The sequence below is a fragment of the Nomascus leucogenys genome, chromosome 18, assembly GCF_006542625.1.
Source record: "Nomascus leucogenys isolate Asia chromosome 18, Asia_NLE_v1, whole genome shotgun sequence".
NCBI lineage: Eukaryota > Metazoa > Chordata > Mammalia > Primates > Hylobatidae > Nomascus > Nomascus leucogenys.
In genome coordinates this window covers 59,525,333-59,597,248 of record NC_044398.1, presented here as the reverse complement: position 1 = coordinate 59,597,248, position 71,916 = coordinate 59,525,333, and the positions used below count along the sequence as shown (strand labels likewise).

The window sequence follows — 71,916 nt, the reverse complement described above, 5'->3', positions numbered from 1 at the left end:
ACAACTACAACATCACTAGGCCATAGGAATTTTTCAGTTCCATTATAATCTTATGGTTCCACCATCGTACATGCGGTCTGTCATTGATCAAAACATTAAGAGGCATATGATTGTAATATTGATGTAAAAACTGAGACTTAAACAAGAAACAAATTCTAGATTTAGCAATTGTCTGGTAGATTATACCTCTTTAATCCAGATAACTAATACATCATCCACTCAATTCTCCTTTTTTAAATTATGATTTTTAAAATAGGAAGAATTATTTACCTAATTAATAAAACCTATGAATTAAAAATAATAGAAAGCAAGATGCAGGCTTCCCATGTAGAAGCATTTGTTAAGTAATTTCAAGTGATATATTTCATGTCTCTTACATGCCTTGAATGAGGTGTTTACTCCTGTTCTGCATGTTCCTGTTAAATGAGCATGCATACACATAAAAGTTGCATTCCAGCGATTATGAATCCTTCATCAATAAAAACTCCTTAAATCAGATTCTCCTCAATGCCTCAGTCAGCATATTAACCCTTTTAAGTGATTAGGGCTGCATATATAGCACCACTCACCACAGCAATATACAATTGACATGACTTAGGAAATCTGCTTCTTAACCCCATGGAAATTTTTAAGTGTGAGAACCAAGAGACATGGGTTCTGGTCCTGCTGACTACAACTCAGCTGTCTGACCTTGAGCAAGTCCTTTAAATAATGAGCAGCTGATCTCATTATTCTCATCTATTAAAGGAAACATTTAAATTTAACTATCTCAAAAATCTTGTTCTACTCTACGAAGTATATCCCCAGTTCTCAAGTTCCCCTGACCCTGTGACTACAAGGCCAAGATCGTAGCAGGAATAGCGAATGGCATAACCTCACAGTAAAAATCCTTAAGAACATGGGAGTAGTCCTTCTATTAGTCAGAAATGGCTACATGATTGTGCAAGTCATGAGGCTGTGTTTTGCGCCCTCCATGACAACTTTTAGTAACACTGATAGTTACCTTTTACTGGGAGTTGATTATTTGCCAGGCACTGTGCCAAGTGAATTACATACAATATCTCAGTTAATCCTCACGACAACCCTAGAGGGCGGTAACATTATCCCCATTGCACAGATGAGGAATCAGAGGCTTAGAGCAATTAAATAATTTGCCCAGGCCACGGGGAGTGTTGCCTAGAACGCAGGGCTGCCTGGCTCTAAGCCGGACTCTCCAGAACGGTGCAAGATGCCTGCAGGAGGTCAGGTCATCCTGGCAAACTGCTCTCTTGCCCCCACTCTTGAATATGCCCACTGAGTCACCCATATTTAATGACACCATGAAGTTCATAATAAATGCTCTTTGTGTCCCTCCCGACTCCATTCCCTTGCTTCTCCTAATAACAGATGCAAACATTAATCGACCCACAGAGCTCAGCTCTTTAAATGCATTGTCTCATTTCATCTTCACAACAATCCTCTGAGAAAGATACTATTATCTCCTCCATTTTACACTGAGTAACAGAAAAGTTAAGTACATTGCCCAAGCTACCCAGCTAATAAGTGCAAAATAAATGTTTGAACTTAATTATAATTCCAAAAGAAGTAAAAATTTGTGAACGCTAGGAGCATTCTAAATTAACACGTATTAAACCTTTACAATGTGTTGAGCCCTATGCAAAGTGCTTCACATAAACTGTCACACGTAATCCTCAAAACAATCCTATAAGATAGGTATTAATGTTATTGATGTCATTTTTTAGATAACAGAACCCTGGCAGTCTTGGGTAAGCATTGAGAGAAAGTCAAGCAGAGGCCGTAGAGCCAAATGAATACAACATCAGGCTTTAAGATCAAACAGACGGCTTGTTACAACTGTTAGTGTGTTCTCTTGACAATTTGCTTAACCTTACTCTACCTCAGTTTCCCAGTCTGTGAAATGGACCTGCTATGAGGATCTTATGTGTTAATATATAGAAAGTGTTCAAAACAGTCTCTGGCATAGAGTAAGAACCTTAACAATTGTTAAGAAAAAAAAAGAAGCCTAGACTTTGCCTTTTACTAGCAAAGTGGCTTTATCTTTCTGTGTCTTCATTTTGTCATTTGTAAAATACAAAAAAAAAAAAGTAGTACATACCTTGTATCATTATTGTGAGAAGGAAATGAATAATTATAGAGAGAGGAAATGAGCAGGTATGTATTAGAACATAAGTGCACACATGTCCAATAAATGTTAACTTTCACTGTCATTATTATTATTTTATCATTATCATTTTGATCCTTTTCTTAGTTATACAAGAATCTTCCTCTACCTTAGGAGTGATCCAGCTGGCCCTGCCTGAATCCTTTTTCCTCAAAGAAACAGAAGGGATGCCTAAGGTGGTCAGCAATTCTGATAATTTTAGCTGAGCCATACATGCAAGTCAGAGAATGCCATTTTTCTCAGAACTCACCTCTAGGAGGGCAGGAATGATTCTCAGTATCTGGGCATGATGGCACTCACTGCACCATGCAAATAAACGCATAATTATGCACTGTCTTAAAATGTTTTCTAAGACTGTGCCTGCCTTGCATGACTGCAGGGCTCTCAGGGCAGGGCCTTGACATCTACAGCTTTGATGACCCCTGCAGCACCAAGCTGTAGTCTAAAGTATTGACTGATTGCTTGGTTGACTGATTGATGTAACAACTGGCCCTATGATCTGCTTAGTTGGGAGTACAGCCAGCCCGCTCCCCAAAGGCAGATGTATAATGGTTGCGCGTTTACAGGTGCCAGAGCCTCACTGCCTGGGTTTGAAGACTGCCTCCTCCATTTTCTGATTATGTGACCCTAGGCAATTGACCTCACTTCTTTGTGGCTTAAAAATCTCTAAAATGGGAATCACAATAATCTCTAGCCTGATAATTAATTAACTTAATCATATAAGTGCTTAGAAAAGTGTCTGGCTATAAGAAGTGCTCAGTAAATGTTAGCATTGTTGACTGGCTAGCTCAATTGACTGAAAGTGGTCTCGGTTGTCCAATCACTTTATAGTCATATGGTGTGTCCCTGTCTGAATGTTGAGCAGAAAAGAGCTTCCCTTCCTTTTGTGGGTATAGGCTATCAGTCCAACAGTTCCCATGGCAGCTGTGCCCTGCCCATCACTCCAGCAGCAAATGTGTGCCAAGCATACATACCTCCATGAATCATTTTGGCTGTTAAGAATCATTCGCCAACATGACCTCTTTTCTTCTTGAGCCATGCTAACAAGGCTATATGACTTGCCACCCACTCATAAATATACAAGTGAAAAAAATTAATCTTGCAACAATTATATAGACTTGTCCTTGAGCACTAAGAAGAATATCTGTTCTTTTATTCTCTTATTCTGACAGTAAACATTTATTGAGGGTTCTATATCTAGACCCAGGGCTAGACATTGCAGTTATAACAGTGGAAATCTAGTTTTAGACCAGAATTTATAATCTGGGGGAATGGGAACAGGGGAGGTATAGCGGAAAGAGAAGTAAATAGGCAAACATAAAGCCAAGTGGTAAGTAAGCATAGGATTTTAGGGGAGGGTGGGAAAGTGGGAGGGGGAAGAGGAAAAGAGAGGGTGGGTTTTCAAAAAATCAGGCACCAAACAACAAAAAAAAATCATAGGTTCAAAAAAGGTTTCCTGAGAGAAAGTAGCCTCTAAACTGTGATCTCAAGCAAATCTATGTTAATTCTCACAATCATTCTATTGTGTAGGTGGAGAAACTGAGGCAGGAAGACACTGGTCTGAAGTTGTAAAAATGTATGAGAATGTATGAGTCTTGGGAAGAAAACATTGTCCTGAAGACTTGGAGTTCTTTGCTTCCACCATCACACCATGCTCCCTCCCTCCAAAAGATCTAAACATTTTAAGTTTATGAGTCTGACAACTTCAATGGCATTCCTTACCCAGGCTATAAAATTCTAGCCCTGCCACCACAGAGCTGTTTTTTCTGAATTTCACAAACTTAGAGATAACACTGACTCTAGTTTTCTGGCCAACAACAGTAATGAAGCCCAGGATCTCGGTTTATATTTGAAGACTAACTTTACAACTGCAAAAAAGCTGCTGCCTGTGAAATCCAGGCCAGGGGGTGAGGGTAAAAGAAAGGCGCTTTCTTTGAGATTCCCTGATTTGGGAGAGCTAGAACTCTCTAATAATTTCATAAATCTTGGATTTTCCTTCAAAGTTATGTTTTTAGAGCATGTTTACATCAAAATACCATGTCATAGCAATATCTATGTAATAATAAAAATGTACTATCTATTCAAAAATAAATACTCTGTAAAAGTTAAGTAGCTATGATATAATTATTGACTATTCAGCAAAAACAAAGGGGTTAGACTGACATGTCACCTTTGCACAAAGGAATCAACACATACACATAACTCATGTAACTGAGTTTGTCAATAAGATGATAACTAAGATTTTCCCTATGTTTCAATTCAATGTATGTGCCCATCCTCTTGGCTCTAATATAATACAAGCATTTACTAACCAAGGAACTTCATGTGCCATGGTAAAATTGGTTCAACCAAATATTCAGATCCTTTGCCAAACATAGGAAAGTTATTGCTGTTCCAGCCAAATCTGGCAGCCTTCCACTTTGACAATCATGTAATTTGACAAATGGCATACCCCTAACCCATCCTAATTTATTCAGTTGGACTGGTTCTACTGTATCAGTATAAGTGTATAACCAAACAGAGAAATGTATTCCTAGAAGGGAGAAAGATATTATTTTGGCATAATTTTAATCAGTGACCTGAGGCGTGCCAAAGTTAAGTCAATAAAGGTTATTTATAAAGCATGAGGTACCACAGTACTGTTAGGAATAAATAGAACCCAAGACTTCAATGCCTGACTCCAGCTAACAGTTCTTTCTCAACTGACATAATTCCTTCTGAAGTTCTAAAAAAGTAATGCTGAGAAGAATATCATCAGCAAGACCATATTTTGCATTCTTTATTGAAAGAATATTTTAGAAATGAAATGTGATAATGATCAGATGTTTACTCCTACAAAGAAGAATGGAGTCATATCAACTTTTGCTTTCCTTGTCTGGTTGTAAACACTCTATGTCTGCAGAGCTGCAGAGAGTCCAAGGAAGGATATAGGCCAAAGTGCGTGGGAAGTGCAGAGAGAGCTTGAGGCTAGAAAGCACATTCACTCAGGGTAATGGCCGTCTTTCTTTGGTACTTTACAGTTTACAAATTTTGTTTTAATTTGACCAATATCCAAATGCCTTCTTCGTGTTGGTGTTGTCCGAGGAGCTCTGGTATCAGCGGTGAACAAGATAATCAAAGTCTCATCCCCAACATCTTATTTAATCCTTGAAATAAACTTACAGGAGGTAGATGTTGTCCCCATGTCATAGTTAAAGAAAAGTGAAGTTTAGCATGATTCAGTGATTTTCCCAAGATTGCAGAGCTATCTTGTTACTGGGAAATAAAAGATTACGAGCTATTCTTATTACTGAGAAAGTAATAAGAATCGGAAAGCTGATTATTTGACTCCCAGGCCAGCACTCTGTAAAATACATCTCTCCACCTCCGGGAGGTGGCCTCAAACCCTTTGTGGCCATTCTCAGAGCTTTTTCTGTTTAAACCACCTATTTTTCTGGAGAACAGCTCCAGCAATCAGCCAACTGACCTTTGAACAAAAGGTTGGGCAAAAGGAAGAAGGTTCAGAAACTGAAGACAAGGATTGGATAGAAGGGGATGCTGTAAAGAAAGTGAGGTAAGACTCCCCTGCCTCAACCCTTCTCTCCTCCCCCATACCCGAATAAGGGGAAATTAAAGTTTGTCATTATTTTAAAGTAGCTGTTAATTCTGATATTAATGTGTTAACACTTATTTTTTAAATAGGTTTGGCATCCATCAAATTCTGAAGTTACTCCTAGATTCAAAATCACTTAATATTCAGCCAAATATCAACCAATAACAAATCCCATACTAGTCATTAATCTTTAGGCCATGTTTCTTAACACTGGCTGAACATGAGAATTACCTGGATAGTTTTTAAGCATTACCAATTCCCTAGAATGCTCTACAGGCTAATTAAATCAGAAACTCTAAGGATGGAACCCCAGCTTGGAGAGTGCTTAAAAGCTCCCACAGAATCATCTCCTGTGCATCAGAGGTCAATAACCCCTGCCTTACAGTGGTTCTCAAAGTGTAAACCTGGAGACCAGTAGCATCAGCATTATCTGGGAACTTGGTAGAGATGCAGATCTTCAGGCCCCATCCCAGATCTACTGAATCAAAATCTCTGGGGGTGGGGCCTAGCAAGCTTTATTTTAAGAAGCTGCCAGGTGATTCTGGCGCTTGTTCAAGTTTGAGAACCACCGCCTTACAATATTTTGTCAAAGAGCTATCCTCTACCTAAACACTGAAAACAGCTTCAAAGCCATTTTATTCTCTGAAATTAAAAAAGCTGCTTGAGAAACATACCTTGCATTTGAAAAAATAAAAGCCACAGCAAATAAATCCAAACTAAAAGAAGGGGGGGGGGAAATTCACTTAATTCATTTTTTCTTCAGTTTCCCTTCATTTTTCATTGATTTTTTTCCCTTCTTTTCTATTGATCAAATGCTGGAGTGTTCAGAGTGCTGACCTGATGTAAATAAGTCCCCTTTCTCTTTAATTGTGTGAGACACATGTGAGCACAGAAATATGAGTTACAGATTTACATGTATTAATCTTTGTGAGAGCAGCATTCTCCAAGTATCATGCAAGCCTCATGTGACCTTCTTGGGTGCCACAGGCAGGCATAAGTTGTTTACATTAGCAAATATGTTTCAACTAAAACACATGTTGGTAGTTAGCACTCTCTCAGCTCCTCATATAAGCCATTCAGTAGAGAGTGAGACTTTGTTAGAAGAGTTTGAATTTGAAAAGTGTCTTTTTTTAAATTTATTTATTTAATATTTATTTATTTTATTTATTTTATTTATTTATTTTTTGAGACAGAGTCTTACTTTGTCGCCCAGGTTGCAGTGCAGTGGTGCATTCTCGGCTCACTGCAACCTCTGCTTCCTGGGTTCAAGCCATTCTCCTACCTCAGCCTCCCAAAATGCTGGGATTACAGGCACCCGCCACCACACCCGTTTAATTTTTGTATTTTTAGTAGAGATGGGGTTTCACCATGTTGGCCAGGTTGGTCTCAAACTCCTGACCTCATGTGATCTGCCCGCCTCAGCCTCCCAAAATGCTGGGATTACAGGCATGAGCTGCTGCTCCCGGCTAGACATAAAAGTGTCTTTCATATCTAACAAATGAAGAAATCAGTACATTTGGATGTTAGATTTTCAAGTGTCCATGGAATATGAGGAGTTAACACGACTGATCCAAAGCTGTCAAGTAAGACATTTAGAGCTCTCTGAGCCACACTTTGAGTAGACATCTTAGTATAAACACTTGTGGGAAAGATGTACGGGAAATTTATTATTTAGAAGCCAACAGAAAGAGCCCTTCTTATGGAATTGGGGACATCAACAGTCTGGGTATGTGCAATTCTGAAGAGATGATGGATGTCATTAGAGTGACAAAGGCTGAGGATAAGCAAGTCATTTTCATAAGCAGAACTGCTACTCAGCTTGTGGGGCCAACCTTTTGCTACAAAATGTAAATACTTCTATATTGACCAGTAAATAGCTGAATCTCTGAGCCCCCACAATGTGACCCCATTGAGCTAGCCACCTTGATGCCTCCCCGGGGTCTCCTGATGTCCCCACTCCTATTGTGTAGCTGCAGAAGTGATGCCAGGCAGGGCAGGGTGTTCCTGGGCCCTGCTGAAACAGTGCAGCTGGCATCTGTTCTGATGACCAGGGCCCAAGCCATATAGCTTTTTATGTGTTTGAGTAGCACCCCTATGTCCATAAGCCTCAAAAATGACCCAAAAAGGAAGAAAATAAATTTCAAGTGATGTAAGAAATTTTTAAGGTATTTAATGTCTCAGCTTCACACCAATCTATTTTTGTTCTACAATGAAATGCCCTTAAACATATACATTCTTAAAAACGGAGGTAGTTTCCCTCCAACAAGGCCCTGTTCCTAATAGTAGCATGGGCATTGGCAGTGTTCACAGTGGCTATCATGGTCACAGTTGTATTGACATTCCACCCTCCTTGCTTCTCTCACAGCACACATCTCCTAACCAGAGTACCATGGGTCACCAAACTGAAGGGGGTTTCTTCTCTCAGAGCAAGTATTGAAAAGAGCACAAAGGGGCTTGGAAAAAAAATGCATAAAAATTGTAAGCTTTATAGTTTGAATGTGAAAACTTGCATGATCTCTTTTTTTTTTTCTGCCTTTATTTCAAAGTGTTTATTTCTGCTATACTGAAAGCACAGTTTTCCCAATGCACGTGTCCTGATCAGCTGTCAATGAGCTACGTTGCAGATTTGTAAGCCAGGAGTCTTTTTCTGATTAACCATCTTCACCCTTCTCTTTCAAGCCTATATGGATAATCCAGAGAAAGGGAAAGCAGTGAGGAAGCACATGGTACTATGCAGTCAAGCAGAGTGTCAACTCTGCTTGACAGGAGGGCCTGACTGTCTGAAGCAGGTTCAGCCACAGTCATATAGCCTCTGAAAAATTGCTTTCAAGCCCTCACCTCCCAAACCCGTTCAATCAGCTTTGCCTGTTGTCTAATCCACACCCACCAATTCTCTCCAGTTCTGTTTTCATTCTCTGCCAACTCTCTAGGCTAGAGGCTTTACCAGTTCCTTTACTTCCTGTTCCACCCTTGACCCCTGTGTCCCATGGCTTCATACCCTACAGCCTCAGAACAATGGCTCCCACACATCCAGCCTCAGCTCCTGGAAGCCCACATGAGCAGCACCCCCAACACACAGCCCCCACCCCCAAGCTACTGCTTACTCGAAGGGAGAAAAGGGAGGATGCCCAGGTTTTTTTCCACATCACTATGACATTTTCACAAGGGGAGTTGCTGACCTCAGGATCATTCACTCTTCTCCACCTTGTACTGCCATCTAATCAGCTACTTTTAAGCACCAGCTCTTTACAAGTTGACTTCTAAGAGCTTTGGAATCCATGCCTTACCAGAACTTAAATTATTAGTGGAATTACTGATGAGTCAGAATAAACACAAAAGCAAAAGGCATTTTAAGACCTCTGCCAAAAAAAAAAACAAAAAAAAGATTCAAGTAAATGTAAATATCTATCGTTTTCAGCATGGAAAAAAAAGTTCCCTTTATATGCCTCTTTCTTATGTAGATGCTAACAAAGAATTTCTATTCAATATAAGCCCCCGAAGCATGTGTCCCATGAAAAGTTCAGCTTCATTTTCTAGGTTATTCATTTTTTTTAATTCTAGAAAATGACATTAATTTAGTACCCAAGACTTTGCTTTAGTCCTCTCATCCAAATTCTGATGAAGTTTACTATGTAAAGAGGATTAACTTTAACATTTAATTTAAACACTATAAGGATTATATTATCCATAAATGTCAGTAAATAAGTATTATCCTTATCATTTGGTATACAAGATGTAACACTCTTGTGCCCCCCCTTGCTTTTTCAATAACAGTTTGCAAGCTTGGTTCAGGGTGGAGTTTTTAAGAAACTGGTGTGTGACCAGCAATATAGGTTAAAGGTCCATCTGGCTATTAAATTCCTTTATTTTTTCCCATTTAATCTAGGCTTATGTAAGTTCTGGTTTTTAGTGAATCAGCCCCATAGCAATACTGCTCAGACCTGTGTTGCTTATCAAGCACTTCTATATCAATCCCTGCCAGCGAGAAAGAAACAAGAAATTAGATTTACCACAGCAGCAGGAAACTTCAATCTAGGAATCTTTGCTTATCAATTTATTCTTTATCACAAATATTTTTTGATTCTTCCTAATTTTATTATCACATTCCCTGTTGTTATTATGACTCCATTAACAGATCTGGCTATAAATTCACTAAAACTAGAGCTCTTGACAAACTCATTATAAAATTCTTCGCCTTAGACCATTATCCCAAATCTCACCTCTACTGGAATTACAAGGTTAATAAAGAGGATTAGATTTCCAACATCACCCAAAAGTCTTACTTTCCTTATCAGTTATTTCATTTTGCAATATCAATATCAGGATTTTACACCACTTATTAAATGCTTCCAGAACCTTCTTCAGTAACCTTACCGAGACATGTGTTTACAAAATAATATAAGGTATTAACAATGTTGCAAGGCAAAGCATTGGAATACATAAAAATGAAAGAAGAGGGATGAAAATTAACCAGTGCTCCCTTGATTTCTAATGTTCCAAATCAGAGTTTTCACTTTGGAAAATAGCAAAACGAATAAAGATATGCTTCTTAATTAACTGTGTTTAAAATTGAACTACATTTCAATAGGTTCCCCCTAAAGTATATTAATAATAATAATAGCTACCAGTAATTAAAGCATGATCAGCCACCTCTTCTCTGTTGCCTTTAAGCCTCTAAGCAACAGCTGCCTCCGAGACTCTTGGCCCTTTATTTTGCTCCAGCTGCTGCCTCTATGACCATCTCCACAGGAGCTCCTCCCGGCCACCTAGGCTCACTGTACCTCAACACCACCCAGAGCTCCTCACCCCTCATGCTCTGCACACCTCTCACCTCTCATCATGCAGAGTCCCTGCTGCCTGTAGTACAAAATGTTAAAGACTTCCTCCTCAACACACATGAGCAACTCCAAAGTGAAAGAGAGTTAATACCCATGCAACAAACATGGAGACTAGGAAACAGTAGATAAATTGTTTTCCTTGCCATCTCCATAAACTTCCCCAGGATGCCGCGATTCACGTGCCCTTTCAGGGGACAGTGCCATGAGACTGTCTGTACACCAAGTAGATGCAGGCTTGGTAACACCTACTTATATTGGCTTCTTCCTTCATCGCCCTTTTTCCCTTACTCCTGTTTCCCTGGGATTTCCTTCCTTTACTCTGTCCTTTTATTTAAAACAGGTGTTACATAAGCTTTTGCCTCAGTCTGTCTATTTTCTGGGAGACCTTGTTACATTAATTAACTATTCCTGCATGGCAAACTACAAAATCTCAGTGGCATATGACTAGAAGGATTTAATTCTCACTTCCAAATTTGCCAGTCAGCTGGGGCAACTTTGCTTCACTCTGCAGTTGTTAAAATGGCTCTGCTCCTAGCTATGGGTCTGACTGGGCTTAGGTCCTTGCTGCATGTTGTGCTGTAGTCAACTCCACATGTATGCATTGATGTATTAATTATGGAGCTCAGACTGAAGGAGCAATGCCTTCCAAGGGAAGTTCTCATAGAAGTGGCATTGGTACAAGATGTCAGCACAATGGCAAAGCACCATTCAAGCCCCTGCTTGTGTCACATCAGCTAACATCCCATAGACAAAAGCAAGCCACATGCTTGAGTCCAGGTAAAGAGGAGGAGAGTGCATCTAGTGAGAAAATGCAAAGTCATGTAGCAAAAGGTGTGGGTATAGGGAGGAATGTAGAAATTAAACTAATAATTCAATCTACCATACCTGGTTAACATAAGTAAGCAATCTTGCAACATACTTAAAGAGTTATCTCTAGTTTACAAATGAAAAAAATAACTGTCCCAAGAGATAAAGGAACTTTCCCAAAATCCCACTTATGACTGAGCCAGAATGCTAACACAAGTCAAGTCTATCAGACTCAAAAGGCTTATTTATTCACAAATTGCAACTGGATGCCCACAGTGATCCAGGAAGCATGCAATGTGTTAAGGATACCAAGCCCTATTATAAGTATCATTCTGTCCTCAAAGAGTATACTGGCTAGAGGCAAGAAAGACAGGCAGACAAATACAGTACAATAATTGCTATAATGGTAGCATGGGCAAGCTTGGTTGAGTGTGTGGAAGATGGGCAGGCAAGACAGAACTCTAGGGACAGTTAGAAGAGCCCTCACTTTTCACATTTTCCACCACAGCAAGCTGCTTGTTTCCAGCACAGCCTGTTTCCTACCTAACCAGGGTATTTGTTCTTCAAGAGCATTAGTATAAATAGAGCTAAGAAATTCCTGCATGCCTTACTGTGTAGGAATGCCTTGGGCTTTATTTATGGAAAAGATAGAAATGTGGACATTCCTTCTCCAATTGAGATCAGTTTCTTGTATAAGTAACAAAAGGTAAAGTAGACCTTTCTGACACTCTTTCTTACTGGGAAAACTGGCTAGACATATGCAGAAAACTGAAACTGGACCCCTTCCTTACACCTTATACAAAAATTAACTCAAGATGGATTAAAGACTTAAATGTAAAACCCAAAACCATAAAAACTCTAGAAAAACACCTAGGCCATTCCATTCAGGGCATAGGCAGGGCAAAGACTTCATGACTAAAACACCGAAAGTAATTGCAACAAAAGCCAAAATTGACAAATGGGATCTAATTAAACTAAACAGCTTCTGCATGCACAGCAAAAGAAACTAGCATCAGAGTGAACAGGCAACCTATAAAATGGGAGAAAATTTTGCAATCTACCTATCTGACAAAGGTCTAATTTCCAGAATCTACAAGGAACTTAAACAAATTTACAAGAAGAAACCAAACAACCCCATCAAAAAGTGAGCAAAGGATATGAACAGACACTTCTCAAAAGAAGACATTTATGCAGCCAACAAACATATGAAAAAAAGCTCATCATCACTGATCATTAGACACATCCAAATCAAAACTGTGTATCACATTCTAAGAACAAGAGGAAGCCATTTAGTATTCAGAAGTCTAGAGAGGAGGTGAGAAAGAGTGACAAGAACCAATTTATCCCAATCAACATGGGAATGAATGCTCCTCCTAAACTCCCTAAGAGACATATTAAGAGTAAAATGCTCACCAACTAGTGAATCTCCCACTGGTGGAATAATTTAATAAAATTTGTATGAAAATGAAGCATATATTTGTAAATCACGCACACAAAATGCACTGTCACCTGACTAAGGCCCATTCATACTAGTGGTAAATCAGTTTGATACACTTATAAAAGTAAGTCAATACCCAGTGTGTTATTTTAATAACTGATTTTAATACAATGAGGTTCTGCAAAATTGATAAACAGTGTTTGTAATAGCTTATTTATTGCCAAAGCTAAGTGCTGTTTTTTGTTACTATAAAAGCTAAGTTCCTTCTGAAAAGAATGAAATACTTCATCTGTTTGCCCAGGAAAGGTGGTATTATTTTAAGCAAAAACCATTAATTTGATTTTCATTGATGAACTTTAGCCAGTTGATAAATCTTCAAAGGGAAACTTATACCTATATATGAGCACAACTGGATTTCTGATATGTTAATAAGATTGCTTCCATGAAGACTCTCAGCAAGATATATAAACTCTGGGAGAAAATGCCTTTTTTTCTAGATGACATATTAATGATTTTAATGACTTCTTCCAAGCCTGGCATAAACATAGTGCCCAAGAAGAAATTATTGGGTCTGTGTTTAAATTATCATTTTATGACTTAGATAAATCTCCTATTTATTTTTAAAAGTTATACTTTGTATTAATTTCCACAGGCTGTCATAACAAATATCACTAACTTGGTGGCTTAAAACCACAGAAATTTATTATCTCAGTGTTCAGAAGTCCAAAGTCACCATATCCATAGGCTCTAGAATAGCATGTGTGAATGTGCTAAGACAAAGAGTCTAGCTTCTTCAGGGAACTGAGAAAAGGCACCTGAGGCTCAGACAATGTGTGCTGGTGAGGGAGGATATCATGAGGCAAGACATGGAGGATTCTTCCTTGCCCTTTCCAGCTTCTGGTGGCTCCTGGCATCCCTTGGCTTGTGGCAGCATCATTCCAATCTCTGCTTCTGTCTTCACATGGCCTCCTCCCCTGTGTCTCTGTGTCTCAAGTCTCCTTCTCCTTTCTCTTATAAGTACCCATTATTTGGCCCATCCTGCTTAGACAGACTTTTTCCTCAAACATTTTACCTCAAACTGCGGCAAAAAAAAAAAAAAAAAAAAAAAAAACACTATTGAACGACAACAACTTAAGTCCCATGTAGGCAGTGATCGATGGTCATCCAAACTAAGCTGAGAGAAAGGAAGGAATGCTCCCTAAGCAAAGACGAATGCAAGGAATGCTTCTGGAGTTCCTGTAGTGGTAACAGTCAAAGTCCATCACAGACCACAATATTGACTACAGAGGTAGCTTAATGTAATATAAAGGGGGTTAGGGAGAAAACTCAGCTCTAGGAAATAGATCTTATACAGATAGGACCAGGAAACAAGCCCCAATATGCCAGCTAGAGTAGTGGGCTGTCCCCCAGTTCCTCACTGGAGATAGAAAGCTAAGACGAAGAAATTCAAAAACAAAAAAGACTGCATATAGGTAGATTGTCAGATGGCTTTAACAAGAGTGGATTCAGAAAACCCTTGTCACAGACTGCTGAACACAACCACAGAATCCAGTACCCTTCAGGATTGTGCCCTAAAATGCAAGGGAGCTGATGACAATTGCCAAATAGTAAGTGGGGAAAATACATCTTAATACCTTGATAGGTGAAGTTCCAGCACAACCCACTGGTGACAGCCATCCACAAAGAGCAAAACCAAGTTTCAGTGAGTTAAGAACTGACCACTGCTTTCTAAAATACATGTACCATGTTAATTTCTTTATTGATCCACATCTGAGGGCTCTTGTATAAATCCTAAAAACAAGATTGTTTTTATGGTAGAACCCACAGCTAAACCATTTTAGGCCTTCAATTGTTCTGTTCCTGGTTATACTTCTTCTACTCTTATCAATGAAACTGTTCTTTATTAAACCCTTGAGTTTATTTAAAGAGACAATCCTCTTATTCTGAATCACCGTTAAAATGAACAAATCCAAATCTCTCATTAATAAACTGATGAAGGGAAATCTTCTGAGTTCAGGCAGTGGTGGAAGAATTTCTGTGTTTCCAAAATGGTAGAGAATGATTTTTTCAATATTACAATTAGAGTTCACATTCATAGAACCCAGAACACTAAAAAAAATAGCTGAAGTATTACTCCCACCACTACCAAAAGTGTAGAAACAATTGTGTGATAAGAGATAGAGAATTTTCAGCCAAGCACAGTGGCACATGCCTGTACCCCCAGCTACTCTGGACACTGAGGTGAGAGGATAGTTTGAGGCCAGCCTGGGCAATATAGCAAGACTCTATACAAAAGAACAAAATAGATAGAGTACTTTCATCTGTTATTGGATCACACACTAGTCATCTGCCCAGCTATAGCTGTCAGAGATTATATTATCTCTCAGAGCATCTTTTCTTTTTACATCTATAATAAGGAGATCAAATTCCCCAAAAAACACCATAGAATTAGTATAAAAACCATCAAAGGAGACAAATGTAAAGGCATGTTGTACAGTATAAAGTAATACATCAGTGCAAGACATTAGTATTCCTACAACCTTGAGCACTTCTTTCCTCTAGGAGTATTTTTTTCATTCTCACTCACCACAGGACTAAAGTAATTGCCAGGGTGGTGGAAGGATTTTGTTTTATGTTCATTGTTATATAGTTCATGTTCTCATTTCATCTTTCAGGTTTTTATCCTGATTCTTTGATTTGTTTGCTGAATTTTCATTTTGCTTGCTCAGGAGTAAAAATCTTCAGTTTATGATCCCTTCACTGCACAATTTTACTCATTCCATAGCATGGAATTGTTGGTGTATCTTTAAAGTCTTCTTTCAGGAGAGCACGTGGGCTTGAAAGAATGACTGCAGATATTCTTTTGGTGCTGACTGACTTAAGAAGTGTGACGGGAAACTAAGATAGTTCTCACTAACTTGGTGTCTTGGAGGTACAGGGGAACACAGATCTTCAGCCTTGCACTCAGCCTTAAACATAGGGAATCATTTGATGCACCTGCTTAGACACAGACTTTTCCCTCAAACAAGACTCTTTCCACCCTGGCTGAAGTTCTCCCTGACAATAACAATTATGTTGGTGTTTTTGAGGGACCCCGATGTGAGCACTAAGCCAATAAGAAGTAAGACAAAAGAGTCGGCGAATAAACAAAAATATTATATTACTAATCCAGACTAGATAGAAGAACTTTGCTTACTATAAGAAATATGTGCTTGCTCGCTCTCAAGTCTCAGTCTACTAGACTCAGAACAACCCACCTGAGGGAAACTTTGAGACCACAAAGCAGACACACTTACTCAAGTCACTGTCTCCTGATGCTCTGAGTGGAGAGTGAAAAAAAAAAAAAAAGGAGGTACCAAATCTCACCACGCTCAGTAATTTTAATGAATAGACCTCTACAAGCAAAGAAATTGGAATAATGGCTGTCACTAGCCAAGCAAGTCACCAGGAGGAAGAGTAAGGAATGAGTCAAAAGACTGAGTGTACATAGGGATCATCCCTTCTCACAGAAATAGGGAATCCGGTGTTTCTCCTTGATAAAGAATAATAGCTAACATTTATTGAGTTCTCACTATGTGCCCGGCACTGCTATAAAGCATTATTTGGATTAACTCTTTTAATACAACCAGCATATGAGGTGAGAACTATTTCATTTTTAAAATTTTTAATTTTTATTTTAAGTTCCAGGGTACATGTAAAGGATGTGCAGGTTTGTTACATAAACATGTGCCATAGTGGTTTGCTGCACCTATCAACCCATCACATAGGTATTAAGACCAGCATGCATTAGCTATTTTTCCTAACGCTCTCCCTCCTCGACCCCAAACCTCGATAGGCCTTAGTGTGTGTTGTTCCCTCCCTGTGTTCATGTGTTCTCATTAGTACTATTTCATTTTACAGATAAGGAAACTTGAGGCACATAAAGGCTAAGTCATTGAAAGAAAAGAAAATCATAACTAAATAAAAAGCTCACTGAGGAGCAAGCAATATCATATCACCTGTAGAACTTTATGAGAAACTCCAGCCTAAATGGAAGAATTTCTTTTCTTCTACATTCAGGTTTCTGCTCCCAATACATCTAGGGCTATAAGAAAATACCTACATCCAGTGCTTTTCATAAACTGGGCTGCTTTTTATGGGGTATGGCAGGAAGGACAGGAGGAATATTCCTCTCTGTCCAAAATGTCTCTCCCTTCGGCTGGTGTGGAACCTGCACAAGATCCCCACTGACTTCTCTCCTCCTTCAGTTAATTCACACAAAGTGGGCTGTAGAAGATAAATGGAAGTAACACAGGGTAACAGTGAATTACAATCAGCCTTTATCTCCTTGCAACATATTAATTTGGAGGTGAGGGTTTGCACTAGGAATAGAGCCTTGGGGAAATGAGACAGAGGCTACAGAAGGTTAGAAGAGAAGGAGGAGCGTTCTCGGGGCGTGTGGCTTGGCGAGAAGGGCTCACAGACACCCAGGAAGCAGTAGTGAGAGGGCACCAAGGACTGAAGGAGTGTGAGCATCAAACAGGGAATGGTCTGTCCTTCCCTCCTTCATTTCATTTGATGAGATGTCCCCAGGTCTTTCTTTGGGTGACTTTTTCTGTTATTTGCAGCAAGGTCACTATTCTCAGTCTCCATCACAATAAAAATGTTCATCTGTTCCTGAAGCTCTTCAACTGTCCACCCCCACCCCAGCAGACACACTCCTCCTTAGAGTCTGTGAAGTCAGAAGTGGTTAAAACAACATCAGTCCTAGCTCTCTGTTCCCCCATGCATTAGTTTCCTGTGTCTGTTGTAACAAATTACTATAGACTGGGTGGCTTAAAACAATAGAATTTGATTCTCTCACAATTTTAGAGGACAGATGTCAGAAATGAAAGTGTTGACAGGGCTGCACTCTCTCTGGATGCAATAGGACAGGGATCCCCAAACCCCCAGCCATGGACCTGTACCAGTCTGTGGCCTGTTAGGAACCAGATCACACGGCAGGAGGTGAGCAATGGGCCAGTGAGCATTACCACCCAACCTCCGCCTCCTGTCAGATCAGTGGTGGCGGCATCGGCGGCATTAGATTCTCATCAGAGCAGGAACCCTACTGTGAACTGTGCATGCGAGGGGTCTAGGTTGTGCACTTCTTATGAAAATCTAATGCCTGATGATCTAAAGTAGAACAGTTTCATCCGGAAACCATCCCCCTCCCCAACCTATCCATGGAAAAAATTGTCTTCTCATTTCAAACTATGAATTTAATTACATTTACAAAGAACCTTTTTCCAAATAAATTAATATTCACAGGTTCCAGAGGGTAGGATGTGGACATATTTTTTTTTTGGTACCAACATTCAACCCACTATACCCCACCAAAAAACAAGTGAGAAAAATGGAAAACCATACTGCACCAGCACAGTATATTAGAATCCCTCCTCCCTCCCTCATCAAGCAAAATGCTAACATGAGAGACTGTAGAGATACACTGAGGAGAAGGCCAGAAAAAAGCACTGGGTCCCAGTCCCAACCATGTTGCCAACCAAGCATGTGACCTTGGGTGATTCATTTATCCTTTCAGGGCTTCAGTTCTCTTATCTGTAAATGAGGGATTACTCAGATGCTCTCTGAGTACCCTTCCAACTTCAGCATCTTATGATTCTACAGAAAATTCCAAGCATATTTTAAAGCCCAGCATGCACACAGAAAACAGACAAAAGTAATGTTATCACAGCTAGTCTTTCATTTGGCAAACACTGTTAAAAGCCTTCTTTTTCCCAATAAAAGAAGTCCTCATTACATCAATAAATAAGCCATTGCATTAACTAAAACAATAATCTCCAGAATCTTTCAAGGATGCTAAAATCAACAAACCCCTCAAAAAATTAAACTGATTTTTGCAAAGTCTATTCTAGCAAAAAAAGAAAAAGAAGGAGGGAAACAAGAAAAAAACCCGGCATAACTAATCTAAAGCAGAGCTGCCTGGTGGCGGTTCATAATGGCTTGACACACACCCGGTTATGTACTGTGCTAGGGGGACGTTGTGGTGAAAAGTATGGCTTCTGGATTTAATTCCACCTGAAATCAGTTCTAACTCTATGAGATCTTGAACAAGTCCCTTAACTTTCCAGAACCTGTGTGCTCACGTGGAAAAGGGAAAAACTGTAACAATGTAAATTCCAGGGAGAAATGGTGAGGACCCAACTTGAAAAGGTATGGAAAGTATTTAGTAGCAGCTGCCTGGCATAGGTTGTTTCCTTCTCTTTGCCCTGCCCAGGTGAAAGTAAACACATCTGACCTTAAACAAAGTTGTAAAGTGTTTGAAGTTCACTTTTCACCTGCTTTCCTGTACTTTTCTTTTCACTCTTGATGGCAACCCTTCCAGGCAAAGAACTTGTCATTTATAGTTGTTCATTGATTAAGCTGCCTTCCAATTATTTTGTCTCTAATTGTAGAATGTAGGTCAAAGTATGTTTGAATATGACCAAAGAGATGAAGGGAGATTAGGAGGTGACAGTGGAGATGCTGATTCTGAAGCCTCTTGAAATGAAACTAGGCCCCATCAGCTGACTCAGACAGGGAATCTGGTTCAAACATTTTAGAAATACAGCCAAGGACTGAATCCAAGAGGAGATAGACTCTGGTTTCTTACCTAAGCCAGACCAAAATCTAGGATCTCACTCAAATTTGCTGCTAGAAGTGATTTAAAGTAATGATGGGAAGATGCATAGTCTTAAAATGAAGAAGCCAATCCATTGTCACATTCACTCAAGTTTACAATATTGTGACCACTTCTATTGCTCCAAGATATCAAGATGCATAATAAATGTTTTCTGAAATAAAACTGTGTTTTATTAGTATTTGGTGATTTTTTTCTTGCCTAGCCCTTTCCCATAGCTGTTATATAAGAAAACACACTCTATGCTTCCTAACTATAATTATGAAATTTCCAGCAAGAGCATGTGCTAGAATTATACTCTTCATTAACAGAGGCAGTTAAAAGTGAGTGTGAAGGTTTGGGGTCTAAAGTCTGACAGGCCTAGATCTGCATTCCAGATGGTGATGATTTGCTCACTCTCTGCTTTTGTGATATCTTGGGAAAGTTACTGTCCCTCTTTAAGCCATAGTTTTCTCATCTACAAAATGGGAACAATAATAGTAAGTTGCTATGCAATTTGCATACTCATATATGCATACCAGTATAATATACTCATTATAAGTGCACTATGATTATCATCCAAAACATATATATATATATATAAAACTTTATTGCTTCAGTCTTGGGAATGGGAGAAGCATTAATCTGAATAAATAAAATACTTAACTGCAAAATGATTTTCAAGAAAAGAACATAAGAGTGCCACGTTCTCTATTGCCTGGTGAAGAGCCTGCTTGTGTGATAAACCAATAGATAAGACATGTTTGCGAGCCCATGTAAGGGATCCATGATGGGCAATTTGACTTCAGGGAAGCATTTAAAAAAAAGAAAGAAATAACTGAACCAAGCTGACCACAGGTCAGTCCAATTGTTATTATATCACAACTGCCAGATAGGCCAATTTTAGGTTCTGATTATTTTCATCACAAGGACAATTTGTCAATTTGATCCATTTATTTTTCCATTCAACAAATAGTGGCCAGGTGCGGTGGCTCATGCCTGTAATCCCAGTACTTTGGGAAGCTGAGGTGGGCCGATCACCTGAGGTCAAGAGTTCGAGACCAGCCTGGCCAATGTGGTGAAACGCTGTCTCTACTAAAAATACAAAAATTTGCCAGGCGTAGTGGTACACACTTGGAATCCCAGCTACTCGGGAGGCTGGGGCAGGAGAATAGCTTGAACACGGGAAGCAGAGTTTGCAGTGAGCCTAGATTGTGCCATTGCAGTCCAACCTAGGCAACAAGAGGGAAACTCCTTCTTAAAACCAAAAAAAAAAAAAAAAAACCCAAAAAACAAATAGCAATTATTAATATCAAGGGACTGTGATAGGAACGCAAAGATAATTAATACTTAGCCCATGGCCTATAAAGCCACATATATGTTCTGTGCACACACAAGAATACCTAAAGCTTGCATATATGTAAGTAGTCAGATAATCATGTAGAAATTTTGCTAGTTCCCTGTTCTCTATATTTATAAGAAAAATAATTACATTCATTCCTTAATTCTCAAGATCATTGGCTGGTGGAGGTCCCACGAGAGCTGCTAGACCCAGCATGGTAGACAGAAGACGCTGGTGCTGCTGAGGCCCAGTGGGAAAAACCAACGCTGGCCTGGTCCCTAGAGAAGGAGTTTAGGTTATCATTCCCACCACCACCAGTTCACATCCAGCCCTGGTTTCCAGTGTGACTTTTTGGTGGAGGCACAGTGGGTGAACATGATCTTTAACCAGGTCCAGTCATAATTTTCGCAAGTGGAGTTGTTGAGCCAGGCCTTGCGGGCGGTGGACCCACTCGGCTTTGGGAACCCGGAAATCCCCATCTTGGGATGGTGGTATCTACAGAATCGAGGGAGAACGTGCACCTCAGCTTGGCATTGTGGCACCGAGACCATCTTGCCTGAGGTCAGAAGATGAAACTGATTTGATGAGTTCTTGAGGTCCCATGCATCACGTCCCACGCTTTCCCGCATACTATTGCTTATGACAGCCTATATTACTGTCAGAAGCACTGCAGAACCAGTCCTGCTCCTGCTGCTAAAATTGAAGAGGGGCAAGTATCCTTCCATCTCTGTATTCCTAGTTCCTGTGTCTTGATAGCAGTTTATTTTGCTGTAAGCATAAGTTTGTAGTACTATTTTAATAGAGAAACGAGTTTCCTTGTTTTACGTCCAATGGCATAAATATCTTTGCTCACATAAAATAAAGCAAATGTAAAGAAAAAAGGAATATTGGTAATATTAAAGAATTTGAATAAAGTATTTAAAAGTTTCACTAACAGCATATGAAAGCATATGGATAACTTAGATTACTTTTATTTTGGTTGCACTGATACTATTTTGAAAAAATTAAAAACATAGGCAATTGACTAGAAATTTCAACTAATTCAAGTGAGCTCCCAGAGTTCTCAGTCAGATGTATTTATTTCTCTCATGCTGCTTATCTACATATTTGTTACTTTCCTATTGCAAGAAAATTAACCGGAGCAGCACAGGTAGTTAAAGTAGACAACACTGGCTGGGCGCGGTGGCTCACGCCTGTAATCCTAACACTTTGGGAGGCTGAGGCGGGCAGATCACGAGGTCAGGAGATCGAGACCATCCTGGCTAACACGGCGAAACCCCGTCTCTGCTAAAAATATAGAAAATTTCCCAGGCGTGGTGGCAGGCGCCTGTAGTCCCAGATACTCGGGAGGCTGAGGCAGGAGGATGGCGTGAACCCAGGAGGCGGAGCTTGCAATGAGCCGAGATGGCGCCACTGCACTCCAGCCTGGGCTTCAGAGAGAGACTCTGCCTCAAAAAAAAAAAAAAAAGGTTGACAACACTTAGGAGCCTGACCCAAGCTGCTATGTGTATACAGTACTTGGGAGAACATAAAATTGTCTTTTAAAATATTATTTAATTTTGACCTTCACTAATGCTCTATTTTATTCCTTTGCATGGTGTTTTGGTTTTGGTTTTGGTTTTTACAAGATAAACGACTTCACAAGCTGTAGGCCTATCACTCAAGGGTGCTCTCTTCATTATGAGAGCACAACCGTTAATAGTTTTAGTTTCTTTTAATATAAATAAACTATGAAAGCAAGTAGCAAAGAATACTGACTATAACCTAGAACAGTTAAGGTTCATAGGGAGCTTTATATTCATAAGGAGAAATAACATTTTTCATAAATTTTCAATTTGTTTTTTGGTTTGTTGTTGTTGTTGTTTTGTTTTTTGAAACAAGGTCTCACTCTGTCGCCCAGACTGGGGTGCAATGGCGATTCTTGTGTCTCAGCCTCCCTGAATAGCTGGAACTACAGGCATGTGCCACCAGGCCTGGCTAATTTTTTTGTATTTTTAGTAGACACAGGGTTTTGCCATATTGGCCAAGCCGATCTCAAACTGCCGGCCTCAAGCTGGTCTGCCTGCCTCTGCCTCCCAAAGTGCTGGGATTACAGGTATGAGCCACTGCACCTGGCATAAATTTGCTGTATTTTTAATACAGAATAATTATCCAGCCCTTTTGACATAGAATATAAGAATGAATGAAAAGAGTGGGGGGATTTTTAACTTCCTCAGGCCAAAACAATCCAGTGGTTAGAATTGACGCATTATATGTCATCTAAAAATATTCCAGCCTATCATTTTATACTTTGAAGACCATGTCACTTATTTTTTTTAATTGGCCTGAGACAAGGAGGTTTTCATTAACTCTCAACATTATTCCAAAGAAAAGTCAGCTTCAGATAAAGCCATATACATTTTTAATTATGTGTAACTACGCCAAGGTGTTCTTGGGGAGGAAAAATAAAAAGCTCCCTCATAACCCTTACTAAGAATCTTACCATAGGGACTTTACTCTTATTTAAATTAAGAGTCAATCCTTTATTAAATATATTCTAACTAGCTATTACTATTAGAGGAAAATCACCTCTATGAATGAAGAGATTAGGGATAGGAGAGGCAGGGAATGTCTGAACTGGATTGCTTGGTTTTTTATAATTCACCAACACTTTTCAGAGAACGCTTTCTAAAAATATAAAGTATTGTTTTCACATTTTAAGCATTATCATATACTGAGTGAAGTGTGCAGTTAAATTTTGGGCTAAATCTTAAATAAGAGCTACATGAACTCACTAGGGAATGAGACAATATTGTTGACAAATAAATTGGGAACATTTAAAGAATTCATGAGTTGTCTAAATGAGTCAGAGGGTTTTCCCATCTTGATTATTATTTATCCTATTCTTTGTTTTTGTTGTCAAAATTATAAGCAGATAGGACTTAGAGGAAATGTTGATATATAATGTATGTATATATGTGCATAAATATTTATGCACACATTTATACAGGGTAGTTTATTTAAAATCGCAATGCTTCACATGAACCTCCTATTTTGAATTTTTTAAGCATTTTTTCATTTCTCTACATAGAGAATACAGGGTTAGGCACGGAGAATATATTCTCAATTATGTAACTATTTTAAACTGTCTTTTAAAATGAAAACTTTAATAAAACAAAACGCCACATATAGTTTAATCATTTTACTTCTAAGTAGGATAGAGAGATCAGATTTAGCTTTCTTAAATGTTTCATGACAGCTTATTTGTATTTTTTTTACAGCTGTGAACTCAAATATAAAGGAAAAATCCTGGTAAGAATAACAACCTCAGAAAAAAATCCATTGTTCAAAATAACAGCGAAAACCACAGTCAATGACTTCAAAAACAGTGAGGTATTTTTCAGCTCCATAGTAATGTTTATTAACTAAAACCTAACACTAGTAAAGAATATGTGGTTATTATATCACAGTCCCCTTGGTCATCAGTTGCTTTGAAGGTCTGGGTTTATATCAATTTCACAATTTTCAGGTATCTGCTTATAACCTAAGGTAGGAAATCAGAAATGATAAATCAATTAAAATCAGTGAATATTATCCAGATCAGTATTTCATTCTGTTTTAGAATTAATTTTTTATTTCACATAAAAATGTTGATTTTTATTTACTCCCCACTCAACTCTACTCTTTATCTTTCACTATCCATAGGCCATAGCCAGACAGGCATAGGCCAATGAGCTAGTTATAAATAGAACACAGATGTTGGTTCCCATGGGGCAGCAAGTAGTCTGGTACATGGTAACAGAGGGGAACCTGGAGGGTTATCATGCTTCTACCCCAGCCTCCCAATTCAAGCTCCTCTGTCCTGGCAGACTCCTCATTCCACATGGACTGCATGATCACTAAACTTGGCACTTTGGGGGGCCATATCCTCTTTTCAGTAACTCTCATAAACATGCCTGCCTGCAGGACATCCAGATTTGCTGGTTTGGTAGTAAAGCAACATAAGAATAGTCTTGAACCTGATGTTCATCCTTGCCCTCTTTCTACTTCCAGGAGCCCTCTGAGGTCTGGACTAACTCACTGAATAGTATTTGGAAAGGCTAGACAAAATACTGTTTCCAGGGAAATAGCATTTGGAAAGGCTAAACAAAATATACTTTCTTAGTTTTCTCAAACCTCTCAGAAGATACATTTTTTAAAAAATAAACTAAGCTAGCAACATTTAAACTAAATCCTTGCCTTGCTTACAATACAAAAGATCATAAAAAAAATTGTTGGGAAGGTGAGAAATTAACTTCACCTATAATTAGAAGTAAAGTTTTCATTTAAAAATGTAATACCACTTAAATTCAATTTGGGAAACAAAAAGGACTCAAAATACAGCCTGCTAAAGTCAATTTGCAAACAATTGCACTCTCTTTTTCTTTAAGTTGTATCTCAGGTTCAGAGCACATGTGCAGGTTTGTTATATAGGTAAACCTGTCACAGGGATTTGTTGTACAGATTATTTTGTCACCCAGATACTAAGCCTCGTACCCAATAGTTATTTTTTCTGATCCTCTCCCGTCTCCCATCCACCACCTTCCAATAGGTCCCAGCGTCTGTTATTCCTCTCTTTGTATCTATGAGTTCTCCTCATTTAGCTCCCACTTATAAGTGAGAACATGCGTTATTTGGTTTTCTGTTCCTGATTTAGTTTGCTAAGGATAATGGCCTCCAGCGCCATCCATATTTCTGCAAAAGGCATGATCTCATTCTTTTTTAACTATTCTACTCTCTCTATTACTCTTTCTTCTTCCCCCAATCCTGAACCCTACCATGTCAGTTTAACCACCCCTTTTCTTTCCTTTTTCTTTGCTCATTTGCATGTAGTTAAAAGATGCCATGAATTTTTCTTTTTAATTCAGCATATGCCCATTAAAGATCTAAAAATATTATTTACATCATCCAGAACTCAGCTTTAGAAATTACCACAAAATAAAGCTACCAGACTAACTGAATCATCTTGTTGAGCCACAATCCTAGACCTTGACTCTGCTGTTTCCTCATTTTAGGTAAGTTATTCCTTTTCCTTTCTTAAATTGTTTTCTCTGTATTCAATAGCACATTCTTGTGGATTTAGAAAGGGCGGAGTATGAGGAAAAGGAATATGATATATGTACCCTAGAGGAAAACAATAAATAAATATTTCAGGATGGAAAACATTATTTTTATTTTTATTTTTATTGAGTTTTCTAGAGTCTATTGATTTGTGTAAATCAGAAACCAGTAGAATGACATTAATGAATTAATGAAAAGCAGAATGAGTTATCAATTGTAACAGAAAGAATAAAGAATTTCAAGAACACAGCTTTAACCATGCATGGCTGCGGTGAGAGTAAAATAACAAAATGCTCTCAGTGAATACATCTCTGAGAGAAGAGAGGAAATACTTAAGGAGAGGATAAAAAGAGCAAATATCAAAAAAAAGGAGTAAGAACCCTATTGCTTTTGTTAATTGGCAAATAAAAATTGTATATATTTATTGTGGACAACATGATATTTTGAAGATTACGATCACTTTTGATTCATAAATTACATTCAGGAAAAAGAAATTCTCAAAAAGTTTGGGAACATATGAATTTGAAAGAACATTAATACTCAGATAAGGACAGTACATGACAAATTATTCTTGCTCCAACATTTTCTCTCAGGAAATTTAAACATCTTTCAGTGAAGCACCAGTTTCTCGAAATCAAGCATGAGAAAAAAAAATAAATTCACCTGCAGAAAAAAAGATGCAGCTAAACAAAAAAGCAGTTGTTAAAACCTCAAGAGTGGCATAAACAAAATGATCAACATTCTCCCAAGTGACAGCACAAATATCAAAAGTCCTAATAAGTGGAAGTGGTCCTGTCATAACAAAAGGTGTGGTATTTGTACAATTTCCAGATAAGAACAAAGTCATGATGCTAAAACAGTAGCAGCACTGTTTGTTACACGTGATATTTGAAAAATATGACAGCCATCTCAATCTGCTCAAGTAGCACTCATGGTAAGGGTGAAATTTTATCAACATTGGTTAACTTATGGTGTTTTAAAAAACTAGCAAGGAGATAAATTGATGGATTAAAAGATAAACTACTCACAGGCAGACAAACAGAAGGACAGATAGAGTTACAACCAAACATGTACTTTACTCAGGCAGAAAGATAATAACCAGCCCCCAAGAAGTGACGTGTCTGCTAGGAAAGCCCTGAACATAGAATTTCCTGACTTTGTTTTTAATTTAGTTCTTTCAGGCATCACACTGCATAACTAGGTGTAACTCTCTAAAAGTCTCTATGACAGAATTTTCCAACTGTTAAATTAGGCTAATAATATTTTCATCTTTTTTTAGGGTAAAGACATGAAATATTTGGAGAACTCTGGAAAACATGCCCCCTACCAATTAGAGCTTTTTGATGTGACACCATTTTCTTCGGTACTTGGAGTTCAGTCAATAGATATACAGTGTAGTTGTGAAATTATGAAGCATGAGAATGCATTACCAAGGGACCGTAGGAGGCTCTTTACTGAAAAGTGTAGCTGGCTATATTTCTGGAAGTAATTTAAACATAGGCGGAGGGAGAGGAGTACCCTCTAGATCCTTTCCAGACCTTACTTTCTATGAATTCTAATTTCTCTTTCCCATTTAGAAAAATACAATGAGATCCACAGCGTAGAGACAGAAAATAAGGCTCTGTGTGCCCTCAAACCTTACTTTCAAAAATACCACAGCATTCTGGAGGAGATAGTCTTAAATTCTTGCAACAGCACAGGTATGAGAGTTTTTACCAGAAAACAGGAGACTGGATTGGTTCTTTCATTCTCCTCCTATGCTTCCTAAAACTGAAAAGCCATACATACAAATTATATTTATCTATCCCTCCTGGAAAAGGCCAAAATGAAGCCAATTTTGGATCATTTTCAATAATGGGACAAACCTGAATTGGGAATAACCTTTGGGATCAGTCACTGTCTTTTTGTGATAAAATGGACCTTATAGAAAGCTACCTGGTGTTCTCCCCTAGCTAACATTCTACCACCAACAACTGGTATGTAGTCCAGCATTGCTCCCCACAGGCTATGTCCTTGGAATCACTATCTTTGCACTCCATTTTTCTCCTGACACCCTTCCACCCAAGATGTCTTCTTCAGCACAAGAAGTCATTTCTCTTAAAATTTCAAATGACTTTACTACAATAATAGAGTTGCTAACTAGACCTAGGTAAGTAATGATAATAAAAATCTGATTTCTACTTAGAGTGTGGCATGGTTTAACACAATAACCAGAGTCCTAACAGGTTTTTCTAGATTTCACTCCTACTCAACTTGCATGTTCTTGCAATATAGATGTTCTTATTACTCGGTCCTCACTTCCATCTCTCTTTGCTTCTGGAATAAAACTACTTAAACCCAATTCAGAGATTTTATTCTCCCTTGGAATTATCAGGAAACAGTTCTAGTGAACCATATTCCTGAGATCCTATATTAGGCTAAGGCCAAACTGACCATCTAAGCATTACTTTTCCTGTGGCTCAGGAATATCCCTGAGCTTACCCTTCTCTTCCTAAACTGCCCAGGACAAATACCGGAGTTTGGCTTTTCTGCTTTCTCATCCGATCATTTCTCGTTTCCTCCTCTTTAGCATTTAAAACATTTCTGACTTTCTCTATCCCTCAAGAAATATATTGCTTTTCCTGTCTCTGCATTTTTCTTTTGTTTATGAAATATTCCATATGTAAGTTCTATATTTCTTTTCTTCAGAGGCACCTGGTCTTCTGGTTCTGGTTGCCATTGGTTCAGTGTACTAGTTAACATTTTGGACTTTGGAGTTACCCAAACCTAGATTCAAATTCCCACTGTGCCACTTACTGACTAAGTGACCTGAAGCAATATACTATCCACTGTGGCCTCCAGCTGTTATAAGCTTGTGCTCTAACCAGCTGGGTGACCTTGGGTCAGTGACACAATCATGCCAAACCTCACTGTCTTCATTTGTAAAATGACAGTACCTACCTTGTAGTGTTGGCATAAGGAATAAGTGTGATTGTCAATACAAAAGTGTTTAGTACAATAGCTAAATTAACTAAGCACTCTGTAAATATTAGTTATTACCATTATTACTAATTCAAATGACTAGATGCATTTTGTATATACCAGATTTCCTGACTTCACTTTGTTCTAAACAAATACTATTATTCCTAGTATGTGGCCTATATCACACTTCATTAGCCAGAGGACACGTGAAGCTTAGAGTAGAAAGCTAGGGCAGCAGGAAGCATTGCCACACTTTACACAGTCAAAACCATTTAAACATGTCTGAATTTGAGTTCTGCTGAGTCCTTACTTGCCCCCATCTCTCCTGTGTGCTCCAGCTTACTAATAAAGCAGGTTTAATATAAATACACTAAAAGCCTAAACATTGAGATCATGATAATGAATATGAGGGCTATGACTATAAAATATCATTGAACCAGAGACCTGCTATGAAACCGCATGGTGAAGACCACAAGGGAGGAATCTGCATACACACCAAGTGCCTTGGGATCCCAAAGTGGGAAGAGTCAGTGCCCCAATTAAAGAGAAACTCAGGGTGGTGGGGAATCAACCACAACATCAGTCACCTCACTGAACCCAGGCTTGTTTCAGCTGACATAGCTGCCAACTTCCAATGTCCCCTCCCTCCCTAATTGCTCTCAATCTATTCCTCCAGAAACTGAAAGCCCATCAAAGAGGATATCTTCCCAGAGAGTTGTTCCAGTTACTACAAGCTCTTGCTAGAAATTCCAAGAAAGTTTACAAGGTACCTTTATAAGATGACATTGAGTAAGTCAGAAGAATTCCAAGTACCAATTATCATGCAAATAAGGGCTTTACTTTTAGATTTTGTCGTTTGTGGTGGTGGTGATGCTGGTGTTCTCTCTGAAATCCAGCCCAATCTCCAAAAAAGTAAAAGGAGTACAAATAGTAATACAAATTATTATTACTTACACCAATTAAAATAGAAGTTTTGAAGGAGCAAGGAGCTACAGGAGGTAAAAACTGGGAACTTTGTATATTAAAAGGTTTTTATAATTTGAAAACTAAGATTATGCTGGCCAAATAGGCGGCTTTAAAATCAGCCTAGTAATCAAATTTGCTTGTAATGAATGTAGACCCAAATAGTGATGTCAGACCTGATAAGGACTTGCAAACCCTAAAGGAGTGCAAAAAGACCATAGAAGAACAATATTATATTCCTGCACTTACAGGAATGGTCAGCTCAAGAGATGTATCCAGTTCAGGGTGGCTGTAAGCTTCATTTTCTGAACTTGCTACCAGAAGTTAAAAGAAATTCTATATAACTGCTTTTGATGGAAACATAAATTGGTTGATGTAAACGAAATACATAAAACAGTTGGTGTCTTACTCATTCCCACAATTATAAATGAAATTAAAGGATCAAAAGTTATAGATTTTGGGGATCTTCTTTTCACTGAGGAGCCCATGGAATTTGTCTTCTCTAGTACCAATAACTGTGTTGACCTATTTTTTCCCATCTAATTCTGTATATACTAAAACTAGGTGGTTATGAACAAAACCCAGAAATACAATTTACGTTCTAATGAAATGACTTTAAAATTATTCCACTTTTTACTGTGGCTTTACCTGTTGTCCCACAATGCAGGTTTCTCTGGGCCTCTGCTTAGAATGACTCTCTCAATGTAGATGACAGCCAGAGTTGAATGGGGAATCCAGAAACTGGGGATTCTGGTTCTTGATGCAATCTATATGCCAATCTACTTCATTAGTTCTTCTTTATTTACAGTTTGGTAAAGAATATGGGTGGAGATGTTCTGGGCACACTTGCACACACGTCCAAACTGCTTTGAAAAAGGAAGGGCAAGAGAGGGTGGTATCCAAGTTGGAATCAGGCAGGCATTTCAGATTTCAAGAGACGAACTGGAAAGGGAACATCTGTTAGATCCCCTGGGTTTGAAGGCAGTCTGTGTAAGTTTTCCTATCTCGGAGTGTGTGCACACAGTGGAGAGGGTGGAGCCTTCCATCCTCAAATCTGAAAAGATTGAGAGATTTCGAAGGGCCCAGATGTGCCAAAGGTCAGAGGGATCAATATACAGGCCCTACCACGGAAAGGGGGGAAAACGTTCGAATAGAAAACTGCTGCAGAAGGGAAGCCACTGAGAGGTAAGGCAGTTTCTGAATAATTAAAAGGTTAAGAATAAGCAAACTCAGTTGCAATGGGGGAAGGAGGTCGGGTGGGGGATAAAAAAAAAAGCAGTTGATGTGGTAATTAAGAATTTGGTGGGAGCCTGGGCAGGTCACCTCCTTTCTCAGATCAGAGCCCCATCAGAAATTCTTTCAAGTGTCCTTCTGCGTCGCCAAAGATGACAACAGCAAATCAATAAGTGCTTGAAATGAAAGGGGATGTTGACTAGCCCCCAGGCTACAGATTTCCCTCCGCCAGCCTTTTCTGAAATCCTATAGCGTGCCTTTGCACCGCCTCTCTTAAGAAGAGCTACCTTTTATTCCTATTCTCAGGACGAAGGTAAGTGCTCAGTTAGCATATCTATTAAATGTCGGCTCTGGTTCCAGCTCTCCGATTGCGCGGAAAGCTCACTGCCATAGCTCGCCCAGCCTGCCGGATGGGCAGACAGAAAAAGGAAGCTTGGCCTGGCGGCTTGCGGGGCCACGCACCTCCAGGGCTGGCCCGGAGTCTTCCAGAGTTTAATGCTCCTGGGTTAGAACTGTAAGGTCCCGGTCCGAGCAAAGGGCCTGAGCCACCGTAGCCGTGGGAGCGTTCCTTCCACTTGAATGCACTCACAAACAAGCACAAAATCTTTTTAACAACAGAGGAGAAAGACCCCTGCTCCAAAATTAAAGCTGGGAATCACCGGAAACTCCGTTTTGAGTGCGAGATATTGGTCTGTTACCTTTCTAATCTTCATATCCCTCCTGTAATATGTCTTGATTTAACAATCTTTCCAGCGCCCAGCATTTCCCGGACGTTTTAATTGGGTAATTCATTAGTGAGTCAATACAGATATTTATATATTCTTTTAGCTCAAGTGGTTAAGTACTAATTTCGAAATGATTATAAAACACCGGAATCGGCAACGCATAGTAATTTTAATTTATATGCAAATCAATTGGTTCATCTTAAATGCCTTTTTTAAAAAAACAATTATTGTATTGTAGCATCGGAGGCATGGATCAAACCTCTAGAACAGACAATTCGGAAACAAGACCTGGACTAGGAAGACAATTTAGAACAGCCAACAAATCAATAACGTTTGAGGCAGTTAAACATCGCTAGCCATTGGTATTTACATACTCGCTTGTTGTCAGATAAGGAGCTGGGGAAATTGCTTGCCAGGGTTGAGAGCATAATCCAGAGTGAAGAAAGTAAATGGTAGCACACAGCCCGTCACAGCGGGCTCTGAAAAAATACTGTACCTTTCCCAAATCCTGACTCTTGGGTGAGAGGGAGTTGGCGGAGGTCACCCCATATTTGTCCACGGTTTTGCCCCACTTTGATCACGAAATTGTTGTTCTCCCTGAGCTTTCCAATTTGATTACCGTTCTAACAGTTCTGTCACTTGCCTCAACATATTGGGGGGAGGAGTGTAATTAAGATTCTCATTAAAAATTATCTGAACCCACTTAGCCAGCACTGTTTCACCTAAGCTTAGTTTTATGGGCTGTATTTAATTCCCTGTGCCCCCCACACATTAAAATCAGATCATCGAAATATCTGTAGGAAAGGGTGAAGGAAATGGTCCAATGCTCTAGTTTACTGGAAGACTATTATCTTTAGACATAGTTCAAAATTTTGAGGAAATAAAAAGGATATATGCTTTGAGGAAAAAAGTTTTAATATTCTAGAATGGGGGTATTACTCCCAGGGATTACCAGAGAATCCGCACTGGAGTTGTTTATGTAAAAATGTAACATCCTTGAAATTCACAGATACGTAAGGTTAGTGTCTCCCCTCCCCAGGCTCCCAGTCCAGGCGAGCTGGCCCTAAAGGAGCTAGTACCTTTGATGCTACAATCTTGTTTACATCTGCAGGGCAGAGAATTACTTGCTTTGCTTGGACGCTCCCTCCACCCCCTTCTAATTTGAAGTAATCGGAATCTAAATACAGTCGCCAAGGCCCACTCTTCCTTTACTGCTTTGACAAGGGAAAAACCTGAAATCCACGTCTTAAATCAGCTCGGTGGTTTGTAGCCCCCCAGCACCCTGCTTCTATGATTGCATGCCTAATGTATTCCCTGGTGATTCTGGGCATTAATTAGTTGTTTAATAGGAGTATGACTAAAAATGTAAAAGAAGGATTAGGAGCGTGAAACGTATGTCCAGCTCCTTCCACACACTCGAGGAGGGAATGAGAATCATTCTGTATCTTCTATTTCTCCAGGAGCCATTTGCATTTCCCACCAGCTGCTCACTTCAGCTGCACTGGCGCTGGGCGAGGCGAGGACCCAAAAGCTCAGCGCAGTGTCTGCGGCGGCCGGGACTGGGGTTAACCAGCCCCTGGCGGGCTAGACTCCAGACAGAAGGGGGGCGAGAGGAACGTGAGCTTCCCGAGCCCCTTCCTCCCAGCCCTGGTTTGCAAACCTCTGAAACCCGAAAGAGGGGAGGGAGTTGCACGCGCGTATCTGTGCGTCTTTTCAGCGCAACTCCCTTCCCTCTCCCTGTGTCTCTCCGCGGATCTCTGAATCTTTCTGTCTTTGGTTTTCTCATTCTCTTCCAAATTTTCCATGAGATTGCCTATCCTCGCCACCAGCTGAAGGCGAGGCCGTTCTGCTACGAGCGCCTCTTAATCTCTACAAAATGAAAAGAAAAAAAGAGAGGATTATATTAGCCCATTACTCAGAGGAATGGGGAGGCTGCAAAAACCGTCGATGGGCAGAGGTGAAAATGTCTTTCTCGGACTGCATTTTCCGGTGTCCTGTAACTAGAGTTCAGTTGTGGGACTTGTTGAAGAAATTTGATTTTCTTGCCTCTGCGAGATTTCAAAAACCAAAAATAGAAATTCTCAGAGTCAGAGAGGAAATACAATTAAAAAGCACGTGGGCATTTTCCCCCTCATTTCTCTCCCCTTAAATAACACTGCTTTGAGTTTCCACTGGGTAAAGAGAGAAAGTTTGAGTTTCACGGATGTTACGTGGAGGTTAGAAATGGCTTAAAATGTAGATCTCTAATCAGTTTTCTTCGTGGCTGAAGAAGCTAACCCTTTCCATAAAATGAGTCCATCTGTCGACTGTTAGCTATTTCAAAGTGAAGGGATTTAGCACTCAAAACAAATTGAGCAAGTTTGTTTGCCTGTTTTTACTGCTAACTCAAATGAATTCAAAACAAGGAGTAATTCAAGAAAACACATAACATGTTCCAGACAGCCCCCAAAAGTAGGGAAAGCCCAGCACCTATATAGTGACTAGGGTTAGTTTTAAGCACCAGGCTTTTTAAAATGTATCTATTTTACGCACATTCTCCCGAGTCATTATATATTTCTAAAATTGCGGGTATTGTTATATCGATTTAGGAAGAGCAATACAACTTTTAGAGGGAACTTTATTCTCAATTAGGGACCAAAGAGATGTCTTTTTAATAGCGGGCCTGAGTTTTGCTCTCAAGCAGGAATTAATATTGGTGGGAAAATCCGAATCCAGGAGCAATGGCTGTGTTCCAATACTTTCCAAAAACATACATTAACAGGATGCCCTTGAGATTGAAAAAACATTGTCCCATATGCCTGGCAGAAGCCTTCACACCTGGTCCTCCAGGAGAATTATATTTATAGTCCTTCCACTCAAAGGCAGGACAGAGCCAAGATATGCTGCTCACTACCAAAATGCACATCTCTGCTCAAGTCAAGAAATCAGAAAATCAGGGTTCAGAAGTAAGGCACACTTTTCGAGTGAGAATATCCCCTGTAATTTCACGTACTCTTTGCTTTACAGGAGCAAATGTGGACGTGAGGGAAACTCTCTCCCCCACCCCCACTTCCATCCCGTGCAATTTAATACCATCCTCGCCAGGAACCTTAACCTCGTCATTTTAAAAAATGAGATATCCGTGACCCAGGGTGAACTTGTTGACTGTAGGTACAGCAGAGGAAATTCTAGACTCTATGAGCGTCTCAGCCTTGTCCAGCGCAAACCCTTCGTGAACACTGGTCAGTGCGTGGCCTTGCCCACCTGTGCGCCGACACTCTCAGCGTGCCTGGCCCACCCGCCTTGACCTCGGGCGCGGTGTCCCAGCTAAGCTGGGCCCAGCGTCCCTGCCTTCCCCAGCTGACAAGCCTAGCTCGTTCGCTCCGGGCTGTGGTTCTCCCACCCTCTCCCACTAGCTCACTCCATTCTTCCAGATTTCTCCTCACTCATCCTCTCCCATCCCCACCGCGCCCACCTCCACTCCCGCCCTCTATCGGTCTCTCACTTTCCTCCCTCCGCAGTCCCTCTTTGCTGTGACCTCTTTCCTCAACTCTGCAGGCCTAAAAGAAGGTCACGCACGCACGCTCACACCCACACTCCACACGCCTCGTCCCAAACAACCCCATGAACATTGTCCTTTGTTCCGTCTCTTGGGCCACTTTCCCTGTCGCTTCCTCCCAGCCCGTCCTGATTTGCTCCCCAAAAGTACATTTCTGTCTCCCCGCTGCCCTGGCGCTCCCCCTCTGAGTTATTAGGCCTGCCGGGTTGGCGCAGTTTCCTTTTTCTTCTCTTCCATCCCATCCTCCCTTCTGGTCCTCCTTTCCACAGTGGGAGTCCGTGCTCCTGCTCCTCGGTTGGCTCCTAAGTGCCCCGCCCGGTCCCCTCTCCTTTCGCTCTCCCGGCTCTGGCTCCCGACTCTTCGGCCCGCTGGCCTCTGCTTCCCTCCCCTGCCTCGTTTCTCGTCGCCCCTTCTCGCTCCCCCCGGCGCTCGCCCGGGCGCTGTGCTCGCTCCTGGATCGCCAGCCGCGCAGCCGGACTCGGCCGGCCGCCCGCGCGCCACTGTGCAGTGGAGTTTGGTGGAATCTCTGCTGACGTCACGTCACTCCCCACACGGAGTAGGAGCAGAGGGAAGAGAGAGGGATGAGAGGGAGGGAGGGGAGAGAGAGTGCGAGACCGAGCGAGAAAGCTGGAGAGGAGCAGAAAGAAACTGCCAGTGGCGGCTAGATTTCGGAGGCCCCTGTGCACCCGTGGACTCCTTCGGAACTTGGCATCCTCAGGAGCCCTGCAGTCCTCTCAGGCCCGGCTTTCGGGCGCTTGCCGTGCAGCCGGAGCCTCGGCTCGCTGAAAATCGCCCCGGGAAGCAGTGGGACGCGGAGACAGCAGCTCTCTCCCGGTAGCCGGTAAGTGGAGGCCATCTATCCCGCAGGGATGTGAGATAATGCGAGTCTGGAAATTTGTTCCACTTCGGAGAATCTTCACCGTAGGTGATTTGTGGCTTTGGGGGCTGCGTTTCGCCCAAGGTAACGCAGTTGGCAAACAGACCTTGCAAAGCCCTGTTCCTTTCGTCCCCCGCCACAGACACTAACAATCTACAGGGTGCTGAAGTCGAGTGGGAAGCCAGACCATGGCTGGCATTTAAAACGAGGTATCTTCCCTTAAATCTCGGTGCCAACACTACAGGAACAAATCCTCGGGCCAAGGATTAGCATTCTCAAGATAAAGGGCTGGGTACAAAGTTTCAGCTACTGGAAGATTAGCCCCTTTCCCATTGTTATCCATTGGAAAAAAAAAAAAAAAGAAAAAGATTCCATCTTAACTGGCAGTTAGTGACCTCTCAGGCCCAAGCGAATTACCTGGGAGCCAGGCCTGGATGCCAAGATCGCACCATTTCTTTGGATTGTAACTCCTTTATAAATTGATCACCAGTCAACTCCAATCTGGCACTTCAGGAGATACATTTTAAATGGATGCAGAGAACTATTTTCCAACTGGAGATTAAGAAAAAAATTTTCGATTCTAAACCTCAGAAATATGTTCCTCTTTTCCAGTTTAGCCACTTTACTTTCTTAAGCAATTTAGAAATCAAACTATCATAAGGTGGTGTGATTTTCTTTTGTGTGAGTATCGTCTTACTAAACGGAAAAAACTTTTACTATTATAAATTTAAATATCAGAATTCATACATTCTAAAATATTTTTATGAAAAATTAATGTGATTTATAGAAATTTCCTTGCATTTCTTTTAGTCCATCAATCAAAACTAAAGATGCTTTTATCACACAAAATATCATTTTGGCAGAAATCCATCTAAAATTCAAATACCAATAATATCAAGAAAACAAAGCACATAAGCAAAATAAATTGAAGATTTTTGTTGATGTAACATGAGCATACAACATTTCAATAATCAAACTTTCCCTAAAAAATTAAATAGCCACTTCATTTGTGGAATATTTTACTTTAACTCAGCAAAATTACACTTAAATTATTTAGGTGCTTTGTTCCTTAAGTTAAGCGTGCTTGTCTTCAAATATTCCTAAAGCACTTATATTAATTGGTTATAAAGAACGCATACACATGGTAATATACAGAACTGAACTGAGCAGTATTTTAATTTCCTTAAATAATTACTTACTATAAATTAATTTACTGGCTAATTTCGCAATTTAGTTCATTTAAAACACATGTTCCTGTGCTGTTTATTTTTAAACTTTCCATTAAAGATTTTGTTATGGGGTAACAAAGTGTATGAAAAGGGGGGAAATGTGAAAGGATTTGGGATTATTCGAACTGTATTTTTCCTTCACTTTCATTCTTGCGGTAGTCATCAGAAATTATTTTGAAGCAAATTGTTTTATTTCTTAGGGCTTGCCTGCCTGCTTTGCCATGGTTCCGCGTCCTCCATTAGCAGTGTAGTGCTTTTTGCGTGCTCACAATATAAAACCCAAATTGGCCAAAACAAGAGTCATTGGCATATACATTCCAACCAGAACATGAACTTCGGGGGTGAGAACTACCTCCCATCAGGAAAAGTCTCCCATCTCAATTTGTGAGATTAGTCACTGAAGCCAGTCCCGAAGTCTGGCAGCCAAATTTCTCACAGACGACTTGTCTTGATAGGGCAAATTTAAGGATCAGCAGGCGGGAATTGGAGGTCTCTTTTTAAAAAATTATCTTCACCAGTTATTTAGACTCAGTTCTTCTAGTAGGCCTGGTCATTAAATGAAGCATAAAAAGGCAGGTCTCAAGGCTCATTTTGACTGCAAAATAAATCTCCAAGTCACAAGGACATGTAGGAGTGAGCTAAGGAACACGCCTTGACCTTCTTTTCAGTCCTTAGAGTGGAGCTCTATGAGTTCTTGAAGATTTGTTTTGTATTGCTTTGTTTGGTCTTCAGCACCGAAGCACAGGGGAGTGGGGGGAAGAATGTGTAATAATTGACTGACTTTACACCGAGCAACGCAATCTTTTTCTTTTGTATATTTCATTCTTTAAAAAAATAAATAAATAAAAACTATTTGCAGTTACCATCTGCAGTGCTCCGGCTACCAGCTAATAATGCAGCCAGTTCAGACATATAAAAAAAAAGATTATCAAAAGGATGATGACATGCAAATTTCCTCTGAAATTATCATAAGTAAACATTTGAAGTCTGGACTAATAAAATCCCATCTGTGTTACTTCATATCGAGTTAGTAGAAAGCTGTGATAATGAATTTTGTAATATCTCACGAACAGACATCTCAATCAGGGACTAATCCTGTGATTTTACTGCAGAATCACTAAATCTGGAGCCGCCAAACTGCTACTTCTGGGCCCACGGGCCCACAAGGATCGAATCTGCAGAGTCCCCGCCCGCGTTCTTGCTAGCGGGTGGGGGAACCGCCTGGCGGTCCCCACCCTGGATCCCCACGCCACAGCGCCGGGCAGCCCCTCCTGTAGGCAGCGACCTTGGCCAGAGGCTCCCCAGGGCCCAGCTCCCTTCAGGAGAGGCCGAGACGCAGGGAAACGCTACTCAGGCCAGAAGCAGGCCGGCAGCTCCCTGTCCCGCCTCTGTGCCTCCGCCAACCGGACAACGCTTGCTCCCACCCCGATCCCCGCACCCGCGCGAAGTGGGCCGGCGTACCCTGGTTAGCGTGGAGAGAGGCAGGCGCTGAGATCGAAGGGGCCTAGGGAGCCCTGGACCTTCTTTTCTTCTGTCTTTAAAGCAACCGCGGCTCTTCTACCCACCCGGTGGAGCTCCTCGAGACCCACCTCTCCCGGCTTGCCTGTGGCAGAGAAGGGGGAGCGCGTTAAATGCTTGGCTCGCTGCGTTGTGGTTGAAAACGTGAAAAAGATTTGGCTTGCCCGGGAGCGAAAGGGGGAGAACTGGGTAGCAGTTATACCAGAGCTATTTCTCCGTCCTTGGCGGGCAGTAAACCCTCCAAGAACGTTTGCCCTGCTCTCAGTCTCGCTCAGTCCACCTGGTGTCTCTCCTCTGCGATCTTAAATCATACTTTAGGGTAAATAAATGGCCGGGTTAGTATCTCTAGGAGAAAGTGTGGCTAAATATGGAAAAGTGGCTCCTGATGGATGAGAGGCCCGAAGTCAGCTCGCTCCTGGAACACCCTAGGCAAAGAGCCCGTTCGTTTCAGAATTACAGAAAACCGAGGGAAACTGCTGTCTAGGACAGGGGCACGTTGGCTCTGATGTTCTACAAATGTTTACCTAGCTCCAACTAATGGACAAGCACTGAAGGGTGGTCTTTGCATACAGCTTCCCAAAGAGAAAACTCCTCTCCACCCACCCACTCCCCCTGCCATTGCGTTCAAATGAGTTCTTAACCCCGGCACCGAGATTCTTGAAAGTAGGTCCACAGCCTCCCCAGCACACTGTGGCTTTATAGTCCTCTAACCTCTGGGCCCTTTTGCGCAACTCTGGAGGGAGATCCCCTCTTGATAAATATCTAGATGTTCTGGGCCCGAGGCTAGGCTGGAGACGCTGCTGCACAGCCAGAGGCTGTCAGGTCGGAAAAACACGCCTGAAACCTAGCACACAGTGGGCGCCTAACAGCGAGTAATGTAGTCTCATCTGAGCCCTGCGCACTCGACGGCCGCCGCTTCTTACAGCCTTCCTTCTCTTCTGTTTTGCAGATAACGGGGAATGGAGACCAACTGCCGCAAACTGGTGTCGGCGTGTGTGCAATTAGGTAAGAGCCCCCTTCTCGTGCCCGGGTCATCGGAAGGGAGGCCGCGCCACGTGAGGGCGGCAAGAGGGCACTGGCCCTGCGGCGAGGCCCCAGCGAGGGGCGCTTTCCCGAGGGGCCAGCCTGGACAGGAAGGAAATCAGAACCAAATCGCCAGTGGCCTCTCCCTGTGGCGGGGCGGTGGACTAGGAAGCAGCGGCGCGCTGTGTACAGAAGCCCCCCAGCCTACTCCTCCCAGCTGGAACCGCGGGCAACCGGGAGGCGCAGAAAGAGTACGCCATCCTGCCCCGGGTTGCCAGAGGGTCCGGGAGACGGGGCTGCCGTCCGCTCTTTCCTCTAACTGGGTCTTTGCTCTTTGTCCCTCTTTCTCCTCCGGCCTGCCTCGCCCCTCCCCCTCCTCCCGTCCCCGGCTCCTTTCGGCCGCGGTCCGGGGCGCCTCTCTCCGCACGTGGGGCGGGCGCGCGCGTGGCCCAGGCGTGCAGCCGGCGGCCGTTGAATGTCTCTTCTCCAAAGACTCCGAAATCAAAAAGGTCGAGTTCACGGACTCTCCTGAGAGCCGAAAAGAGGCAGCCAGCAGCAAGTTCTTCCCGCGGCAGCATCCTGGCGCCAATGGTAAGGCCGGGAGGGAAGCGCAGGCCGCGCGCTGGGCACCCGCCTCCGGGACTCTGGGCCTCGGGCGAAGCGCAAGGAGGGGAGGCCGCCAGACCTGGCTCGCCTGCTGCTTGAACTTAGACACTGGGCCTCTGGGTGGGACGGGAAGCAGCCGTCCCAGGGACGTTAATTCCTTTCCCCAAATTATACTGCTCTCCTGAGACCCAACACCTCTCCCTCTCGCTCGCTCCCTGTGGTCTGAATCCCTGCGCACGCTCCAGCAAACCTCGGCGTGTTGGCTGGCGTGGAAAAGTGGTCCAACAGCGACCTCTGTTGCTCGTCATCTCCCACTGCGCGCAGCACCACCAGGGCCCACTCAATCCCTCAGGCTCTCAGCCACGCCCCACCCAGACTTGTGGGTGCGCGGTTCATCGCGGGAGGCAAGCACGGGAAACTTGAGTTGGCGAAGGTTTGCTTTGGCTGGTTGGGGGAGGGGCGGGGGGCCGACAACATCCCTGAAGAGCTGGAGGGCAGCCACTGTGCTTAGCAGCCCAGGGTAGAATGGAGGTTTGCCCCTGTCGACGCGAACCTGCCTGAAGTACTACTGGTTGCCAGGCCTTGGGTTTTGGCGATGTCGTTGCTTGATTGGCTGGTTTCACTCTGGAGGAGTCGAGGGACTTGCCAGAGGAGGTCTACAGGCTTACGTAAAAAGTTAAAAAGTCTCCAACCTACGCCACAGGCCTTTCCTGAATTGAAACTTGTTCTGTAGGGGTGTGTGTGTGTGTGTGTGTGTGTGTGTAAGGGATGCAGGGGGGAAGATGCCTTTCTTTTCAAATACATGAAAAAAAAAAACCCTCAAATTTACTGTTCCTCTGTTTTGCTGGCTCCGTAGTAAATAAGTGCCTAGCCTTAGGAGGCTGTTGACCTTTGATAATGTGAGCAGATAAAGCCCCCCCACAGCCCTCGGCCCCAACCCCCTCTTTCCGGATTAAAGTGTAAGAATACAAATGTAATATGGGATGGAGGGGGCCGATTTGGGACCCCGGTCAAAAAAACAAACCTTATTACTAAGAAGAAAACAAAGGTCTTGCATTGGAGTTTCCCCGTGAATCTGAGAGAAAATGATCATTTGTTGAAATGAAGCGTCTAAAGCGACCCGGTGCTTCACGCCCGGACACTGCACTACACCGACAGTCGCCCTGCTGGGCCAGTTAAACGCTCACTTGTCTGGGATTAACCCCGTGGGGTTAAATGGGGGCAATGCAGAGATAACGTCGCGTGATTTCTGTCATTTAGATTGTGTTAAATTCTTCTTCTGTTTGATAATCGGTAGTAAAAATAAATTATTAGACCGTAGTATGTTTGGGATATTGTTAAAAATCAAGAGCAGCGATGACTTCTGGGGAGAATGCTTTGTGCGGGCTCAGCCGTGGCTCCGGCCAGACTAGAGGAGCTCCCCAATCTCGCTTCGCGCCGGGCGGGCTCGCAGTCGCCAAGCCGAGGCTGACATTTCTTATTGTGCTGGGAGCCAGAGAGACGCAAAATGTCTCCTCCTTCCCCAGTCCCCACGCCGGGTTTCCTAGACATGGGGAATGCATTCTGAGGACAGGTGGAGAAGCCTACGGTGGGATGGGGTCCTCGTAGGTGAGCAGGAAACGGCTAAGAGGGGAGGAGTCCTGCTTGCGCCGGTCACAAGCCGGGCAGGCGCCCCTGGTCGTTCGCTTTTGATAACTAGCAAATAAAGAACTAGAAATAATGAACGATTGCTTTCTTAACCATTACTTTTAGGCCCGCATTGTTTTAGTGCACGTGAAAGGCTCTTCCCCTACACTCAATATGTCTGTTTTCTACTTTTGGACTGAAAAGAAAAATTGCTGCCTAAACACGTTTAATGCCATTAATTAAGAAAAGGCATGTAAATGGGAAGAAATGCTGAAAATCTTGATTTAATTGGCTTTTAAGGAACTAGTAGACAAGACAAAAAAAAATCACACATAAGTGGGCAAAGCTACAGCACTGCTGAAGGATAGAGCACCTATCCTTCCCTGATTTTAAGTTAACTTATGGAATATCCAAAGTCCTGGCCACAGCCTGCTTGTAAAACAAAAGGATTTATTTCCTGTATTTTTTTAAAGTTTTTCTTTGCTTTTAAAGAGAAAAAAGTTCACAATGACGTATGACTTCTTCAAAGGGCCGTGATAGTCTATTACGCTACCCTCTCCGCCTCTGCCCCCCGCGCCCCCCAAAAATACCATGTCCTCGTTAAAGACTAAACGTTCTGTATAGGCAGAGTCCACCTCTAAGCAGTCCAGGCTGTGCCTTCCTTCCCTAGTGAGTCCCATTCCCTTTGGTATCCATTGGGCGGATGCCCAGCCTGGATAGAACCTGGAAACGGGGGTAGCACGAGAGCGACTGGAGACCCCTAAAATCCATAGGTTTGAGAGAGGGTGGACGCAGCTAGCAGAAGATGGTGTAGAAGCCAGCTGAGAACGACCCCCTAGAGCAAAGAGACCTTTCTTTGGCTTTTCTTGCTTTGGGGGTCCTGAAAGGTGCCTTCATCTTGTGGAACTCATAAAATGGTCTTCACCTTCAGGAGGAGGACGCACTGACCCTCCCCTGTCACTGGCTCAGAAAGTTTCATGGCGGCGGCTCTGGGTTCGGTGCTGAAATCGGACTGCACTGCAGCCCCTTTGGACCTGACGCCTGGCTTTGGTACTTCCCCCGACCTCCCCAAGGAACGCATTAATTGTTAAATAGCTATGGCCCAGTGGATGAGCTGAAAGTGTTCGACCCAAGTCTCTGGTGTGGACAGACTTCCTCTGGGAGGTGGGCTCCATGGCCCGTTGTGGCACCCCCAGCCGCGACACACACCGTCACAAGCGGCAGCTCGGTCCCAGCCTTCTTCGAAGGACCTGGGTTAACCCTGGCCGGCCTTGGCGGCCGCAGACCCCTCTCCGCCGCCCCGCCCCCGCGCCTCTCATTCAATCAGCGAATGTTTGCGGAGCATATACTACGTGGACTCCTAATGTACCCCCGAAAGCAAAAATACAGTTTTCCTCGCCGTTATGAAGCGATTTTAATCCTAACATGGACACCAGCCAGATCAGCCCAGACCGTCTCTAGCAAAACGCAAAATGGTGGTGCGTGGGGTAGTGACCAAGGTCCTAAGCCTTGTCAGAAAGAAGGGGATGTGTAGAGAAAGGTGGAGAACTCTAACTGTGGCTAGCGTGGAAGGGACATGTGCTTGCCGAAGGGGGCATGAGACTTGAGGAAGAAGCAACGAAATAGGGCTAAGGAGAGTTTTCCATTTTCTTTCCTCAGCCGGACCTCCGCCATCCCATTCTCCCCTCCCCCCGCCCCAGTCAAATCTGCAGCTCACTTGAAAGGTGCCCCACCGCTTTGTGGTTTTTCACCACCAGGGGAAATTGTACCAATTGGCCGAAAGTAGTCAGTCCCTGCGGATCCCTACCCGCAAAGGTGGTCTTTACAGGTCGCGTTCCTCGCTGCTGACTCGGTACACAAAGTTTCTTAAGGCTGGTTCGGCTGTTATTCCGCACCGCCCGCTGCTAATATATGCAGCAGTTGTTAGAGCGGCTCGGGGGAAAAGGAAATGTATAACGAAAGCTTATTCGTGAGCAGGAATATACTAATGGAACAATCTGATGTCTTCTTAATCCTATGTAAAAAGCTTTGTCGTCTTCCTAATATTGACTGAATGGGTAATTAATGGCTCTTCATCTAGACGAATACCCTGTAATCCAAGATAGGCAAAAGACAACAAGCCCAAGGTAGAAGACAAAAGGCCCAACTGCAGCGGCGTTTGCCCGCCTCCTACCCCCCAGGGTCTCTGACTAGGAAACTTTTCTCTCAGAGGAGAAAAAGGCAGGAGTGGGAGAATATATACCTATCATTTCGGGACTAGACTTCACCACACCACCTGACCACCCAGCTCAGTTTTCTGTTACTCTGTCTTTCCACCTCCAGTCCTTCTCCCTGCATTTTTTTTCTTCTTAACTCCTCTAGGATGACCTCCTACCACCACCGCCATTATGGTCCTAATAACCTTTCCCCCTAACCCCCACAACTTTCACTTCAGCAACCAATGAGGCTCTTTTCTGATCCAGGAGGAGATTCCTTTCTTTTAGAATCCAATGCGTAGAGTCTTTGAGAACTAAAGTAGTTGGTAGGGGAGGAAGAAATTAATAGAAAGGGAGAGAGCATACAGAATTGTGTGTGTATGTTAAAGAGCGAACAGGAATGACAGAGTCAACTTCTTTGTGAGGATCTGACGGGAAGAGTGTCCAAGACTCTACCAGCAGGTTTTTAACAGGCTGACATTTTGATTTAAACCTGTAGAAGTAATATATTACTTGGGTTACTACAATGAGGTGGGTTCCCTTTTTTTTTTTTTTTGTCAGCTGACAGCTTTTAAAATATTATTTCGCTAGGGAAATAAAAGCTTCATCTCAGATTATAGGTGGGTATTTTTGGATTTATGTGATTTATGGTCACCATGACAACTAATGCTGAATGTTAGCTACCAGCATGTCTGGGAGAGAGAAAACAGAAAGAAGGGAGAGCAAAAGAAATAGAAAAGGGAGATGGACATGAGCTGGAGAGGGAAGAAAAGAGAAAAAGAGGAAGACAGATGAGTGTTTAATCCAACTGCTGTTTAAAAAGGGGGGGGACTTCATTTAGCCCCTTGCCACTTCCTTCTTTCCTGACCTGGATATCTATGCTCGATTTCTTATTCCACCCTCCCTTCCCCTTCTCCCAACACATGTGCTATACCATGCTCCTTATTTTACTTAGTTCAGCAAGTAGTTGCTTTCTGGAGACTCAGAGACACCTAGGAAAACTGGCGGTAACATGCAAATGTGAGGAAGCATTAACAGCATGCTCGTTGAGTGATTTTAGCAAATGCCCCCTCCTCTAATCTCTTTCTCTTCCCCAGGCCACTGTGAGGTGGTAACTCCCACTGTCATCTGAACACTGTTCCCCCAGCTAGTTACCCCAAATCTCAAATGGTTGAGCAGCTAGAGCTGTGGGATGGAAAAATGGGTACCATTTGCAGGGACCCAGAGAGGGTGGCTGTTGCTCAATATATCTACAGACTTCCGATTCAGAAAATGATCTTCCCCTTTTGATGAGCCAGAGCTTTTTAAATTCCATTTAGGAAATGGGGAAAAGGACAGCTACAGTGAAGCTTTTAATTTCTGGGTTATTTGGCTCCATGGCTATGAGGGGTGGTGGGTAGTGGACTGTTTTCCGCTTGGTTTGTATGCAAAGAAAAGCCAGATAGTGGAGGGGGTGGGGCACTTCTCGGGCAGGGTGCAAGGTCTCCATCTGACCTCTGCGCCTTCCCAGGAGCTCACACACTCACGCCCATCACATGGCTCCAAGCTGAGTCCAGGCGGGCCTTGTCCTTGAGCTAGCTTGGGCCGGGCAGGACTCCCACCCGTCTAAGGCTTGACAGCTCAGGGAGATGTCTAATTAAGCCATCATTCGGGTGAACTCTGAAGACAGACTCTTTCCGAAAGTCAGAGATCACTTGGTTGAGTCCCAGGCCAGATTGATACGGAGAGTTTGGCGGCACAGCCCAACCGCTCACTGCCATGGCCAGAGGGACTTTGCGCAACTAACACTGAAGAGTGTGAAATTAAATAAGACTTTAAGACCGGTAATCGGTGGCAAATACCAGCACAAAACACGGCTGACCCCATGTCACACATTTCCCTCCTCTAGGGTCTTTCTTTGAAAGAATAAGCAAGAAACCCCAATCGAGACAACCCCTGATGTCTCCCAGACTCGAAACCTCACGCCGGCACTGGGCTTTCCTTCTTTGCCCCGCATAAGCCATGCAGCACCTCCAGTTTTCCTACAAGGATCCCACCGATGTTCTCCATATTGGCAACTTCTGTCTTAGAGGCTGAACTCATAGTAATTTCTAAAACCAGTTAAGAAGAACTTAGCCAGAGGTCACAGTAGTGCTGGAATCACAAAATGCATAAGATTTATTGTCTTCTGGCCCCTTTCTCATCTATGCTGCCTATGCCTGTGCACCCACAAGTCTTATGTACATTAAATCTCCAAAATCAACCACCACCATGCCACAGAGTTTTCACTGGACAGTGTTTCTTAGTTCCCACCTCATACCTCTTTTTCCCCACGCAGACTTATCATGTTGGTGTCCTGCCACACAGGGGGCCTGAGAAGAATGTCACCCAATCGCCGCTGCTGTGAGTGTGTAAAGTGATTAGGAGATTAGGAGAATGTTGAAACTCCTGCTGGAAAAATGCAAAGAAAATCCTCACTTTGAGTCAGTTGTTTACAGAGCCAGTGTGTGTGTGTGTGTGTGTGTGTGTGTGTGTGTGTGTAATATAAAATGGATGTGAATATATATATACAAATAGATATGGTTTTGCTTTTACTTTAATCTGAATTCTCTAGATAATTGTCTTTATTCACCACTTGACTTCAATGGGTCCACACAAGTTAGGACTCCTTATCTTTTCAGGCATCTAGGCTGCTGCTGATCCCCAGTGCTTCCAACATCTCACACACATTGGCACTATGAGGTGCAGTCACGTGCCCTTGGGTTTTTCAACCACTTTGGAGGCTGATTGAGGTCCTTCATACATGTGTATTTGTCGTGATGAATGTTCCATCAGTAGAGTGGAGCCACCAGAGCTTAAATCAAAATTCTGTGGGTTTATGAGAGATGGGTTTAGAAATCTATATGGCTCTGTGGGGCTTCTCAGCTTTCTAAAATAAGGCATTAACACCCAAGCTTTCAAAAATATTTGCAGCTCTGGGGTTTGAATCTTGAAAAACAAGGAATGAGGGGCTGTGTATACTAACTACAGTGGAGATTTTTTTCATTCTTTAATGTGATGGAGTCCCTTCATTAAATGAAGCTTTAAGGGGCATGGTATTGTGGCGACCACAGCTATTCTGAGGTTTAAAAGAAGAAACTGGAATATGATTAGTAAACACATTCAGCAGAAAAGAGCTGGATTCTTATTGACTTAGTTATAGGTCATCGGCTGGCAGTGCAATGGGAGGAAATATTTACTTTACACATATACTTTATGATCTTGGGGGAATTAGAGGAAATTCAATAAGAAAACGGCTAGAAACATTTAAAACCCTTATTTAAAAGACTTAAGCAAATTAGAGTCTTATCAGATTAAAAACCACTACAAATGTAAGAGCATTGTCTTCAGTGAAACGCTGTGGGGTCTGAGAAGGAGATTCTCCGCCAAATCTCAGGGATAAAATGCGCCATTTAAGCACCAGATAATGAGCAGAATGTAAATTAATTTAACCTTCTTTACCAACAGGCTGCTGGTGTAATGTGTATAATTTAGTGATAAGATTGCAGGACCTAATATAGCTGGATGTATGAGCCTCAGCTAATGCAGACCTGTCACATGAGGATGTGTTCCACTCTGAGCAGGTGTCTGTATGTGTGGAATGGGGTAAAGTGGAATAAAAGTTTAAAAGCAGAAATGCTGATTTAAAGCTTACTATGAAGAAATTCCTCCCATGCAGCTAAGTTATTCTTAAAGTGGGATGATACTGGTGAAGAAAGACTGAGAAGCAATTCTCATTTGGGTCTTTGGACTGCAAGTTTAAAATGGGGAGGAGTTGCAGATAGGGTTTGGGGGTGGTCAGGGCAAAGGAGAGACACATAAGTTGCAAATATATTTGTAGTCTGCTTCATCCACTTTGTTCCACACTGAATAAGTTTCCCAATCTTGTGACAAGGACAAGGAGGGAGTGTTTTAAAGATACTTCATGCTGGCATTGCAAATCATTGACTGTAATGTCAAACAAATACACATTCAGAGATGATAACACTAACTCCATAGTAAAACAATCGCCCATGCAGAAACCCAGAGGAGATTAGTTTGTCCTCTCCAGCTGACCTATGCTGGGGGACAAAAGGACTTTCAAAAATTATTTTGAATATGTTTGGATTTCTTTCTTTAATTTCTTTGGAAATTAAATTTACTTGGAAACACTGCTATAAAGAGTTGATGTCTCCAAAGGTGATTATTTTGGTTTTATATAAATAAATAAGGCTTTGCTTTTCCTAGTTGAGCGCAGTTCTAGGCTTTTCGCCCTTAGCCCACACACACCCCTTCTGCCTGCTTGGACTTTAACGGCTCAAGACAGCCTTGAGCTCACTGGGAAAAGAAAATGACTGTTAAAAATTATCCTTGAAATTGTTATTTGCAATTTTTTTTTTTTTTTTTTTTTTTTTTTTTTTTGAACGAGTCTCGTCTGTCCCAGTGATGCATGCGCATCCTCACTGCACTCCCCTCCGTTCCCATTCTCCTCTCCCTCTCCGTAGCTGACCACCCCCCCCCCCCCTATTTTTTATTTTAGTAAGACTTCACGTGTTCATCTCTATCTGATCCCCCCTCGCTCCAAATGCTGGATTCAACGTAGCCCGGGCAAATTCTTAATTGTATGGAAATTCATTAAGGCATATTTCATATATAATTAGCTCAAGGTTTTTGATTCTACAGGCTTTATGGATTTGAATCTGATTGATAATACAGTAAACAACAGAGTCGAATTTAAAGCGTGGCTCTCTCGGGTTAGGACGAGCTTAATACAGTGTACAAGGAATTTGAAAGATCTAGGATATGTGTCTTAATCAACGTTAAGTAGAATGGATAAGCTTTCAGCATTCTGAAAACGCTGGGTTAGGGTTTCTATTCTATTGTGTGTTTTCTGTCTGGGGACTAATAAGCATCACAGAGAACGTGATCTGAGGCGACTTTTTATTCTTGTATAAATCCAGAGTGAACCACCAAACAGTTGTTCGTTTAAAGTCAAGGTAATTTTCTTTTGACGGGTCCATTTGCTTCTCGATTTCTAATTTATTAGCCTGCCTTTTCAGGGCTCTGTCTTCTTTGCAATTAAAGTAAAGCTTCTTCAGATTAGCGCAGCATTCACTTGACAGGCTGTTTGGAAAATTTAAGATCGGATAAGTGATTTGTTGCTGTTTTTCAAATTTTCTAGTTTTAAGTAGCATGTCTCCTTTTTATATGGGTGGGGGATTGGAAATGGATGTAGTGAGACAAAAAGAGTGGGTGTCTTGTTGATCCTTGTACCTTTCTTCTTGACCTTTCCACTCACTTCTCCCAAGCCTTCGACTCCTAGCCTCATCTCTTCACCTTTGGGTTCGTACTAAAAGCCGGATCGCCTTGGGCTGGGCAGGAGCGGAATTCCCGGGAGCGTGCCTGTGTAGATCCAGTGGGCACGGCGAGGCAGTAGACCGGCCCCGCACTGCTGATAGGTGCAGGCAGGACAGTCCCTCCACCGCGGCTCGGGGCGTCCTGATTGGTGCAGAGCCACGTCACTCGCGCCCGGAGAAGGGTCTGGGAGGAGGCGGAGGCGGAGAGGGCTGGGGAGGGCCGCGGCGGAGTGACGTCTCGGCACCAGGAAGCCCGCCTCTGGTTTTAAGATGTTAGGCCAACAGGGAAGCGCGGAGCCGCAGATCTGGTCCGTCGCTCGCCTGGGTGCCTGGAGCTGAGGTGGGGCGAGGCCCGGCTTCTGTTCGACCGCCCGAGGGGTGTGCGTGTGCGCGTTGCGGAGGGTGCGCTCAGAGGGCCGCGTCGTTGCTGCAGCGGCTGCCGCCGCCGCAGGGGATCTAATATCAGCTACCTGTCCCTGTCACTCTTGACACTTCTCTGTCAGGGCTGCCGCGTGGGGGGGCGGGCAGAGCGCGGTCGGCGTTAGCTTTCCTTATTGGAGGGGTTCCTGGGGGAGGGAGGGAGAGAAGAAGGGGGTCTTTGCCCACTTTTGTTTCGCTTTGGAGCTTGGAAGCCTGCTCCCTAAAGACGCTCCGAGTGGTGCCCTTCTGCCCACATCCCATGTCTTCGTTTGCTCGCTGACTTTCCGTCTCCGGACTTTTTCGCTTGAGCCTTCCGGAGGAGACGGGGGCAGCTTGGCTTGAGAACTCGGCGGGGGTTGCGTCCCCTGGCTCTGCACGCAGCGGGGAAACTCCGCGCCTAGAGCGCAACCCGGAGCGGGCAGCGGCGGCTACGGGGGCTCGGCGGGGCAGTAGCCAAGGACTGGTAGAGCGGCGCGCTCCCTCGTCCATGAACTGCATGAAAGGCCCGCTTCACTTGGAGCACCGAGCAGCGGGGACCAAGCTGTCGGCCATCTCCTCATCCTCCTCCTGTCACCATCCCCAGCCGTTAGCCATGGCTTCGGTTCTGGCTCCCGGTCAGCCCCGCTCCCTGGACTCCTCCAAGCACAGGCTGGAGGTGCACACCATCTCCGACACCTCCAGCCCGGAGGCCGCAGGTAAGGCGCCGCGCCGCCCTGCAGACATTCCCGCTCAGCTGCGCTGCGCCACCCGTTCCCTGTCGCCCCAAGGAAGTCAGCCCCTCCTGGGGGAGGCGTGGTGGGAGTGGTCGTTCGCCTGGCTCTCCGCAGAACTTCCGGGAGCCGGAATTTTGACTACCCCGCATCCCTTTAGTTCTCCCTCGACCGGCCCGGCTCCTGGGGCGCTAACGGCGCGAGCAATTCTGTCGCCCTCTCTATTCGTACCCTGGCCTCCCTTCTGTTTCCTGGGTCACAAAAATCCCAGCATCTTGATTCGAGGACCTTCAGAGGCCGCCCCACCTCTGTCCCTGTTTTCCTCTCGGCTTTCAGCTCCCGAGGAGCTCCACTCGTTAGGAAATTGCCTGAAACCACTCAGAAATGCCCTTCGCGAAGAGGCATTATTATTTTTTTTTTTTCGAAAGGGCCGGCGAACTTGGGTGCCCAACCGAATCCCCACATGTGTTCCTAGCCTTCCCAAACCGCATCGAAATCTGAGCTTTCTGCGAGGGGGGAGGGGGTCTGTAAACCGCGCGCGTGTGCGCGTCCCAGGAGATTTGGTGTGTCTGCACAGAGGTGTATAAATATACTTGAAAGCACAGGCTATAAAAGTGAATGTGCCGCTGCAGTGAGATAAACATGTAAATAAAACGTGCGGCGCTGGGGGTGGGGAGGAGATGGGGCGCGGACACCCACACTCGCGCCTGCACCCCCCACAGGCGCAGCGCTCCTCGCGGTCCGGAGCCGCCGCGCGCACCCTCCTCCGGCGCCAGGCAGCCCAGCTCTTCCACGGCTTATGCCGCTCGTCCAGTTGGCGTCCGCGTTGCAGGTGGGCATGCTGACGGGAAAGTGTGTGTGTTTCGTTTTCAGAGAAAGATAAAAGCCAGCAGGGGAAGAATGAGGACGTGGGCGCCGAGGACCCGTCCAAGAAGAAGCGGCAAAGGCGGCAGCGGACTCACTTTACCAGCCAGCAGCTCCAGGAGCTGGAGGCCACTTTCCAGAGGAACCGCTACCCGGACATGTCCACACGCGAAGAAATCGCTGTGTGGACCAACCTTACGGAAGCCCGAGTCCGGGTAGGAGCCAGCACGGAGCCTGGGAGGGATGGGGGGAGGATGTTGTGGAGGTACAGGCCAAGTAGACCAGAAGAGAATGTGGAAGGCAGCGCCGCCTGGGAGGGCGCCGGTGGGGCGCAGCTTTGCAAAGGCAGAAAGCCTCGCGGCGGCCTGGTTGCGAGATTACAGTTCCCTCTCCGAGGCCGACAGGACTGCCTCCCTGGCTCAGGCTCCCGGAGCGGCACCGGCTCACTGCCCCGCCATCCCGCGACCTCATGAGCTGGGCTGCGTGGGCAATCTCATGCACAGGACATTGTGTTCCTGGCTTGCAGTTGCCAGACCAGAGCTAATAAAATCCCTACCAGGCCAAGAGCCGCGAACAGGCTCCAACCTGTGCGTCTTTAACAAGGAAAACCCGCCAGAGACACGGAAGAGTTGGCCCTCCCTGGGAAACCTTTGTGCCGGCCCTGGCCCAGCTTTTTTCCTGGGCTCGCGCTTCTTACACCTTCTTTACGGTTGTTTCGGCCATACAGGTCTCTCCCACACACCCTATTTCCTAGTTTTGTGATCTCCGGGAGCAAAGTTTTAATACACAATTACTAGTCCTCTTAGAAGGAGAAAGAAAAAAAGAAGAAAGACTTTTCAGCTTGGTTTATTTATCTTCTCTCAGGAGTTGAACTCTGGAGATTGAAACTCACACCCCCTCTTCTAAATTATAATCATAGTTTTGTAAAAAGGGCTTACCTTAACTTTGTAGGAAATCTGTAATTTATGGATTGGCAAAAATAAGCTCAAATAAATTACCCAATAGCAACGTCCTGGTTTATGCTGGTCGGTGGAAGATTCCAAATTTGTTAGGATTCTGGAAGCAGAAAACAGAATCAAGCAAATCAAGCGGCATCCAGAGGCTTTGCTGTTAAAAAAAAAAAAGTTAAGTGCTCTGGGTAGAAAAAATAAAGCCCCCGATTAGAGCAGAGAGAACAAAAAGAAGAAAACAACACTGTTAAAAAGAATAAAGACCAAAATGCTGTCCCAAATCAGAGGGAATGAAGACACTCTCTGGGTGGCATTTGTGCAAGGCATGAGGCTATGCTGGTGAATAAAATGCCGGGAAGAAGTTGAAAATGGTTTTAGTTTAACTGTCCAGAGCCAGAGCTGGGTCCTGGGCGGAGTGGTTTTGAGCAAGGTCAGTCTTTCATTAGCTCTCTTGCACATCAGGGGAACGGGCCTCTCACGTACTCTTCTCGCCTGGGCAAAGTTTAGATGGCCTAGGGTAGAAATGGCAAGTAATTAAAATAAAGACAGAGTCTATGGGTTTTCTGGGATCCTTCGAAAACGCCCTCCCACCTCGCCCGTATTCCTCAGCTCCACCCTAGTGCTTTGTAGCCACGGCGCTGGGCTCTCCTTGCAGCTGCCTCTCCTTCCAGGGCGGCTGCTTGTCGAGCCAAGTGGGAGTGAGGCGTGCTTTTTATAGCAGTCGGGTGCAAAGAGGAAGAGGGATAAAAAGGAAATCAAGAATGAAAGGAAAAAGAGAAAAAGCGGATTACGCGGCTGGGCCCGGCGGAGATGTGTAATGTGAAACATCACCGGTGTCAGCTCGGAGATCTCAGGCCAGGCCTCGCTCCAATACACAAAAGCCGCCGTCTGGGGCGACAGGCAGGCCCGATGTGGATTGGGAGCGGGGTTGCGGCTGGGCCACCGGACACGGGTGGGGGCCGGCCGTCCTGGGCGGCCTCCTGCAAAGCCAAACGACCCGGCTGGGTCTGGCGCGGGGGACAGGCCTGTGGTGAGCTTAGGGTAAAGAAGAGGCAGAGCGAAAGAAGGGGGAATCTGCAGAACTACCCTTTCCGGGTTCCCGGAGTTTAATATGCCAAGCTTCTGGAGTTAACGAGCTGACGGAGAGGTGCTCTTTTGCTCTTTATTTGGTTGTTTTGCTAGGCGAGAAAGAGTGTTGGCGGCCTAGTCCCTGTTAAGGGAGCATGTACCAGGGGGTGGGGGACGACAGTGGAGGTCAGGGAAGGGAGGGAGGAGTTGCGTGGGAGAAAGAGCGGTCCTCTAGTGCCCTTCCAGCCCCTTTTTCTCATCCGTGGGTCTGTGGCTTTGGAGTGGAAGCAAGTTTGCAAGGTGCCCCGGGAAGGGTTGGAAAAGCCTGTTGCCCCGCGTTTATTTTACACTAAGTGTTTTTGGACCTGGAGAAAAGCCTGGCTGAGCGATCAAACGGTCTGCAGGTCTCCATGCGTTCGGCTGGGGTTTGTGGCGTAGCTCCGAGTCCCAGCTCGCAGGCCAGAGCAGACCAGGTCTCCTGCGCTTGGTGGAGACCCGGGCCAGTAACCGAAAGCTGGCCCTGGTAGCTTGGTGTGCAGGGCGGTGCAGTGAAGCGAGGCCAGGGTGTGTGAGTGCGCTAGCGTGTGTGTCGGGGGAGGGCGGGAGTTGGCCTCCGATGGAAGTTTTATTAATCTGCACTGTGGCATCTGTTTGCTCCCTTGCCCCAACCGCCCCCAGGTTTGGTTCAAGAATCGTCGGGCCAAATGGAGAAAGCGGGAGCGCAACCAGCAGGCCGAGCTATGCAAGAATGGCTTCGGGCCGCAGTTCAATGGGCTCATGCAGCCCTACGACGACATGTACCCAGGCTATTCCTACAACAACTGGGCCGCCAAGGGCCTTACATCCGCCTCCCTATCCACCAAGAGCTTCCCTTTCTTCAACTCTATGAACGTCAACCCCCTGTCATCACAGAGCATGTTCTCCCCACCCAACTCTATCTCGTCCATGAGCATGTCGTCCAGCATGGTGCCCTCAGCAGTGACGGGCGTCCCGGGCTCCAGTCTCAACAGCCTGAATAACTTGAACAACCTGAGCAGCCCGTCGCTGAATTCCGCGGTGCCGACGCCTGCCTGTCCTTACGCGCCGCCGACTCCTCCGTATGTTTATAGGGACACGTGTAACTCGAGCCTGGCCAGCCTGAGACTGAAAGCAAAGCAGCACTCCAGCTTCGGCTACGCCAGCGTGCAGAACCCGGCCTCCAACCTGAGTGCTTGCCAGTATGCAGTGGACCGGCCCGTGTGAGCCGCACCCACAGCGCCGGGATCCTAGGACCTTGCCGGATGGGGCAACTCCGCCCTTGAAAGACTGGGAATTATGCTAGAAGGTCGTGGGCACTAAAGAAAGGGAAAGAGAAGCTATATAGAGAAAAGGAAACCACTGAATCAAAGAGAGAGCTCCTTTGATTTCAAAGGGATGTCCTCAGTGTCTGACATCTTTCACTACAAGTATTTCCAACAGTTGCAAGGACACATACACAAACAAATGTTTGACTGGATATGACATTTTAACATTACTATAAGCTTGTTATTTTTTAAGTTTAGCATTGTTAACATTTAAATGACTGAAAGGATGTATATATATCGAAATGTCAAATTAATTTTATAAAAGCAGTAATATCACAACAGTGTTTTTAAAGGTTAGGCTTTAAAATAAAGCATGTTATACAGAAGCGATTAGGATTTTTCGCTTGCGAGCAAGGGAGTGTATATACTAAATGCCACACTGTATGTTTCTAACATATTATTATTGTTATAAAAAATGTGTGAATATCAGTTTTAGAATAGTTTCTCTGGTGGATGCAATGATGTTTCTGAAACTGCTATGTACAACCTACCCTGTGTATAACATTTCGTACAATATTATTGTTTTACTTTTCAGCAAATATGAAAAAATGTGTTTTATTTCATGGGAGTAAAATATACTGCATACAAATTGGTCTGGATTCTTTCTGTCCTCCTCTGTCACTAACTTGGCCAGGGCATCTCAGTCACTGCTTCCTAAACAAACCAGTTCCTTCTGCCTGCCTAGTTAAACTAGTTAAAGCTACAGGGCAGCAGTCCTTATTTAAATTTGGAAGAAATAAATTATAGCCATTCATCAGAAACTAAAAAGAAAAAAAAGGCATTTCCGGGGGGAAAAAAGGCTACAAAATCTAATTTTGTCTCTCCAATTTTTCTTTGGCTTAAACCCAGAGGATTCCATTATGGCTAGCAAATAATATGAAAAAGAAAAAAGGAGCAAGAAATTTAGCAAGTCCATCAGCTTAAAATGACTCTCCAGTTTACTCCTTTATGGGGAAACCTACACCTCTAGCAAATTGTTCTGGAGAAATATTTGTGCATGTATACATGTACAGTTTATATGCATTTCTCTCAAGAAGAATACATCTATAATAAATTTACAAGGAAACATCTCCAGTTCAAAATATTTAGGCCTCCACGTTTATCTTTCAGGCTTAAGTAGAGAGATCCTTCATGTTATATTGCGTTACTATTTCCAAATCCTTTGGAGACATTAAAAGAAACAAAGACGATTTCTAATAACTACAGCCCTTCAGTTTCTCAAAGAGCCCAGGGGTTGAGAGGTTAGAGTGGAGTTTCCTGAGTCTTGTCGAGCAATATGTAGTTGAGGCAAAGGTCATGCTCCCGGTGTTTTGTTTTAAATAATATTGACCCATTAATTCTAAACCTGCTTGTTCCTGAAATTATACAGGATTATAGTTTGCAAACTGCAGGACAATGAAGCAAATCAAGATGAATTACAGCCCTGGCCCTCCCTGCCATCCTCTGACATCTAAACAGGGAATGAGTTCGGTGTGAGTGTTTAAATGAACTTTAAGCACCCGATCCTTCTTTATCCGCGATTTTCAGCTTTAAAAAAAAATGTGAAATTTGATTTCATAACAAATAGAAACAAATACCACTTAGTCCCAGAGAATTCATCCTCATGGCGCTAGGAGGATCGTTGTGGAGGTGGGGGGAGGGATGTGCTGAGATCTTTTGTTATGCTTGTCAACCCCGCGCACAACCAGAGTGGGCGAGAACAAACACCACGCTGGGGAACTTAGAGCAAAAAGTAACCGCCGATTTTCTGGAGCCGAGAATATAATTGTTTTCTCGCCTTAGTTGCTTTCATCTGAATGAAACGTTACCTAGAAGCTTTTGGAGCTCAAACACTGAGTCTTTGTTCTGCAAGAAACTGCTGCTGCCACTTAAAGAGATCGCAGATAATGTCCCCGATTTAAGATCAGTGCTCAACGCACACTAACTTTCTTTCTTTTTAAAGCTGTGCCTCCGACTTGCGGAGGGATCACGCAGCACTGGGGGGCAGATAAAAGCCCTTTGGACGAGGGTCACCTCCGTCCATGTTGTTCACTTGAGAGCAGTGGAGAGGAAAACGGTCCCCACGGGCGGACTTTGGCTTCTGGAGCCGCAGGGCCCAGCGGTCCCGGCCTCTCCGCCTCTCAGCCTGGTAGGGGGCGGGGAGGGGCAAAGGGGGGAAGGGAAGGAAGGAGCTGGAAGAGGGCATTTGGGGATGGGGGCTGGAAGGGCTAACGAGACCTGCCGGGAGGATTTGGGTCCCTGCAGGTTGGGGAGTGATTTGGGAGCTCTGGGTGGAAGAGGTGTACCTCGGCCTAGTTTGGTTGCTGAACCAGAACGACGCGAGGAAATCAATCAACCTGCAGGAAACAAAAAATGGAAGTCGAGGTTTAGGAAGAGTTGTCACTTCCCCGACTTGAGTGGTGCAGGCTGGGGGCGGAGACTTGGGACCTAAGAGAGGCCATTTCTCTGACCTCAGCTGCCTTCCCTTGGACTTCCAAAAGGAATAATTTTACTCTCTCCTCCGTTCTTCCCACAACTCTCATACCCGCTAGCCCGCAGGCCGCCTGCCCCTTTCCGCACCTCCTTTTCCCATCCAGCGAGAGAAACCTAGCTCCCAGAGCCGGTGCAGTCAGTCCCCTCGCCCCTCCCGCCCCTGTGCGGGTCCCCCTCCAGCCGTCGCTGCATGCACCACCTCGGTTCCACTCAATCGATTTTTGCTGCATGTCAACACTTATTACCGGTGAGTGTGAGGGTATTTTTTCTCCTTCTCTAGGTATCTTAATGATTTCTGAGCTAGTTGTGTATTAAAGTGCTTAAAGAAACCTTTAACATAATCTATAGCATGAGCACCAACCTTCCCCGCTTGGGTTCAAAAATGGCGAGCTCGAGGTTGGGCCCGGAGGCGCCCAGGCCTCACTGGCCTCAGCGCACTGCCGCCCAGCTCCTTGAGCGCTCAGAGGTTCGCCAGGCCTGGGGCAGGAACCCCGCGCAGGCGATCCGCCGTCTGGGGGCTTTCTCCCCGCCACCCCCTTCCATCCCCCACCTGTTAATCTCAGGCACCTTTTCTTCTCTCGGTATCTTTGGCCTATCCTCGGGTTTTGTTTTATTTAAAAAAAAAAAAAAAAAGTAAACCTCTTCAAAAATTTCCAAGGCCCCAAATTCTTCATTCCGCTAATGCCGATTTCAGATTAGTGGAGACCTGAGAAAAGGTGTATACAGCCCATGATTGTCTCTACTTCCTTCCAATTCCTCAATCTGAGTTTTAGTGTTTACGACTTGCTTAGAAATTTAATTTTTAAAAACATATTAGAGAGTCTGGGCCGAATAAGCAGTTTGATTAGAAGGCAAATTCTCTTCGCCTCCATGCCCTGCTTTTTCTCTCACCCCCACCCCCTTTCTATTAGGTGCTGAAGCCCGGGGGTGTAGGGGTGGGGGTTGGGAGTGTAACAAAAAATTTAATGGGAAAATATAAACAGCGTCTTAAAAGTCCTAATATTCCTCGAAAGCCTTATAAATTAACCCTGTGAAGAGTGAGCCCTTTTAAGGCGAGTCTATAAAAATCCAGCGTGATCTCGAAGGAGGACGACCCTTCCCCCAATCCCTGTCACGAATGTGACCCAACAAAGGTCCGTCCTGCAATCCACATCCTAATCCACGGGCGCCCCCGCCGCCGTCGCCGGGACTCCCCAGCCTCCAGCCGCCCATAGTCGACGGAGCTACCCTGGGAGTCCCTGGCTCCGCGACTTAACTTTTTTAGAGAGGGGGAAAAAAGGAGGAGGTGTAATTAGATCAGAGGCCTTTATGAATATAGACTCCCTATTGATTGATCTATAACCCCCCTGACGAACTGCAGTTAATCTAAGCACACCGGGAAGCAAGAAACGTGGCTGACTGAAGAAGTCTGGAAGTAAACGAGAGGAATTTCTGGTAGCAGATTTTCAGAAGGAATTTTTTTAAAAACAGCTTTTCTTCCCCAGCCTCCCAAACAATTTTATTAACTGAATTTGAGGCAATGGTAATTCGAGTTTTTTTTTTAAGGGGGTTAAGTAGAAACACCATTGTAAACACGTAACTGATTTACCTTTTCAGGTTCTAGCAGATGGACGCAGGGAAATTTTACCCTAATCTTAAAAATTTATCACCCTTGGCCCCTCCCACCCTTCCCTGCCCCCTCCCCAAAGGGAGAACTTCCCATTGTTGGCTGTCTATCTGAAAAGATAGAAAACAGAATTTACTGTGTTTGGGATGCATAACTTCATTCACTTCTGTGCTGAGTATTTTATGCATTTTTAAAATGTAAATGTTATTTAGATTTTGTTTAAAGAGTAGAGAAATCCTGCAAGAAATGAAATACCCCATTGAAAATATATTTATTTCTACTTAATTAACTTTAAAAGTCATTTCTACTCCTTTTGTAACAATACATTCAGTGGTAGTTGTGGAAAACAGGAGCTATTGGAAACTTAAGGTATCCTGCAGAAGAATGGCTATAAGAGCCATCTAAATTCTGTACAATTAAAAAAATTCAAAAACAGGTAATGACTACATGGTAAAAGTGTTTACTTTTGGGTGGTAGTGAGAGGTGCTTTTTAAATTTCCTTCCTTCCGAAGGACTAAGAGAAGTGCAGACTCACTGGGCTCTCCCTGGGCAGTGTCTGCACCCTGGGACTTTGATGGATCTTTCCAGACCTAGCTCTTCCAGTCTTACGGCAAAAAATGTTTAAGGTGTTTGCCCTCCCTCGTGCTCTCTCTTTTTCTCCTCCATCCTCTCCCTCTCCTGTTTTCTTTGTCCACAGCCAAGGTTTTGTTTTGTTTTGTTTTGTTTTGTTTTGTTTTGTTTTGTTTTTCCTCCATTCATGCAACTGAGGAAATGGCCCGCTGATGCTGGGACCTGATGTTCCCACACTAAGGCATGAGGGTGGATTCCTACAGCCCGGAGACTCTCTCTGCCAATGTTTCCTCTCTCCAGAAACAGCAAAGCCTCTTTGCCTCCGCTGACAGTTTGCAGCAGTGCAGGACCCCCTCGCACACAATCCTGGGCAGGAAATTTTATCCTTGTCGCTCTGGAAAGATGAGACCTAGAACCACCACTGCTGTCCCCCAGAAAGCGGTGGGCAGCTTATTGAATGTGACTTGGGACCCAGACCAGTAGCAGCCCAATTCTTGGGCGCGTTTCCCCGCTCTGCCTGTGTCAACAGCCCTCGAAACTGCTTCAGGTATCACGGGGAGTGTGCGTGGGGAGCGGCTTGCTGCACCCAATAGAACTTGATGGCATCTTTCTATGTCCTCCCGGATCGAATGCAGGGCCTTCTCGGCGTCTCTTCAGGGGGTGCCTGCATTTGGTTGCCCACGAGTCTCCCCGACAGCTTCACCCCGCTGTGTGTGGGCTGGTGGATGGGGGTGGGGAGCTGAAGGGAGAGAGAGGACACCGAAGTGGACAGAGGTGGAGATCCTGCAAGCCATCCCCAGCGCTAAGAAATGGGCTTTGCCTGTCAGAGCCTAAGGTTGCAGACTACGGATCACTTTGTTAGAAAATAAATAATATCAAGCAAAGTAGAGTAAAATAGAACCCTTCTTCTGTGGGTGCTAGGCCTCGGGTGATGTTCATTCACAGGACACTCCTGACTTCAGTTTCTCCAGCTACCTCTTGAAATCCGTGACATCGAAGGAGACGTTCTTATCTGATGAGGCGGTGTCTTGTTTATCTGTTTCTCTGAACACGAGAGAAAAAAAAAGAAGAATCTCTTGCGAATGCTGGGCTGCAGCTCTGGGCTACAGCTTCCCGGCGCGAAGCTCCCCATCCCGGATCCTCCTTCCTCTGGGTGGCTGGGCCATCTTGTGATCCTCCATGCGCCAGGGGATGGATGTTTGGACAGGTGACCAGGACCTTTTGGACCCATGAATTCCGTGGGGACCACGCAGCCCATCCCTTAGAACTACCCGAGGTGCAGCCGCTCCACATGAACGTGCCCCCGGGGCGGCTTTTCCTAGGACTTCATTGGCCGTCTAAACCGGCTTTGGGGTACAACCTCGCCCTACCGCTTTCCATTGACTAAAACAGCTGCTTTTTCTTAATGTTCAGTTTTTGGCCAATGACATGGGGGAAAGGCGGTGGTGGTAAGACTTACTGCCTGTCTCCCTTTACCCTGACGGTATTTTCAGAGGCACTAGGAGAAGCGGGAACCCGGAGGGCCACCTACGCATCTCCGGGGTCGCCCTCTTGGCCCGGGCACTCGAAGTTTGCACGTCCCTCCTGCCAAAAAAAAAAACGGAGTCTAATCTGCAGCTGCCGCTGCACCCCCACTTCCCGCCCGCATCCCTAGCCCGAAGTCTCAGGCAGGGCACCGCAGCCCACACGCTCGAGCTGCACCGACCGCCCGCGGGGTCCAGCTGGGGCGAAGCAGGGGCCCTCGCGCCTGCGCTCGGGACGCCCCCGCACGCGCCGCTGCTCCGGGCCTGGCGGGCCTCCTCTTGGGCGGTCTGGGCTCAGCCCTGGCGCGGCCTTGCTGCTGCGCCTCCAAAGATCACGCTCCAGGCTGGCCCACAGATGTGACCGCTTCTTTGCTCTTTTCTAGTCCACCCAGGGAGACCAGGGCCGGAGGAGCCCCCAGCCACATCCCTTCTCACCCTTTCTCGGGCCTCCGCGCCTTCACTCCCGAGCAGCCATATACCTTGAATGGGTCATGCTTGCCTGCCTCCTCGGAGCTGCCTCTCGAAGCCCGGGGGTTGAACATTAACCAGCTGCGGCTATAGACTGGGGTAAAACGTTACGTATAAAAATGAATCATCTATCCGGTCCTGGGAGAGAAGACCTATAGAGAGCTCTGCACCTAGAGCAGCCCCAGCCTTGCCCCTGGCCCAAAGTACCGAATCTTCTGGAGGCCACTTATCAAGGACCGTTTTGCTGCAGGAAGCAGAGGACAAATGAGAGGCTGGAGGAAGGAGGGTGACTGAGCCAACCGTTCTCCTTGCGGAGTTTGAGGTTCACGGCTTCTAACACAAGACAATTTCCTTTTCTTTCACACTTGAGAAAGTGTGAACAGCTTTTCTTCTCTTACAAAAGTTAGTGAGGGAAAGCTGGAGTCTAGGAGGAGCGGCTGTCCACAGGGCGGAGAACGGTCGCGCTGCTGCCATCCCTGGCGCCCGGGGTGGGATCCCAGGAGGCAGGGCTCAGTGGGTTGGGAGTGGCAGCAAGAGCCCGGGAACCAGGGCCTGGGGACGGAGGGGAGGCGCGCGGTGGGCGGTGCAACCGGTGCCCGACCTGGCCCTGGACCTGAGACCTCGCAGAAATCCTGGCTTGAGGTCGCGCTGAAGTCCTAGGCTCCCATCCGATCCCACCCACAACTGGTCTGGACCCTGCCTCCTTCCGACTCTGACCTATTTGTTTTTTCTTTAAACATAAGTAATGGAAAGTAAAATGATACATCTGCACTGACTTATGTGCTAGGCCCACGTGCCCAGTCAAAATATACAGAATTTACCAAAAGATAACAGAGCTGAAGGAAGAATTCAAGACAGTGCACATCCTAAGTTCCTGTGCCCTCACCTGGAAATATTACTGACTCAGGCACTGAGCAAATTCCTGAATAGGAAGATGATTCTGTTTCTGTATCTCTGTCTCTCTCCCTCTGCCTAGCCTCTGTTCCCCCCGTCCCCCACCCCCACTGAAGAAAAATCTGAGATAAGGTGGGTGCAAGCAAAAGGGAGATGTGATGTTCTTACGGCTTTCAGGAATTGCCAACCAACCTGCAGAGCAATTCCTGTACCTCTTAAGAGGATTATTTTTTTCTTATACAAAATAGTTTTATTTAAATGCATGCCTGACTCATTATAACCTCTTAGTGTGTATATATATATATATATATACACTTTATATATATACACACTTTATATATATATATATAAAGTGTATATATATACACTTTATATATATATATAAAGTGTATATATATATATACACTTTAGAATATATATATTCTATATATATATATAGAACAGATGGCACACTCCGCCTCAACCTGTACCCTACCTCTGACTTGTTTATTGAAACAGAAGTTTTGCTGAGAGCATTCACTCAAATCTCTGTACTTAGGGGTGTGAGAAAGTGGCTGTGGTGGTGTGCATGTCTGCTGAGAACGCTGCATCGTTGCATTACTCTCAAGGTTACATCCTAGCTTCTTCAAAGTCCACTGCTCCTGCTTCAGTGTGTTCACAGGCTGTATAGTGATCCTGAGAATTTCTGGCAGGGGATGGAGGGTGGCAGCAGAGACATGCAGTAAACAAGGCTTTCCAGAGTCTCAGCAGGCATTAACAATGCGACAAGTGCTGTGTATGTGTATTAATTGGACATCACCAATCAGTTTGTTCTCAGAGGAAACGGCTTTCTGTTTAAGATGTGGTTACACGGTTACAGAGTGTTCATCACTTCATGTAGTGTCGCTGCTCCAACTGCAGTGCCCACAATGCTCTATGTCATTCCTGTAGAGCAATACAGCTCAACTTCGTCAGCACCCAACTTGATGTTATTCCACTCTCTCAAGAAAAATAGAATTGACTCAAATGTTCCACTAAGTTAGCTCTAGAGAAACAATGAATGCATCGAAGCAAATAAATAGAAAGAAGTATGAATCACATGCTCAGTTGCTTTTCAGTGACTTAGAGACAGAGAAACGTAGGTGGAGAAGGGGCGTTTACTTTTAAGGGTTTGAGTAGTTGGGGAAAGGAGTATTCTAAAGGGTATTGCAGTGTTCACTCAAACCCTCTTCTCCTCCACCAAATTACCATGTTATTTGACACCCTCGATCTATTTGTGTCCTGGGTAACAGAGAGTTTGACCAAGAGGTCACAGACTAGAGGGCTTGGGTGACTGGAAACAAGTTTGACAAGAAAGGAATCTGGGTGGGGTGCCACCATGGAGGTGGAGAGAGGATGAGGCCACAGTGGCTGGAGCAGTCTGGCAACACAAAGTCTCTGCTGGACCCTGCATTTACACAAAATGCCTTGTCAGAGAATGGCGGATTAGGAATAGCTGTCAACACAGCCTCATGGATGAGAGAAATTGAAGTCTCTCTCCATTCCTTTTCTTTACCTTCCCTTTATTTTCTACCTTCTTCATTTCCTCCTTTTATTATTGCCCTTCTTCTACATCAGGTGACTCTCCCCAGAATTTTGGCTGCTCCTGGATTATGCCCTGCTTATCCTCTCTTTTGAATTAAGTTTTCAGATTGTTTGTAGTGTTCACTTTTCCAGGTATGATATATTATTTTATTCAGTCAAGAGTCTACCTGTAAACCATTTGTACTTATGAATATGGAGTACTTCTATGAACAATAAAAGTTTCAGGTAGAATAAGTAAAGCATGCAATATTGTATAGCTTGCCTTTTAAGAGCACAAAAAGGACTGTGCACACTCTTTAATAAAGCCCCACTGCATGCTGGAGAGGCTGGGAGGGTGAGTAAGCAGGCTTCTTTCACCCAGGCAATATGACCGTTGGCATTATGGCCACCAAAGTGGGAAATCTCCAGTTTGCCATTCTCACCTTGAAAGCTCCTCCTCTCCTGAAACTACCATCTGTGGACTCACACACATTGTCAAATTTGTGTGTTCCAAGAAAACACTGAAACAGTTTATAAAGTTTATGTACTGAACTTTACATATCTTTTCACACAAATGCATTATTTTTTCTTGTACTATATCCTCTTTTTATTGGCTCGGCAGTATTTTATTGTGATTTCTCTTCCTTGTACAATTGAGAAACACCTTCATTGTCATCCTGCAACTCATTAGATTAGAACTTGGTTGGAACATATCTTTTATTCCACAGAAGGGCTGCCCCATTTCACCCTCTTTTGGCTCCTTCTTTTCCTTTCTAACTTCTTCCAAAATCTCACTTAGAGGTTAATTCTAAATCTCATAACTCTCTCCCTTTTTACTTTTTCATTTTATTTCTGAGCAATTATTGTTCCCATACTCCCAAACTAACTTTCATCCATATTACTCCTTTGGCAATTACCGTACGGGGTGTTTCATTATGAGTTAAGATTTTGCAGGTCTTTTTTTTTTTTTAGCTTCTTGTGGTGGCCTGGCACAATACCTTGTAACGGAGTAGATGTTCAATGAATGCCTATTGATCAAATGTTACAATTTAAATCTTTGTTCACAAAAATGAAAGTTCAAAGACATTAAAATCTATTGAATTGGCATAAATTAAATCTCAGATTAATTCTAATTAATTTCTAATCCTTTTCCCAACAAACTAGACATGTAAAATAATTCTTTAGCAGAAATTCCATCATAATGTTTTTCAACACTGCCAGCATCTTCTCTACATCAGAGCAGTTTTAGGATGGTGAATCATGATCAGGGTTCATAAGATACTGAACACATTTTAGTATTTCCTAATATATTATTAAAATAAAGAAGTTTTAAAAAAATCTGGTTTGGGGAATATGTGTGGTAAGGGGAGTATAAAAGGGTGGGAGACACATAGATGACAGAAGCTTCCAGCTCGCAATTGCCTAGGGTCATTTTACTAGTTAAGGGATTATGATGTCCAATTCTCTCTTACTTTATGCTTTTTAAAATTTCACTGCTCACAATTTGTAGTATAATATAGTGTATCAAAATACATTATGGAAAAAGTTTTTTTTAATTCTTAGAGACATAAAAACCTAAGAAATTAAAAATATTGTTCCAAAAACGACAAAAAAGATTTAACCCAGGCTGGGTGTGGTGACTCATGCCTGTAATCCCAGCACTTTGGGAGGCTGAGGCGGGTGGATCACCTGATGTCAGGGGTTTGAGACCAGCCTGGCCAGCATGGCAAAAACCCATCTCTATTAAAAATACAAAAAATTAGTGGAAGACAGTGTGGCAATTCCTCAGGAATCTAGAACTAGAAATACCATTTGACCCAGCCATCCCATTACTGGGTATATACCCAAAGGATTATAAATCATGCTGCTGTAAAGACACATGCATACGTATGTTTATTGTGGCACTATTCACAATAGCAAAGACTTGGAACCAACCCAAATGTCCGACAATGATAGACTGGATTAAGAAAATGTGGCACATATATACCATGGAATACAATGCAGACATAAAAAATGATGAGTTCATGTCCTTTGTAGGGACATGGATGAAGCTGGAAACCATCATTCGGAGCAAACTATCACAAGGACAAAAAACCAAACACCGCATGTTCTCACTCATAGGTGGGAATTGAACAATGAGAACACATGGACACAGGAAGGGGAACATCACACTCTGGGGACTGTTGTGGGGTGGGGGGAGGGGAGAGGGACAGCATTAGGAGATATACCTAATGCTAAATGACGAGTTAATTGGTGCAGCACACCAACATGGCACATATGTACATATGTAACAAACCTGCACATTGTGCACATGTACCCTAGAACTTAAAGTATAATAATATATATATATATATATATATAAAATAAATAAAAATACAAAAAATTAGCCAGGAGTGGTGGTGGGCACCTGGAATCCCAGCTACTTGGGAAGCTGAGGCAGGAGAATTGCTTGAACTCGGGAGGTGGAGGTTGCAGTGAGCCAAGATATCGCCATTGCACTCCAGCCTGGGCAACAGAGAAAGACTCTGTCAAAAAAATAAAAAATAAAAAAAAGACTTAACCCAATCAGACTTTGATTAGGGTCACAGACCAAACAAGTTATAGTTATTTTTATTTCTGCTCATTTTTGTCCAGTAGGCCTCACATATTTTTGATGAATTTCTGGGTGGTAGAATATTCCTTAGAACACTGACCATATCCACTTCTACTTTCCAGCTGTTACCTAAACAACAAACTAGACACACTTCACTGCAAACAGTGGGAAGAATGGTGTTACCTTTGATGAAACATCCATGGAACATTTGGTAACTCTTAATATATACCAAAAAAAAAAAAAAGTTTCACCTCATTGTGCTAAATAAATAATACATATATAAACAAACAAATAAAATGATAGGGACTGGAATGGTAGAGAAATTTTAATAAATTTTGATGCAGTGGGTTTTGCAATGCCTGCAGAACTTTCAAAGACCCCAGTCTCTAGTGGAAAATCACTAGTCCTGGTCGGCACTGCAGGGAGGGGTAGATGGCTGGAGATTCCAGAAACCAAGGGGGAAGATGACTGGGAACTCACAAAAAGGTAACAGATTTGACACATTATCTTTGGTTGTCTCAGTCACTATAATTTTAAAAATTATCTACACTCTCATAAAGCAATGGGTCAATATTATTTTCACAGTACTCTTTTTTTTTTTTTTTTTTTTTTTGAGACAGAGTTTCGCTCTTATTGCCCAGGCTGGAGTGCAATGGCGTGATCTCGGCTCACCGCAACCTCCGCCTCCCAGGTTCAAGCAATTCTCATGCCTCAGCCTCCCAAATAGCTGGGATTACAGGTATGCACCACCACTCCTGGCTAATTTTGTATTTTTAGTAGAAACAGGGTTTCTCCACGTTGAGGCTGGTCTTGAACTCCTGACCTCAGGTGATCTGCCTGCCTCGGCCTCCCAAAGTATTGGGATTACAGGCGTGAGCCACCACACCCGGGCTTTCACAGTACCCTTAACATTTTTTATCTGTATTTTATTCATAACCATTTCTAAATATAAAAATATACAGTGATGCAGAAGATAGTTTGTTGAGTACTTTCTATGAGCCAGGAACTGTGCCAGTGCCTTTTATATATTAATATTCTCTCAATCAGTTCTCACAACAATCCTGTAAAGTAGATAATATTATTTCCTTATTTGACAGATAAGAAAACTGATTCTCAGAAGTAACTTGCCTCAGGCTGCCTGAGTAATGAGTGTCAGAGTCAAAACTAGAATAGGACTCAAGTTAGGCACAATATGACAGGACCAAAGAATTGCTAGTCTTCTGTATGACTTTCTGCTGATGTGATTAGAAAATATGGCTCATAAATTAAAAGTACTTATGAGATGAGTAGTGATTGAAAAAGATAGAAATTATAGTAACTGAGCCAATCAAAAGTAAAGATGTTTTACTCTTTACATGTGTTTCAGTGCACATTTCCTACACGAAAGCAATGGACAACTTGTCAAGGCAGTTTGACATGTGACATTTTAGACATGATAGGAAAAGCAGCCAACTTGCTGATATTAAGGAAAGGATATATACACACACACATATATATACACATACCTCCTTTATATATATACATATAAATACAAAAATATACGCATATATACATATGTATGTTTGTGTATATATACATATATATACATACACACATATCATTTGGCATAAGATCAAGTGATTTTTTCCTTGGTCTTGTACATTATGACCTGGTCACTCCTTTCTTGCTTCTCTCCACGCCCATTGATGCTTTTTGAGGCTAACTTCAGATCTCAGCTTAGGCGTCCCTACTTTGAGAAAGACCTCCCTGACACTCTGGCATTAGGTTAGGTCAATGTGCCCCTCCTGTGTGTTTCCATAACCATATCAAAGCACCTAACACACTTTTATGAACTTAACACGTTTGAAGATTAGATATCAGTAATTTTATAGCATCTCACTGCTTGCCCTTTGAGCTATTTTTGCATGATTAGATTCAGATTTTTTTTTTATGATATGCAAGATATCATAGTGCTGCCATGTTCTTACTGCGTCATATCAGGAGGCACACATAGCGATTTTTCAATGCTTGATTATGTTAATTCATTACTTAAGGTGGTGTCTGCTTCATTACTTTAATGTTTAAAAGTTATTTATTAGTTCTCTATTAACATTATGCTTTTTCCATTGTAATTAGTATTTCATGAGCAGCTTTATGGTGAGAAATTGAAACCTCCTGCCAACAGCCATGTGAGTGAGCTTGGAAGCAGATTCTCCAGCTCTTCAAATAATGGCAGCCCCAGAAAACAACTTAAATGCAACCTCCTGAGAGTCTCTGAGCTAGAACTACCTAGCTAAACTGCTGTGAGATTCTTCAACCTCAAAACTGGGATGAGATAACAAATATTTATTGTTTTAAGGTGCTAAGTTTTGGGGTAAGCTGTTGCTTTGTAATAATTAATACACCACCTACATTCTATATTCCCAAATTTTTCATCACTTTTCATCTATTATGGTCTCTGTCCTCCTCTGCACTTGGGGATTTATTTATTTTTTCTTTTCTGCTGCCACTTTCATAGCACTCTGGGGAAAACAGAGAGAAACAAATGTAATCAATTCACCAAATTTTACCTGAAGTCCAAGGAAGTAAATATTAAGTGCAGATTTGGAGGAGGGAAGGGGTAGGACTTAGTGATGCTGTGTAAGAAAAGCATTTGCGCCAGAAGAAAGATGAGATAAACACTAGAAGGCAAAGAAAAACATTTTATGGAAAATCGAAAGCAACTGAAAAAGACACCTTTATTTCACATTTAGTAAATATAATTATGGTTTTTAAAAATATAATCTTAGAAACACTTATTTTGTCTGCCCAGCACCTCCCCCCTTTCTGGAAACAGAACTGTCCTCTTTGGGGGGAACCTGTTCTTCTCTTTATTTGTGCTATATTGTTTTAATGGATGCTGCCATTTCTAGAACTGATCTCTGTATCCACAAGAGTAGGCAGGCGAGCTTGGCTGCCTTTTGTGTCCTTCCACAGGAATCTTCAAATGATAATTTTGAAAAGAGAAGCAGTCATTTTCACGATGAAGAGATGAGTTGTCAAAAGCCCAGGTTCTCCAGGGCAGCAGATTTCAGTCTCTGGTAAGACAGACTCACAGAGAAGCACGGATGAGAGTTGGAGGGAGAGAGAGTCCTACTCTCTCCTGTCCATTACTATGATCCTGGAGGTCCAGTTAAATGCCCTTCCTGAGATTTTGCTACTCTGGTCAGCATATTTCCTGTCTTGCCTAAGGTGGTTCAAATTGGGTTTCTGTCACTTGGAAAAGACTTCCTGATTCAATAGACTAGTGTTCCCTCCCTCCCCCATAAATAGTCTCTCCCACCGAGAGCAAAAAAAAGTGCCTTTGAAGCCAGGATTTGGGATAGTCTTTTGGAATCCTCAGATGCTCATGTGTAAGTAGAAAAATTTCATCTTCTAGTGGCCCTCTACGAACACTGCCTGGGAATTATTGAGGGGGTGAGGAAGGAGAGTTGTGTACACACACCCACACCTGTTAAGCTTTTTTGCCAACACAATAATATTTACTGAAGATCTATTGTGTTTCAGGCACTTTCATAAACAGCTGCTCTACGTTAGTCCAAGACACTAGATTTTCACACTGTTCCTAATTGTAGATGAGATGATATCTTTAAAATAAAAGGTGTTAAATATTAGTCTTTACAAAATGTAAACGTTATGAGTAAAGATTAGGTGCACCTTTCCACACCTTCTCCAGGTTTAACCTACCACTATTTGGATGTCTCTTTTGTGTTTATAAGTTTATCCCCCAAAAATGAAATAGAATTTCAAATGTAAATGCCATTTTAATATTACTACTTGAATGACTTGTTTCTAAAGACAATTTTGAGAAGGATGATTAAAAATAAACAAAAAACTTGAAACAAACTATAACTAAATAGCGTGACTTGCCTTGAAATTCTAGCTTTATTCATAAAAGTTTGTGTCCCCACAAGAAGCAGACTCAAAACAAGTCAGCCTAAATCTATGTAAACAGATTTAGGTTAGGGAGAGTGGTGATGTTAAGGGCATTAATTCCAGCTTTGGTTATTACTTTGAAACCTGGATAGTGTTTGTCCAGTAATTTCTCATGTATTTTTTTTCCCCTCTTAGTCTTCCTGGGGGAAATGGTTACAACAGCCTAGAGCACTCCTCTGAAGAGATATCCACACTGGCAAAGGTACCAATTTTTCACTTTCGCAGTGGGTGGTCCGGCACAAAAATTCCCCAATGGCTGAGAATCTGAAATCTGCCCAGGCCTTCCATAAGCTTCAGTATTTAAACATTTTTATATGTAATTTAAGATGCGAACTATTAGAACGAACAATAAGTAATTGGCTTTTTCCAGTTTTCCCATTAGAAAACATTAAGGAATTCCCAGCATATTCTGTTGTTAAGACAACACAGTCTGTGTCAAAAATTAAATTTCTTCCCACTCAAAAAAAATGCAACATCTTATTTCCTTACTCTGCTCTTCCATTTCTATCCTCTCTGTTATATCTAAGATTTTTCTTAATTGTTAAATACACGTGCATATTTAAGATGTATCAAAATTAATAATATGTTTTTGTTTTCTAAATTGTTTAATAAAAAGTTGTTGAGCACTATTACAAGGCTCTGTGCTAGGCACAATAGAGGATAAGAAAATAATAATTATTTATTAAGATAAGTGTTTTGGCAAAGTGCAGTGGCTCACACCTGTAATTCCAGCACTTGGGGAGGCTGAGGCAGGCGGATCGCTTGAGCCCAGGAGTTCAAGACCAACCTGGGCAACATGGCAAAACCGAATCTCTACAAAAATTAGCCAGGCATGGTGGTGCATTCCTTGCTCTGGAGGCTGAGGTGAGAGGATCACCTGAGCCTGGGATGTCAAGGCTTCAGTGAACTGTGATCACGCCATTGTACTCCAGCGTGGGCGACAGGGCAAAACCCTGCCTCAAAAAAAAAAAAAAAAAAAAAAAAGTGTTTTGTACCTGATTTATATCTGATTTAATTCTGACAACAAATCTATGAAATAGGCATTGTTATTCCTGTTTTACCAATGAGGAACTTGAGGTACCAAGAGATTATTTAATTTGTCCAAGATCATTCAGTTAGGAATTGGTAAAATTGAATTTAAAGGTTTTTCTCTTAACCACACTATATTGTGCTCCT

General features: G+C 43.3%; 1 protein-coding gene and 1 long non-coding RNA gene across 7 annotated transcripts; both read left to right on the top strand.

The window, feature by feature from the left end:
• Positions 1-30,820: 30,820 nt before the first annotated feature.
• On the top strand, positions 30,821-55,707 carry PITX2 (paired like homeodomain 2). 6 transcript variants are annotated; one of them, XM_030798010.1, is made up of 6 exons: positions 30,821-31,024; positions 34,804-36,176; positions 39,909-39,964; positions 40,436-40,573; positions 51,767-51,972; positions 54,454-55,707. In XM_030798010.1, the coding sequence occupies exons 3-6, from the start codon at positions 39,919-39,921 to the stop codon at positions 55,015-55,017; spliced, it is 954 nt and encodes a 317-aa protein (XP_030653870.1). In that variant the 5' UTR covers positions 30,821-31,024; positions 34,804-36,176; positions 39,909-39,918; the 3' UTR covers positions 55,018-55,707. The 6 variants fall into 6 exon arrangements, with proteins under 6 accessions (XP_030653870.1, XP_030653871.1, XP_012358207.1 ...); XM_030798011.1 differs by lacking the exon at positions 34,804-36,176; XM_012502753.1 differs by lacking the exon at positions 40,436-40,573.
• Positions 55,708-57,685: 1,978 nt separating this feature from the next.
• On the top strand, positions 57,686-69,813 carry LOC115831275. The gene is made up of 4 exons (XR_004026789.1): positions 57,686-57,837; positions 66,909-66,997; positions 68,902-69,124; positions 69,742-69,813. It is a non-coding gene; the product is annotated as an uncharacterized LOC115831275 (long non-coding RNA).
• The last annotated feature ends 2,103 nt before the right edge of the window (positions 69,814-71,916 follow it).

Coding starts and splice junctions, on each gene's coding strand:
- PITX2 (XM_003269346.2), top strand. CDS start 50,671: ATGAACTGCATGAAAGGCCCGCTTCACTTGGAGCACCGAGCAGCGGGG. Junction 50,879..51,766: donor CTCCAGCCCGGAGGCCGCAG/GTAAGGCGCCGC, acceptor TTTCGTTTTCAG/AGAAAGATAAAAGCCAGCAG. Junction 51,973..54,453: donor TTACGGAAGCCCGAGTCCGG/GTAGGAGCCAGC, acceptor AACCGCCCCCAG/GTTTGGTTCAAGAATCGTCG.